Source organism: Balaenoptera physalus (assembly GCF_965194825.1).
Source record: "Balaenoptera physalus genome assembly, chromosome: 13".
In the NCBI taxonomy this organism is placed as follows: Eukaryota; Metazoa; Chordata; class Mammalia; order Artiodactyla; family Balaenopteridae; genus Balaenoptera; species Balaenoptera physalus.
In genome coordinates, this window is record NC_138892.1 from 100,307,500 (window position 1) to 100,379,549 (window position 72,050).

Below are 72,050 nucleotides of genomic sequence, written 5' to 3' on the forward strand. Positions count from 1 at the left end.
AGAGAGACACTGGTGGATACAGAGACCACAACTTACTGGAGCAGAAGCCCAGGAACAAGAAACTCCACGGGATCCAGTATCAGGCTCCTTTTACGCAGTATATCTTCTCTGGCTTTGTTTCTTATACCAACTGGGTGTCCTACACTTCAATTCATTTCTGACTCTAACTAATTGTACTTTGCATCAGATCCCACAAATTAAAGACCAAAGTCCCCAACATGACTGCCAGCCACAAGTGAGGTCTGCAGGCTACTCACACGTCTGCCTGGCTGACTACAAAGTTAAGGCTTCCCACAACCCCCTCGGGTTTAATAATTTACAGATACAACTCTCAGCACTCACTGAAGGCACTAGACGTGTGATGACAGTTTTATTATAAAGGATACGACTCAGGAATAGCCAAATGGAAGAAGCACATGGGGCAAAGCAGAAGTGGGGGTGAGAGTACAGCACTCAGTGCCCTCACCTGATAGAAACCAGGTGCATCGAAATCCCAGCATGGAGTCTGTGTCTGGAGTTTTATCCAGGTGTTACTATATAGGCATAACTGATTAAATCATTGGCCATATGATTAAATTTAATGTTCAGCCTCCCTCTCTCTTTGAAGGTCAGAGGTCAGGTGGCTGAAAGTCTCTACTCCCTAATCACAGGGTGGTTGGTTTTTCTGGTGACCAGACCCCACCTTGAAGCTATATAGGACCTCCACAATGAGTAATCACAATAGCATAACAAAGATACTTCTTCTATCACTCAAGAAACTGTAATGATTTTTGAAGCTCCTTGCCAGGAATCAGCGGTAAAGACCAAATATATTTATTGCAACACAGGCTTTCAGCCAAAAATTATAAGCCATACTAAAAGACAAAAACAAAACAAAATTAAACACAGTTTGAAGAGAAAAGTATCAGAACTTACTCCAATATGGAAGAAATATTGGAATTATCAGAATACAAATTTTTTAAAAACTATGACTAATATGCTAATGTCCCCAATGCGATAAAAGGGACATCATGCAAGAATAGATGCGTAATGAAAGGAGATAGAAATTATAAGAAAGAAAAGAAAGAAATGCCAGAGAATCAAAAACATTAACCAAAATGAAGAGTGCCTTTGATGGGCTCATTAATAGACTAGAAATGGCTGAGGAGAGAGTCTTTGAATTTAGGATATAACAATAGAAACTTACAAAACTGAGAAGTTAAAAGAAAAAGACTAGTAAAAAAAAAATCCAAAACAATATCCAAGAACTGTGGGATAACTACAAAAAGTGTAACATGTGTAATGGGAACACGAAAAAGAGAAGAAAGAAATAGAAGCAATATTTGAAACAATAGTGACCGAGAATTTTCCCCAAATTAATGTCAGACACAGCAACAGAGACCAGCAGGAAGTCGCATCAGATGGGGTAATGCCCTGTGCTCTCCCAGGGAAGTTGGCCCTGGATCGTGGCACCCTTGGCAGTCGTTAGCTGCTCAGGCTCCCAGGAAGGTGGAGGCAGTGACCTGCACTTGCTCACAGGACCATTGGTGACAGTGACTGTGGCCACAGAGGTCCGTGCCTGCCTCTGCAGTTCGAGATGACAGCCATAGATCCCCCACCCCTGGAGCTTGTGTTGGCAGTGCCCTGCTGCCTTTGAGCACATGGAGAAAAAAGCTCCCATGGTGGGCCCACCCCTCTCCTCGTGCACCCCCCAACACCGGTCCCTTGCCTCTCTGGCAGGCCCAGGCTTCTTCCTGGACTCCCTCAGTGGTGGCACACTACACCCTGGCCTCCTCAGGCTGTCTTCAAGCAGCCAACCCCAGTCCTCTCCCAGGGGGCTGACCTCTGAAGCCTGAGATTCAGTACCCAACCTCCACCCATCCCAGCAGGCAAGCGGACAAGTGTCTCAGGTTGGGAAGCGCCGGTCGGCACCAACCCTCTGTGCAGGTCTCTCTCTCTTTCTCCCCCTTCCTTTTCTTTTGCCCTACCCAGTTATGTGGAGATTTTCTTTCCCTTTTGGAAGTCTGAGTTCTTCTGCCAGCGTTCAGTAGATGTTCTGTGAGAGTCATTCCACATGTAGGTGTATTTTTGATGTATATGTGGGGAGAAGGTGAACTCCACATCCTACTCCTCTGCCATCTTGATCCACAGAACTTTTCTTTACAGCACCTATAAAATTTTATTCAACCAATATTTATTGAGCACCTATTATGTATCAGGCATTGATTTAAATGATAGGGATGCAACAGGATTCCAAACAGGAAAAAAACCCTGCCTATATGGAACTTAAATTCTAGACAAGGAGACAGAGAACAAAATGTAATATTTTAAACTACAAAGAGAAGCAAATTATTTGGAAAAGACATTTTTATATTTGTCTGATTAAATTATTTTATTAATGTTTATGAATCAGACTAGAACATAAAGTCCATTTCAAACTTTGGCAGAAATGGTTATTGGTATTCTGCTGAGGTTATTATCATTAAAAAACAACAACAACAACAAAAACAAAAAAACTGCAGACCAGCAAAGGGTTGTGAAGATTAAGAATACAGATGTCATCTTGACTGGTGACTCTCATGAGTAGTTCTGAAACAATTAGACCATCAAAACAGGAAACTATAACCCATTGAACAAAATATGAAAGTGGAAGCCCACAAAGGTATACATATAAAAATGAATAAATTGAAATTTTGATGATGAATGGGATATTCACAGAGTTTAAAAATACCACCTGTGAAAGTGAAAATTGCACAGAACAATGTTACACAGGAAAGGAAGACTTTATTCAAGGCTATTGCAGTAGGGGAAATAGACCAGAATTCAGTCTGAACTAAAATCTGCTGAAACAAAAAGCAATACGTTTTTTAAGAGATGGGGTAAAAGGGGGATCACATACCATCTATATGACTTTACTCAAAAGAAAATTAAACTTTCTCAGATATTCATAATATGAGGTAGTTTTACAACTTGGAGCTAGGCACCCACTGAAGTTTGGCTCCTACCCTCTCAAAGAAACTGAGAAACAAAGGTGCAATCTTTCTTGATGATTGCATTTCAAAAGGATGGCTCCCAGGTCCTGGCGAAAGACATTTCTGGGCTGTAAAATATTTAAGAGGCTTCTTAAAAGATTTACATCTCTAAGGGGTAGAGAAAGAATTTCCAGTAGCAAGTTTCCTAGAGAAAATGCTCTAAAAAAGGGTAAGTCAAGAGTGCATCATCAGATTCCATATATATGTGTTAGCATACTGTATTTGTTTTTCTCTTTCTGACTTACTTCATTCTGTATATATATATGGAATCTAAGGGGGGAAAAAAAGGTCATGAAGAACCTAGTGGCAAGACGGGAATAAAGACACAGACCTACTAGAGAATGGACTTGAGGATATGGGGAGGGGGAAGGGTAAGCTGGGACAAAGTGAGAGAGTGGCATGGACATATATACACTACCAAACATAAAATAGATAGCTAGTGGTAGCAACCGCATAGCACAGGGAGATCAGCTCAGTGCTTTGTGACCACCTAGAGGGGTGGGATAGGGAGGGTGGGAGGGAGGGAGATGCAAGAGGGAAGAGATATGGGAACATATGTATATGTATAACTGATTCACTTTGTTATAAAGCAGAAACTAACACACCATTGTAAAGCAATTATACTCCAATAAGAAAAAGAAAAATAAATTTTTTAAAAAAGAGTGCATCATCAGGAAGAATGAAACTTGTCTAAAGTTTAGTCAAGCTCAGGGGAATGTTAAGGCCATCTTGGTCATTCCCAACAAAATATTAATTGATTACAAAGGGAAAAGAGAAACTTTCCAGTGAAGTCTGGTAGGCACCACATAAACCACGTGAATAAAGTGAGCATCGTCAATAATGGAACAAATAAAACTGCATCTTCTGAAAGGTTGCAGTGAGAAGAACAAAGCTTCACTGCATTATTGCTCTGTTATTCAATAATCAGACAAATTTAAACTGAAGAACATTTTACAGAACATCCAGCTTGTAGTATTTTAAAGTATCAGGTCATGAATGTCAAGGAAGGCTAAGGAACTCTTCTAGATGTTGAGAGACTAAAGAGACAAAATAACTAAATGCAGAAAATGATTCTGATCTGGATGTTTTACTCCAAAGAACATTATTTGACAACTGGCAAACCTTGTAGAGAGTCAGAGATGGTAGCACTGTGTCAGTGTTAATTGGTTGATTGATAATTGTATTGTGATTAAGTAGGGGATTTTTTTGGTAGGAAATATACACAAAAGTACCCAATGATACGTGAAATTTTATAATGAAATTCATCAAATTGGCAACTAATTCTCAAGAGGTTTGGGGAAAAGGTAAGTTTTTTTTTTCCTGTACCTGTAATCTTCTTATAAGTTTGTGACAGTTTCTAAATTAAGACAAAAATTGTATAAAGCCAACCAACAACATTTTTACCCAGAAAGTCCAATTTTAAAGTTTACATCATAGAAATAAAAGTGCTACTATTTAGAAAGATATTCAGAATATTTATTGCAGCATAGTCTATGTAGTAAAAATCTGAAAAACGTTAATGCTCATCAATAAAGGAGTGAAAAATGTATAAATCCACACTATAACGCTACTCAGAACTATATGAAATTTCCATAGTATATTGTTAAGAATAAAAGAAAAGCAAAATAACAGAAAAGCAGACATAATTTGTTCACATTTGTTGTAAAAGAAAAGGTGAATTAAATCATGAATATAAATGCACGGGTTCACTCTGTATTACATTATCACATAAAGAATCAGAAGGGTATATTTTAGACTGCTAACGTGGGTTACTCTGTGGCTAGGACCCATGGAGATGATCGAGGGAAAATAGAGAAGCGAGGCTGGTGTTTAACTGCAATTTTAAATTCTTACTCCTGAAGATTAATGTTAGGCAAAAGAACTTTGATCCTTGATTATTCCACTATCACTTTTAAAATTTTAATATTGGCAAATCCATTTGAAAACACTGCTGCAAGTTTCAGAGTAAATTCTGTTTTCCTTGATGGCAGCACAGCTATTTTCTTTAGCTGGTCCTTTTATGAAGAATCTGCAGAAGAGAAGATGAATACTTAGTTAATCATTGTTGCTGAAGACATCCATTTGTGTTTTCAGTTAATACCCTCCCTTAATTAAAAGGTAATTCAAATATTCGAGGAATTTTCAAATACCTTGATTCATTAAACATTCCAATATCTCTGTAACTTAGTATTACTGTCTGTGATTGGCAGACAGTTCCCCGAGAGTCTGTTTGCAAGTGACAGAGCTAAGAAGAAATTTGTGCCCATAATTCTACGCTAGTATTCTTGCCATTGTTCCATGTCATCCATTAGATTAAAAACAGATTGAGTCACATGAACTGCTCACTTAACGTTTCTTGGCTTTTCATATCTTATTGTACAATAGTTATAATAATATTTATCTCATGATATTGTTATAGAGGTTAAATGAATTGATGTTTGTAAAGAACTCAATACACAAACTGACCCAGGTAAGCCCTAAATAAATTGTACATTTGTTGTATTACTTATCTATAAAACAACATGTTAAATACAATAGTAAAGTTATCTTTAAAATACTGTAGTCTTAGTGATTTATTCTGTTAGGAATTTATTTAACTTAGAAAAAAAGTTCAAGAAGGTATCATGGAAAAGAGACCCATGATCATCAAAGCTCCCAGAATAATAATAGACAAGTAAGTATTGGATTTTCATATTGGAAAATACACTGTTATATTTGAACTTATACACCTTTATATTTGAATTTTGTTTAGGTGGTGTTGAGTGAATTTGGCATGAGGAGAAAACCCAGGTTAGTATCTTCATAAGTAGCCAATCAGGTCATGTCCAGTGATACAACTCTACCCTTAGATGATACACACCCATAATTTTATTCTCCATTCCAAAGATGTCTTCAGTTGACTTGCTTAGATTGATTAATTTAGAGCAGTGAGGTAGAAAATAAGTAATAGTTAATGATGAGATAGGAGTGAAGGGAAAATAACACACACTATTCATTAAGTTGGTTACCATAGTGAATGTCTCTGATCACTGCTGTAATAAATTGCCACAAATTTTGTGACTTAAAACAACACAGATTTCTTATCTTACAGTCCTAGATATCAGAAGTCCAAAACTGGCCTTAAAGGATTAAAATCAAGTGTCTGCAGAGCTGCTTTTTGCAGGCACTAGGGGAAAATTTGTTCATTGACTTTTGCAAGTACTATAGGGTGCCTGTACTCCTTGGTATCAGTCAGATAACTTGGAACTCTGTGTTTATCTTCAAGTCTCCTCTGAGCCTGCCCCTACTTCCTCCCTCTTATAAGGACTCTTGAGATTACATTGGGCCCACCCGAATAATCTAGCAGAATATTCTTAGCTCAACATTATTAATTTAATCACACTCATGAAGTCTCTTTTGCACTTAAAGTAACATATTCATAGGATTTGGGGATTAGGACATTTTGGGGGACCATTAGTCTGCCTACCAACATAGGGATAAGATTTGAGTTTACTGGTTTCACTATTTGTATTTCTAATTAAATATTTGATTATAAAATTAATACAAGTGCACAAAAACATCCATAAAATTTTTAAAATCTCAATAACCTCATGCAATTGCTGAGAGCATTCAGGATTATTTTGTTCTGTCTTGTATTTCTTGTTTGTTTTTTAACATTATGATAATCATACAATACAAAAATTGTATACAGTTTTTTTAATTGCTAAAGATGACTAAAAAAGCATTTAGAACTTTGAAAACAGCAGACTACATTGTTTCAGTCCCCTTTTCCATATAAAGTGTGAGTAGTTTTGAAACAATAAGTGCACAATCATTATTGTTTTCAAATCCTTTTGCTTTGAAAACCAAACCAAAATACCTGTCATTACTCCAGCTAACATTAATTTTCATCCTTTCAAGTTCTTTCGTACCAAGAACTATGTGAGTTCATTTTGGTGGATTTGTAGGTGCTTTAAGGAGATAAATTCTGTGATAAACAATAAATCAGATTGTCTTTTAGGAAAGACTCACATCTTTGAATCCAATGGAGAACCATCCACCCAGGTCCATGTCGTCTTCAGGGAAGTAAAGTTAAGCCCAATCCACACGTAGTTTGATTGTTTTAGGGTTTTCTGTATAAAAGCCTAAAAAGAGGGTGAGGAGTAACTAAATGAACAGAATAGTTTAATAATTTAGACATACTAAGTAAGATTTTAGAATTTTACTGGGCAACAAACACTTGTGTGAGGATACTTATACTAATCAATTCATACCTTATTTACACATACATTATATACTACTCGCATGTACACTACTTGCAAATTGAATACAAATATTCAGACCAGAATTAGCATGAGTCAAGGGAGGCACTGGCTTTGAGCACAAAATTTAAAAGAGCACCAAAAACTCAATAATCAAGATAAAATATAGTTTAATGAAAGGGTGGGAAGAAATTTGAGATAAGCCATTTTTAACTGCAAAAAGGCTAATGCCATAAGCATGATACTAAACCACTTACCATTTCAAGTTGGTCCTGAATAATTAGTAGACGAGATTTTCTTCCCAAACAATATCCATAACTGTCACTCCAACTTTTCAACTCATTAGAGAACCAATAACACTTTTCTTGATATTTGAGCCATTCTGATGGGCACATTCCTACAAATTGACAGTGAGGATACTTACATATTGTATGAAAAAGAGTAGAGCTATGATAAAATCACTCATAACAAAGTGTTTAGATTCAGAAGTTGTCCAAAATACATATGATAGTTCATAGGAGTTAAGAAAATTAATTTTGTAAGATGAAGCAAAGCCTAGGCAGAGGTTAAGAGACTTTTTTCATGTCATAATCAGATATGATTACTAAAATAATATGAATAATTAAGATGTATATTGCATTAATGTTATTTGAGAGATTAGATAAAATATTATCTATACCATTTGCTTAGAATTTATCCATAAAAAGTTTTAGCATCTGTGTCATTCTATCTGCGTAAATTGTTCTTTAATATCTCCCTTTATTTATTTATTTATTTATTTATTTATTTATTTATTTATTTATGACTGTGTTGAGTCTTCGTTTCTGTGCGAGGGCTTTCTCTAGTTGCAGCAAGTGGGCGCCACTCTTCATCGCGGTGCGCGGGCCTCTCACTATCGCGGCCTCTCTTGTTGCGGAGCACAGGCTCCAGACGCGCAGGCTCAGTAATTGTGGCTCACGGGCCCAGTTGCTCCGTGGCATGTGGGATCTTCCCAGACCAGGGCTCGAACCCGTGTGCCCTGCATTGGCAGGCAGATTCTCAACCACTGCGCCACCAGGGAAGCCCTAATATCTCCCTTTTGATATTAAGTAACACTGAGATGAATAACAGTTTTTTAAACTTCTTTATTATTGCAAGTTCATCAAGTCCTTTTTTCTTAAATTTAAGTTGAGGTATTCTCAAATTGAAAATATCTGAGACTTTTAGAATAATAATGAAGAAAAATGTGGTATAATGTAAAAATATAAGCACAGACAAATATAACTATTCAAACTTGTCACCTTTACAATCTCCTTTTTTTATTGAGATAAAATTCATGTAACATAAAATTCACCATGTTAACCATCTTAAAGTACAAATGCCATGGGTTTTAGAACATCCACAAGGTGTGCAAACATGACTACTAACTCCAAAATATTTTTATCACCCCAAAATGAAACCCCACAAATATTAAGCAGCCTCTACCCATTCCCCCAACCCTGAGCCTTGGCAATCACTGGTCTGTTTTCTGTATCTATGGATTTGACTATGATGAATATTTCATGTAAATGGGATTATATAATGTGTAGCTGTTTGTATCTGGCTTTTTCACTTAGCATAATGTTTTCAAGGTTCATCCAGTTGAAGCCTGTAGCAGCACTTCATTCTTTTTTATGGCTGTATGGCTGTATGATATCCCATTGCATGGAAGTAGCATCTTTTGTTTATCCATTTACCAGCTGATGTACATTGGGTTGTTTTGGTTATTATCAATACTACTTCTATAAACATTCATGTATTAATTTTTGTATGATTGTATTTTTCCATTCACTTGAGTGTATACCTAAGACTTGAATTGCTGGGTTATATGATAATTCTATGTTTAACTTTTTGAAAAACTGACAAACTATTTCCCATAGTGCTGCAGCATTTTGCATTCCTATCAGCAATGTATGAGCAATTTTTCTATAACTTCACCAACACTTATTTTTGTTTGACTATAGCTACCTTAGTGAGTGTGAAGCGGTTTCCCATTGTGATTTTGGTTTCCCATTTCCTTAATGATTAATTGTGTTAAGCACTTATTGGCCTTTTGTATAGTTTCTTTGGAGAAATGCCTATTCATGTCCTTTGCCCATTTTTAATTGAGTTGTCTTTTTTCAAGCTTTAAGTTATTTATACATTCTGGATAGTGGACACCTAATAGATATATGATTTGCAAATACTTTTTCCCATTAGGTGTGTTGTCTTTTCAATTTCTTAAAATGCCCTTTAATGAACAAATATTTTTTACTTTTGATGATATCCATTTTATCTAATTTTTTCTTTTGCCACCTGTGTTTTTGATATCATATTTGAAATCATTGTCTAATCCAAGGTTATAAAGCTTTATATCTATTTTTCCTTGTAAAACTTTCATAGTTTAGCTCCTACATTTGGGTCTTCTATCCATTTTAAATTGATTTTTCTGTACTGCATAAGCTAGGTGTCCAAATTCATTCTTTGCATGTGGATGTCCAGTTGACACAGCCCCACTTGTTGAAAAGACTGCTCTTTCCACATCGAATGGTTGTGGCACCCTTGTGAAAAATCATTTAGCCATAGGTGCATGAGCTTAATTCTGGATCAATTCTATTCCACTGATCTACATGTCTGTCTTAAGTCCTGTACCACACTGTTTTTATTACTGTAGATCTGTAGTAAGTGTTGACATTGGAAAATGTGAATCTTCCAAATTTGTTCTTCTTTTTCAAGGTTGTTTTGCTCTTCAGGGTCCCTTGCAATTTCATGTGAATTTTAGGATCATCTTGTCCATTTCTGCAAAGAGGCCATTGGAATTTTGATTGGGATTTCTTTGGCTCTGTAGATCACATTGGTTAGTATTTCCAGCTTAAACAGATTGTGATATATACATACAATGAAATATTATTCAGCCATAAAAAGGAATAAAGTGCTGATATGTGGTACAACATGGATGAACTTCAAAAACATTATGCTAAGCGAAAGAAGAAAGACACAAAAGGTAAAATATTGTATGAGTTCATTACATGAAAATTCAGAATAGGTAAATCCATAGTGACGGAAAGCAGACTGGTTGTTGCTAGGAGACAGGGGGAGAGGAAATGAGGAGTAATTGCTTATTGGGTATGGGATTTCTTTTTTGGGTGATGAAAATGTTTTGGAACTAGATAGATATGGTTGTTGCACATTTGAATATCTTAACACCATTGAATTGTTTAATTTTAAATAATTATGTTTGTTAATATTACCTCAATTTAAAAGGAAGAAAATTAATAGGAAATTCAAATCTTATAGTTCAATTATACAGTATTTAGACTGACTTTAATGAATGCTCAGTGGTGTCTATATGATTCTACGTTTACATATCAAAGCTGTCTTACCTCTGAAAAGGTTCCATTGCTATATATAACATAATGAGGAATTAGAGTGTAAAATACATGGTAAAATTATGATATTTCAGTTGGATTAGGACTAGTACATGTAAAACAGACAGATAATCTGAAAGGAAAGAGTGTTAATAAGTAAATCATAATATATATGACATTTTTATATGGGATTAAAGGGGACTGTAAACTAGTGGATTTAAGAAAAATTCTTTGACAAATAATTACAAAATAAATCAGTATGTACCTTGTTCACATATCATACTATAAAATAAATGTCAAACGCTCAAAGAGCTAAGTGTTAAAAACTTAAACTAAAAAAAAGTTGAAAGGGGAAAGAACAGTTTTCCAAAATTCTGTGTGATTGGAAGTTCTAAGCTTAAAAATCATAACAGATAATTTGTTAGATGTAATTACTTTTATCCATTGCAAAAAAGGATAAGAGACAAAAATAATTATTTACATACTTCCTTATGATCACAATTAACTTTCTATATTTATATGTCTCAACATGATTTTAAACTCCTAGAGGGAAGAGCCAATTTGTTATGCTGTTTTACAACTCTCCTCCCACTGCAAAAAATTTCAAAGTGTATGAATCAAGTTTTGAGTAAAAAGTAGATTTATATCAAATCTTTGTTAATTTAGTCTACTGCATACCTGTTCAATAGGATTTTTCAAACTTAGAAAGTCCAAAAGATTAAAAGTGGTATAGGCCAAAGCCTTAAGAGATACCTTGATGGTCTGTAGCTCTTGAAACACAGTGGCCTGCATCCTTCTTACTTATATTTCCTCTTGTGTTACTATTCACTTTCAGGTATTCAATATCATCTTGCTGGGTGATATTTGAATTATTTCCTTTTTGGCATTTTAGCAACACTTCCTGAGAAACTTGAAAACAGGATTATTTTAAGATTGGGAAAATGTCTTCTCTCGGCACTGTCTCAGAGACAAATTCTTCAGAATGATTCTGATGATTGGAACAAGAAATAACTGAAGGAATAGCTAGAAATTTTCTTTTAAAAATTTTTTGTTTTTTTAATGAAAAGTAAATTAAAATATTACACAATTAATTCACTTATAACACATGTACTTGTTGCGGATCTACTCTGTGCCAGGCATTGTCGTAAGAACTGGTAATACAATAGTAAATAAAGCAAAGTTCCAGTTCTAGGGAGTATACATGCTCTTTCCATGCTTTCTTAATCTTTTGCTGAAGACTATGATGTTGTATTTAGCCCATTCTACTATAATTATTTATTTAAAATCTGTTTCTTCCACTAAGATATGAGATTTCTCACCATGTATGTTCCTTTTTTTAAAATTTGAAGGATTTGTAGTAATGTTTGGGGTCTAGTAGTTGCTCAGTAATTATCTGGACAAAAACAAGAATAAACTAAATACAATCTTAGATAAAATGTATAAATTTTTAAAGATAAATAATGGAATTCAATCTATTCACAAACATCTAAGAAATCCAAAAATATGCTTTCAGATACATTACATACACACACACACACACACACACTTTTCTTCTAGTAAATTGTATGCCACTTGAGAATGAGATACTTACTTGATTCGACTACTTATTAAATATGTTACTGGGGGGTATAATGTATTGCTTCATACATAGTAGCTCCTTATTAAATCTTTGTTAGTATAAAGAAGAATGAATGAATGAATGAATGAATGAATATGAAAAGAGTCATGAGACAAGTAAAATTTTTTTCATATTTTTATTTAATTAAGAGCTTTTAACTTACCTAACAGAAACAGGGTGATCAAAGTCAAAACCAGAATACCATTTACTGTTCCAGATATCCTCAGTAAGATTTTATACCAGCGCAACACCACAGAACAATCTGAGAGATTAATCACGTAAATTAGCTTAGAAAAGTACATTCCTATGAAGTGACAGCAATTGTAATAATAGGATTATACACAATATGGGTTTTGAATATCAAAGAATATTAGGCAATAAAAACATAAAACTTAAGTAAAGAGAAAAATACATATTTATTTTATTTAGTAATGATAATACTCTGGGTGATCAGAATGGTGGGACTATAAAAACTACTTTTGAAGTTGCCACTCCCAATTAAGAAAGAGCATAGGAAACCACACAGAACAGTATTTCAGAGAATTAGTACAAAGCTTTTCTCTTGTAGTAATATTGACAAGATAGTAAAATAAGATTTATCAGAATTCAATTAATTAATATTTTTCATTTCCCACATTGTTTTTGAATATTTTGATATATTACTAATGATAACCAATAAATTCCAAGATTTTAGCATGTGCAATAAAATGCCATTATTTTAAAAATCAAATAAATGTTTATCAGAAAACATTAGGATAAAGGGTGTGGAAGTCTGTTCAAATTCAACTCAGACTCAATTACTTCACCTAAATATCATGGGACAACTTTCACAATATGAATTTGAGGCATGTTAATATTCAGCCTTATGGAGAAAATAGCATTTTCATTATCCTGTAGAGAAGTGGTATAATTTAACTTAAAAGGTTAAAACACAAGCCTTTTACCATCAAAAAATAAACATATTTTAAACAAACAAACAAACAAAAACCAGTGACTCTTAAGAGTGTTCACACAAAAATCTTAAAAATATTAGTAGTAGCCAAAACATACCATGAACATGTTGAATTTATTCTAGGAATAAAAGGGTTATTCAATAGTAAGAAATCCATTAATATCACATTAATAGAGCTAGGGGAAAATGTATCATCGTCTCACAGAGGTTAAAAAACACAAATTAGGGCTTCCCTGGTGGCGCAGTGGTTGAGAATCTGCCTGCCAATGCAGGGGACACGGGTTCGAGCCCTGGTCTGGGAAGATCCCACATGCCGCGGAGCAACTAGGCCCGTGAGCCACAACTACTGAGCCTGCGCGTCTGGAGCCTGTGCTCCGCAACAAGAGAGGCCACGATAGTAAGAGGCCCGCGCACCGCGATGAAGAGTGGCCCCCACTTGCCGCAACTAGAGAAAGCCCTAGCACAGAAACGAAGACCCAACATAACAATCAATCAATCAATCAATAAATAAATCTTTAAAAAAAAAAAAAAAACACAAATTATAAAATCCAACAATTTTATGCTAAAAAATAAAGCAGAAATAGATGGGCACTTGTTCAACAGAACAGTTTTTTGCCTAATGAAGGTAATATCATATTTAATAGCGACACATGAACAAAATAAAAAACAAAGAGGAAACTAGAAGTAAATTTAACAAGAAGTGCTCCAAACTGATCTGAGGGGAACTAAACAAACAAACAAACAAATGAAAAAACAGAATATCATGAATGCAGACTTGAACAAGTGGAAATTCAGCCATGTTTGGATTGAAGGCTAAGTGTCAGAGATAAATGTTCCTTAAGTTAGTTGATAAATTAGGAAGCATTTAGTATACTATGAAACTACATCCGTTTGTTTTTGATTTTGTTGTTCACAGTGAAAGAGTCTGCAAAATCTATTATAAAATTATTTGGAAGAACAAACAAGTGAGAATAGTTAAGTAAACACTGAAAAAGATGGAAATATGAAATTGTCAATTAGATTCAAACGTAATATGTTTTACTTACTCCAAACTTTACTAAATATTAGCAAGCTTTACTAAATACCAGCAAAATACATCAGTAAAGAATTGTTATTAGCATATGCCACTTGAATAACTAAGAGTTACAAATTTATTATTTGCAGTTTCCCGAGCTCCTTTTCTGCACTAAGACACATTTTGGTTTCCAAGTGACATCTACAAACTGAATGTGAGAAAAGTTTTCACAGAAGAGCCACTACATTTTGTGGTCTTTCATGTTAACACCTCTATTGTCCAAAGCAGACTTTTTCACCTGGTGAAAAACATACTTTAAAATTTTTGACAAGCTGAACTAAAAATTGGTATTTTAAAATGTCATATTTTATGCATGGTAAGGAGGTGGATGACTGGCACCAAATATTCACTTTTTAACAATTAGTTTTAATTGAGTGTGTATATTTCCTAAGTATATCCTTAATAATATGAGACAGAATATTACTTTAAAAGCCAATATTTGTTAGTCCCACATTGATAAATGAGACAGAGACAGAGAGAGACAGAGAGAAAAGACAGAAGCAGAGACAGAGAGAGGGAAACATCACAAAAATGAAATAGCCCAAGAACAGGAAAAAAAACAAAAAACAAAATAATGGAAACTACTATCCCCATTAATATTCATATTAATATTAACTCATATTAAATCCACGCCCATATTAATCCACAGCAATTAAAAAAAACAAACAAACCCTGAATTCCATACCTTGACATTTAAGTTGGGATGTTTGGATAGAACTCCTTTTTTTCAACTGTACGTTCAAGGTCATGTATCTTTCTTCATCTTGCATCTTCAAATGTGAGTGAATGTGTGTGTATAAGTGTATTTTTTTTTTAATGTAATAAGAGAAGAATAATAAGCCTGCTGCTCTTCAGATATTGTCCTCAAATGGTCCACTCAGGGTACATAAACGGGTTCACAGTTTCATCTACTGGTGAAAACCTCAAAGGAAATGTTACTTTTTAAAGTTTATTTCCCATGACAAACATAACACATAATTTCTCAACTGACCACCACATATTGAATTTAATATTATGTTTTGTTCTTTTAAAAATGTCTCCTGATAAACCTGTAAAGTCAGGGGAATGAAAATTATACCCTTTTCGAGTTGAATTAAATAATATATAGCTAGCTGCCTTTTGCATTAGCTTAAATATGTGAATTTTCAATTACATTTCCTAATATATTAATATTTATTTTAATAGCTTGCAATTACCTAACAAATTATTTCTTGATCCTAAAACAACATTGATTACAAATTATATTAATAATTTAATAGTATAATTTAAAGAAAAAATACTGGCAGCATTTTTTTGGCATTCTAAAGACTCATCTTACATAGAAAAAAATTTCAGGGAGAATTTAGGAAACAAATCATATTTTCCAATGACTTTTTCTAATATTTGAAGAGATTGTCCAATATTCATGAGATGGGCAGATATTTGAGATTTTTTTTTCTCTTAGCTTTAGTGAGGTCTAATTTACATACAATGAAATTCACCCATTGTAGGTATATGATTGGATGATTCTAAACAAATATATAGATGTGCGCAACCATCACCAAATCCAATTTTGGAAATTTTTTATCACTCTAAAACATTACTCAATCCCAAATTAAAAAGAATAACACAGTTCTGGAAATACTAATTTTATAAGTTGGGATAAAGGAGTTTAAAATTGGGGCAACTAAATCCCAAATCTCTGGAATTATAGCAAATCTAGAATGGAGACCCAAAGGTTTTATCCATGAGACTTCACTGGTGAGACAGAAGACTGAGGAAAGACATTTTGGATGCCAGTCATCCTCTCCCCATCCATCCTGGAACTTATGAAATGGACACCTGTAAAATTGTCCAAGACAGCAAGGATGGAAGCTATCTAAATGCTCAATAATATGGTCTTCCCTAATCAAGGTTGATTTTGGTAAAATCTCTGCTAAATGCCCAATCTGTCAAGGGCAGAGACAAAAACAGAGTACATTCTCTTAGGGAGACCAGCCAGCCACATGATGGCAGATCTGTTACTTAAGCCCCTGCCATCACAGACTTGATAGTGCTTTATCTTCATAGAAATAATCACATATTTTCATAACAGATTTGACTTCTCTGCCTGCAGTGCTTCTGCTAGCATCACCATTTACAGAGTTAAAGAATGTATTATCTGTTGTAATGGTTTCCCAACACAACCTTGTATTTGACATTGTAGAAAAAAAAAAGAATATTTGGCAATCCACTCATGCCTATAGACGTTACTTTACTTATCTGTAAGTAACTGGCTAGAAAGGATGATAAAATGATTTTCTGAGGGCATGCTATTGACACTAGCTGGTGCCATAGCCAGAATGTACAGGTCTTTGAACCAAAGCATGAAATTAAGATTCAAAGTTGAAGTGGTACCCCATTATTACACCTAACAATCCACTTGAAAAAAAATTGCTCCCTTTCTACAAGACCTTGTTTTTAGAGCTCCTGGTTTAGAGCTCCTAATGCCCAAGAGAAAACTTCTAATAAGGAACATGATTGAAGTACTGATGAATTGGAAGCTGAGACCTCCTCTTAGCATTTTTGGCTACTCAATCATTAAAACAACAGGCTGAGAAGAGGACAACTACATAGGCTGAAATTGGGTTATTGTTACACAAGGTGTAAGAGAACTATGCCTTGAATCCAGGCTATTTACAGCTTTTAGTACCATTTCCCCTGATAGTCCTGGTAAATAAAATGTCCAATAAAAACATCACCAAGAACTCAGATCCTACAATAATGATAATCTGGGTCATTACATGAGCCAAACACCATGCACAATTAAGTTGACAGAGAGGAAAGAAAAGAAACATGGAATGAATAACAATCTATACCTTGTCTCCCGCTCCTGGGTGGTGAGTGTCTGATGACCAAAAACAGAAGCCAGTGATATGGAAGGACCAGAGAATCTGTGGCTCAGATAGAATCATCTTGGATATAAGTAGCTCCCAGTTTCCAGAGACCTGTTGTCAAATCTGATCTCAGAAATTAGTGTAGAGATAAAAAAATAAATCAAATCCATAGCATGTTTAGATGTTTCTGTTACTTCTACAAATGCGCTTTTATTTTAATAACTGATTTTTAAAATTTAAATGAGAATCTAGCATATTAGAATTTCCTTCTCGGGGGAGACCTTCAAGATGGCGGAGGCGTAAGAGGTGGAGATCACCTTCCTCTCCACAAATACACCAAAAATAAATCTACATGTGGAACAACTCCTACAGAACACCTACTGAGCACTGGCAGAAGACCACAGACTTCCTAAAAGGCAAGAAAATCCCCATGTACCTGGCCGTGTGGCTGACAGGTCTTGGTGTGCTGCCCTGGTGTCAGGCCTGAGCCTCTGAGGTGGAAGAGGTGAGCTCAGGACATTGGACCACCAGAGACCTCCCGGCCTCACATAATATCAGTCGGTGAGAGCTCTCCCAGAGATCTCTGTCTCAACACTAAGACCCAGCTCCACCCACCAGCCAGCAAGCTCCAGTGCTGGACACCCCATGCCAAACAACTAGCAAGACAGGAACACAACCCCACCCATTAGCAGAGAGGCTGCCTAAAATCATACTAAGCTCACGGACACCCCAAAACACACCACCAGACAGGGTCCTGCCCACCAGAAAGACAAGATCCAGCTGCACCCACCAGAACACAGGCATCTGTCCCCTCCACCAGGAAGCCTACACAAGCCACTGAAACAACCGTATCCACTGGGGGCACACACAAAAAACAATGGGAATTACGAACCTGCAGCCTGCGAAAAGGAGACCCCAAACAGAGTAAGTTAAACAAAATGAGAAGACAGAGAAATACGCAGCAGATGAAGGAGCAAGGTAAAAACCCACCAGACCAAACAAATGAAGAGGAAATAGGCAGGCTACCTGAAAAAGAATTCAGAGTAATGAGAGTAAAGATGACCCCAAATCTCAGAAATAGAATGGAGAAAATACAAGAAACATTTAACAGGGACCTAGAAGAACTAAAGAGCAAACAAACAATGATGAACAACACAATAAATGAAATTAAAAATTCTCTAGAAGGAATCAATAGTAGAATAACTGAGGCAGAAGTACGGATAAGTGATCTGGAAGATAAAATAGTGAAAATAACTACCGCAGAGCAGAATAAAGAAAAAAGAAGGAAAAGAAGTGAGGACAGTCTCAGAGGCTTCTGGGACAACATTAAACACACCAATATTCAAATTGCAATAAATACTGGGGAGGGTGTGGAGAAAAGGGAACCCTCTTGCACTGTTGGTGGGAATGTAAATTGATACAGCCACTATGGAGAACAGTATGGGAGTTCCTTAAAAAACTAAAATTAGAACTACCGTATGACCCATCAATCCCACTATTGGACATATACCCTGAGAAAATCATAATTCAAAAAGAGTCATGTACCACAATGTTCATTGGAACACTATTTACAATAGCCAGGACATGGAAGCAACTGAAGTGTCCACTGACAGATGAATGGATAAAGAGGATGTGGCACATATATACAGTGGAATATTACTCAGCCATAAAAAGAAATGAAATTGAGTTATTTGTAGTGTAGTGGATGGACCTAGAGTCTGTCATACAGAGTGAAGTAAGTCAGAAAGGGAAAAACAAGTACTGTATGTTAACACATATATATGGAATCTAAAAAAAAAAAAGTTGTACTGACGAACCTGGGGGCAGGACAGGAATAAGGATGCAGACGTAGAGAATGGACCTGAGGACATGGTGAGGGGGAAGGGTAAGCTGGGACGAAGTGAAAGAGTAGCATTGACATATATACACTACCAAACGTAAAATAGATAGCTAGTGGGAAGCAGCTGCATCTCACAGGTAGATCAGCTTGGTGCTGTGTGACCACCAGAGGGGTGGGATAGGGAGGGTGGGAGGGAGACGCAAGAGGGAGGGGATATGGGGATATATGTATACATATAGCTGATTCCCTTTGTTATACAGCAGAAACTAACACAACATTGTAAAGCAATTATACTCTAATAAAGATGTTTAAAAAAAAGAATTTGCTTGTCAAGCTAATCTGAATGTACAGTTTCTATAATTCTTGTTATTTATAGTTAAAATTTGTAAGAAAACTGTATTCTTTTCAGTATTATTGAAATGTGTAAAAGAATCTGAATGTCCACACTACAAGTTTATCATAGTTTTTTAAAATGCTACAAAGATTTTAGAAATTTCTTTTAGATTTTTATGTCAATTCAGCCAATCATTTTAAGTGCTTAAATAGCACTAAAAATATAAAGTGGGTGGGGGGGTGCGGGGGGGGTGAATGAATTGAGTGATTGGGATTGACATGTATACACTGATGTGTATAAAATTGATGACTAATAAAAATCTGCTGTATAAAAAAATAAATAAAATTAAATTTAAAAATTAAAAAAAAATCAAATGTATAGGTAACTAATTAATTCAACAAGTAGGTTTAACCTGAATGCAAGGAGACAGCAACTCTACTCTTTCTCAAAACTGCCCCTACTTTTTATAGGCTCATTTCTTCCCACATCACAGGCATTTCCCATAGTTTTTCCATTCTACTCTTTTTAGGGTAATAAAAAGTACAGTTCAGTCTAATATATAAAATCCCATTTTCATCTAATGTAACACTTCTTCTCACCCCACCTTGACCTTGCTTGAGGTTTGGATCCAGCAAGGAAACCAGCAAGTTTAATGGGCTCTTCCTGAGCCCCTTCCCTTTCTTACAGTTCTTACTGACCCTTAACCCAGGCTCCCAGGAATGAGTGAAAATGAAGGGAGTAGAGATAAACATGTGAGAAAGTGTTACAGGAGTAGACATTTCAAATGCTCTCTTTTGATTCATGCATTGATACTCCAAATGCTCTTTTTTCTTTTGGAATGCCTCTGAGGGGTTTTCAGAAATTCTGCTTCTGAGGAACTGTTTCTGCAGTTGCCTTATGTGGATGGTGTTTCCTTTGGCAGTCCTACTTGTGAATCACGGTACTGCACCGTACACAACTCCCCATATGCCATTCTCTGCTTCCTACCCTAAGCTCCCAGGTTCTTCTCATTAAGGTCGACTTTCTGTTACAAGAAGGACACCAAAGTGAGTTTCATTTCTGGATGGTCCATGGCTGGTTCCTTTTCATGGGATCCACACCTGGCCCAAGAAAAACATTGTTTTTAATCTTACTATTGGTGGGAGGGCAGGTTACTCCATCACATCCACTTTCATTTTGTGGTTATATGTAGTTCTAACCACACAGCCTTCCATATTGAAATTATCAATGTCTGAATCTTTCAGATCTCTGAGAACACTGCCTATATATGTCAGAATTCTCACTTGGCTTCAGGTAATAAAGAAGTTCTTCAGCTTTCTACCATGGAAGGATGTGGGGGCATGTGAAGCACACTGACTACTCTCCCCAGATAAGTTCTTACTTCTCAATCTCTGAACACTCATAAAATTTGTTTCTGGATTTCTTTTCTCTCTTTTTTCTTCTTCTATTTTTTTTTTTGTTGGGGAAAGAAACTTAATATGAGATCTATCCTCAACAAAAGTTAAGTACACATTACAGTATTGTTAACTATACTACAATGTTGTAAAGTGCGTCTGTAAAACTTTTTATTTTTCATAACTGAAACTTTATACTTGCTAAGTAACAACTCCTCATTTCCTGTCCCGCAACCCCTGGCAACCACTATGAGTTTGTCTATTTTAGAGATCTCATATAAATGAAATCATGCAGTATTTGTCCTTTTCTGATTGGTTTATTTCACTTAGCATAACATCCTCCTAGTTCATCCATGTTTTCCCATATGGCAGAATTGTCTTCTTTTTTAAGGCTGAATAATATTCTATTGTATGTATATACAACATTTTCTTTATCCATTCATCTACTGATGAATATTTGTGTTGTTTCCACATCTTGGCTATTGTGAATTAAGCTGCAACAGACATGGAGTGCAGATAATATTTTGAGATTCTACTTTAAATTCTTTTGAATATATCCAGAAGTGGGATTTCTGGCTCATATGGTAGTTCTATTTTTAATTTTTTGAAGAACCTCCGTACTGTTTTCCACACTGGCTTCACCATTTTACATTCTCACCAACAGTGTGCAAGGGTTAAAATTTCTCCATATCCTCATCAACATTTGTCTTTTGTATTTTTTTAATAATAGCCACCTTAATAGGTAATATTGTGGTTTTGATTTGTATTTCTCTGATATTAGTGATGTTGAACACCTTTTCATATAACTATTGGTCATTGATATATCTTCTTTGAAGAAATGTCTAGTCAAGTCTTTCATCCATTTTTTAATAGGGTTACTTGTTTGTTGCTATTGAGTTGTAGAGTCCCTTATGTAACTCCTTATCAAATATATGGTTTGCAAATATTTTCTCCCATTCTGTAGATTGGTTCTCTACTCTGTTGATAGCTTCATTTTTTATGCAGAAGCTTTATAGTCTCACTTGTCTATTTTTGCTTTTGTCATTTGTGCTTTTGATGTCATATCCTATAAAACATTGTCAAAAGCAAGGTCAAGAAGCTTTTCCTTTATATATTCTTGTAGGAGACTTACAAGTTCAGGTTTTATGTTTAGGCCACCATTACCCTGCCCTAAATCAAAACCAAAGACAATATAAGAAAAGAAAACTACAGGCAAATATCTCTGATGAACATAAATGCAAAAATCCTCAACAAAATACAAGCAAACCAAAATCAGAAGCACATTAAAGGATTATACACCATGACCAAGTGGAGTTTAACCCAGGGGTGTAATAAGGATGGTTCCACATATGTTTAAATCAATTAATATGACATACCACATTAGCAGAATGAAGGATAAAAATCTCATGATCATTCGAACTGATGCAGAAAAAGCATCTGACAAAATTCAACACCTTTTTATGATAATTCACAATAAACTAAGTATAGAAGAAATTAATTTCAACCTAATAAATGCTATATATGAAAAGGCCACAGCTAACATCATACTCAATGATGAAGAACTGAGATCTTTTCCTCTGAGATTAGAAACAAGACATGATGCCCATTCTTGCCACTTCTATTCACCATAGTACTGGAAGTCCTAGCCAGATCAACCAGACAAGAAAAAGAAATAAAAGACAACCAAGTTAGAAAGAAGTAAAATGATCTCTGTTTGTAGATAACATGATCTTTATATAGAAAACCTTAAAGACTTCATAAAAACACAAAAACTGTTAGAACTAATAAATGAATTCAGTAAAATTATAGGACACAAAATCAACATACAAAAATCAGTTGCATTTCTACACACTAACAATGAACTATCTGAAAAAGAAATTAGGAAAACAATTCCATTCACAACAGCACAAAAAATAATAAAATACTTAGGAGTCAACAAAGAGGATTACCCTCACAATGAGAGTGCGACTCATACACAGAAAACTACAAAACTTTGAAGGAAAGCATTAAATAAGATGCAAACAAATGGAAAGATGTCCCGTGTTCATGGACTGGAAGACCCAATATTATTAAAACATCCAACTACCCAGAGCAATCTACAGATTCTATGCAATCCTTGTTAAAATCCCAGTGGCATGGGACTTCTCTGGTCACGCAGTGGTTAAGAATCCACCTGCTAATGCAGGGGACATGGGCTCTATCCTTGGTCCAGGAAGATCTCACATGCCGTGGAGCAACTAAGCCCGTGCAGCACAACTACTGAGCCTGTGCTCTAGAGCCTGCGAGCCACAACTACTGAGCTTATGCGCCACAACTACTGAAGCCCGCGTGTCCTAGAGCCCACGTGCCGCAACAGGAGAAGCCACTGCAATGAGAAGCCCGTACACCGCAACGAAGAGTAGCCCCAGCTCACCGCAACGAAGAGTAGCCCCAGCTCACCGCAACGAAGAGTAGCCCCTGCTCACCGCAACTAGAGAAAGCCCGCGCATAGCAACAATGACACAACGCAGCCAAAAAAACCCAGTGGCATTTTTTACAAAATTAGAAAAAAAAATCCTGTAATTTATAAGGAACTACAAAAGACCTTGAATAGGCAATGCAATCTTAAGCAAGAAGAACAAAGATAGAGGCATCATGCTTCATGATTTCAAAATATATTTCAAATACACAGTAATCAAAGCAGTATGGTACTGGCATAAAGACAGACATATAGACCAATGGATCAGAATAGAGAGCCCAGAAATAAATCCACACATACATAGTTAACTGATCTTTGACAACAGTGGCAAGAATACTCAATGGCTAAAGATAGTCTCTTCAACAAATGGTGTTGGAAAAATTGGATATCCACTTGCAAATGAAGGAAATTAGACCCTTATCTTACACCATACACAAAAATCAACTCAAAATGGATTAAAAATTTAAGCAGAGACCTGAACACGCATAAATTCTTAATGTACTCTGGAAGCAGATGATGGATTAAAATTTGAAAAATCAGTTTTGCGAGTTTGTTAGCATGCCCGGTACAAGCAGTCTAGTATCCATAGAATTGTTCTTGGCATATATACTCTCAGTTAAAATTAAACAGGAATGATCATATTTTAGCATCCTACTAATCATTCAAATTTACCTAATGTTTACTGAGGAATTATTACATGCCTGACACTATCCTGGGTATTTATTTCAAGCAAACTTTCATGAAAATATAGTTGAAAAATTTAACATATAGTCATTAAGTTTGTGATTCAGATTCATTGTTGTGGGGAATTTAATCTGTTTAATTAAAGGATATATATAAGATATGCCACATAGTTATTCTAACTGCTCATTAACACAGCTCCCTGAAATTTCTGGAAACTTGACTTTCTTTCAGGTTTAGGAACCCTGAGTTTGAGAAAATACTTGGACCAGGTTGTTAGCTTGGGAAAGCTCAGGTTAAGCATTAAAATTGTGTTCATATCTGAGCATACTACCTGAGTCATATGGTATAACTCCAAGAATAATGAAGCCCAAAAGGAGGTCCCTGGAATATATCATGACTGGCCTGAAAGCAGAATTTTTCTTAGGGAAGCACCTGCATGGTTGTAGAAAGTCTATCTTAACACTCATTCATTCAGATGGTATCCTTTACAACTGTGGGCTCAGTGATACTTAGGGAAAAAAATCTATTCCTTGATCTGGCCTGGAAAAATACTACTAATTGATCTTTACTTTATTCTCCTTCAGCATACTTTAAATAAATATATCTTGCTTGATTTTCTCATGGGGTATTTATGCCTGGTTTTGCACAAATCCATATCTACAACTGATATTTTTCAATATAGTAGTCTTACAACAAATGAAAGTAAATAGTTTTGTTGTACTAAAAAGTATTAGATTAACATAATACTGAGCTTTGAAAGAAGAACTTAATTTTTAGGAAAAAATCGAATTTAAAAGAATAGAAATCATCCAATGTCTGCTCTCAGGTTGCAATGGAATTAAACTAGATATCATTAAGAAAGATAACTAGAAAATCCCAACTACATGGAGATTAAACAACACACTTCTTTTTTTTAAATTTTATTGGAGTATAGTTGATTTACAATGTTGTGTTAGTTTCAAGTGTACAGCAAAGTGGTTCAGTTATACATATACATATATTCATTCTTTTTTAGATTCTTTTCTCATATAGGTTATCCCAGAATATTGAGTAGAATTCCCTGTGCTATACAGTAGGTCCTTGTTGGTTAACTATCTTATATACAGTGGTATGTGTATGTTCATCCCAACATCTCTCCACACCATGTTTCCCCTTTGGTAACCATAAGTTTGTTTTCAATATCTGTAAGTCTGATTATGTTTCGTAAATAAGTTCATTTGTTTCATTTTTTAAAAAATTAGCTTCCACATATGAGTGATATCTTTGTCTTTCTCTGTCTGACTTACTTCACTTAGTATGATAATCTCTAGGCCCATCCCTGTTGCTGCAAATGGCATTATTTTCTTCTTTTTTCATGGCTGAGTAATATATATACACTAGATCTTCTTTATCCATTCCACTGTCAGTGGACATTTAGATTGCTTTCATGTCTTGGCTATAGTAAATAATGCTGCAATGAACATTGGGGTGCATGTATCCTTTCAGATTATGGTTTTCTCCAGATATATCCCTTGGAGTGGGATTGCTGGATCATAGGTAGCTCTGTTTTTAGTTTTTTAAGGAACCTCTGTACTCTTCTCCATAGTGGCTGTACCCATTTACATTCCCCATCAACAGTGTAGGAGGGTTCCCTTTTCTCTAAACAACACACTTCTAAATAACACATGGATCAAAGAAGAAATCTCAAGAGAAATTAAAAATATTTGAACTAAATGAAAATAAAACAGAACTTATCAAAATTGGTGGGATGCAGCAAAAGCAGTCCTTAGAAGGAAATTTATAGAATTGAGTGCATATATTAGAAAAGAAGAGAAATTTAAAATAAATAATCTAAGTTTCCACCCTAGCAAACTAGGAAATAAAAGAGAAAATTAAACTCAAGGTAAGCAGAAGAAAAGAAATAATAAGAATTAGAGCAAAAAATCAATGAAATTGAAAACAAAATGTGAATATAGAAAGACAATGAAACCAAGAGTGGGTTCTTTGGAAATATCAATAAAATTGATAAGCCTCTGGCCCGGCTAACTAAGAAAAAAGAGAGAAGACACAAATTACTAATATCAGAAATGGAGCAGGGGATATCACTACAAATTCCATGAACATCAAAAGGATGATACAAGAATATTATGAACAACTCTACGCTAACAAATTTGATTACCTAAGTGAGATGGGCCAAGTCCTTGAAAGATACAATCTTCCAAAACTCACAAATGAAGAATGACTGGACGGGAAGGTAGGATTTGGCAAAAAGTATTCTGTTGGGCGAAAGAAGGTGTTTTCAGGGAGAGCAACATGAGAATCTTCGCTTCATTCTCCACCCAGATGTGTTTATCTCACAATCACACCGGTAGCAGGCTCTTTCTTTAAGCCCTCCCATTACCACTAGAGAGCACCAGTTCACAAGCGGAACTGAGGTCAGCCAGGGAGAGTTCTTGCTGGAACAGAGAAAAAGAAGGCTGAAGACAGCATTGTCAGAAAATCAGCCTGCTGATTTCATTTACTCCTAGGTAGTAATTTGAAACACAAAATCACCAAGAAGTGTGCCTTAACTCACTGACTCCCTCGCATCTATTAATTAATCTAATTCTTTTCTTGAGGCATGCAAAAACAATCTAGTTATGTTTGTTTAATATTGAATAATCATCTATACTGATCTGGTCATTGGGCTCAGTACTGTTACATACTATTTATTAATATCTGCTTTCATTCTCCAAGTATATTAGGCAGGAACAATGGATCAATCTTTTAAAATTTAGTTTTTAGGACTACCTTCCCTACCAAAAAATTAAAATTATTAAAATAAAATGAACTAAAGTAACTTAGATTTAAAAATTTTCTGTATTATTTAATACAACATGAGTTAACTGAATATGCATTTCAAGTTTATGGCTGAAAATAATCAATATCTATGCTATTGATTTAGTAATTCCATTGTACTAAAGTCAGCTCCCCTGAAATCACTAATCAAATCAGTTTCTTTTTTTCAGTTTTATTGTTTGAAAAATATATATGCCACAAATAAACAAATTTATTGCTTTATAAACATGTTTCCTCTTCAGAATGCTACTTACAAAAATAAACTTACCAAAAAACTTTAAAAAAATAACTTACAAAACTTAAATTGAAATATTCTCAGTGCCAATCTGTTTTGGAGACCCTATGCCAAATACCCTTCAACAGGCCTGAAGACTCTAACATTATTGTAAAATTAATAAATTTTCTTTCTCTCTTTAAGGAGTAAAAAATGGAATTAATGAATTGTGTGTTAGGTATTGAGTCAAAGTAGGCCACAGTAAGATCTATGTAAACTTTTGCTAAAAAGTTACATTTCAAAAATTGTGACAAATGAAAATATGTGATGTTTTCTTTTTTCTGAGAAGTCATTGTCCTAAATGACGCTGACTCCCTGTTTCATATCCTACTGAGAAAACAAAGTGGAACATGTTCCAGCCCAAATAATATCTGAAGGTTTAATATTCTTTTGAATTGAAATCAAAACAGTGAAAAAAGAAAACAAATCTATGTCTAGCTCTAATTTATTCAGAATCTTAGAATTTGACATTTTTATCTCATTTTTCATTTAAAAAGAAATAAAAATTAGGACTATCCAAGTAAATGGAGAAATAGAGACATAATTCTGGCAATGGATATAGATATATATATACACACACACACACACACACACACATATATATATACACATACATACAAATATATATATATATATACATATACTTATGGGAGAAAATTAACAAAAATCTCACCAGTGAGTATGAAATTTCAGTGCAGACTCATGAAAATAACATTCTACATAAATCCTCCACTGTCATTTCAGATCACATAGCAGGCTACATATTACAGTTACAAATATGACTAATTTAAATATAATAATAAATAAATAAAACATCCAAGAAAGTTAATATGGGACAAAGAATAACCTTTATGCATATTTCACATGAGAAAAATGATAGTGGTGGAGTCAGAGGGCGTGCTAGAGGTAGTGAAGATGAGAATCTTGATATTAATGATATTATTAGTCCTACTTCTCTAGCAAACAAAGAAAGTTTATAAAGGAAAGGATAAGATCATCATATCAAATTCTTCTGAGAAGTCCATTAAGAAGAAAATTGAGTACCGAATATAGAATACAGCAATAGGTCAATAATGACCATGACAATATTGGAAAAATGATTTTAAGATTTATCCAGAAGAAGACAGCAGAAAAGCCAAGATTACTTTCCCCCTGAAGAAATAACATTGTAGTATCTTCAACTATCAGATATTAAATGATAATAATAACAACACTGATAACAACAGCAATAATGTTAATATCTTCCCAAACTTAAAAACGATCACCATATAGGTCTCAGCTCAATTTTTAATTTTTGAATAGTCAGACTGGTTGTGAACACGAGATGTCAATCAAGTAGATCTGCCAAAAACTCATGCAAAGGCCAACCTGTTCATCACACAGTATGTCAGCAGTCTACATACCACTGCTCCTTGAATTTCTATCATTCTCCTATGGCAAAGATATGAAAAGTCTTGAGGATAGAAACTTAAATTACAATAAACGTTTGGTGGTTAACTGACACAAGAAGAGAAATCAGTGCAATACAAACCGTATGAAAATCTTTGATTACTCAGACTAGATCCCCTGCAAATCCACCAGTATCTTCTGTCCAGAAAAAAAAAAGAGCAGGAGATTTTTCCACAGGCTCAAGCTGGGTATATAATGAACCACTGGTAATGAGGTTGTTTGGGAGCTACAGAGTCGTGGCATCTTTCAAAGCAAGGTAGAAGTGAAAAAGTACATGGCACCCCAAAGTTAAAAGGCTTCTATGTCTTATTCTTGGACTTGGTATCGCACATTGTTTCTCCAGTGTCTGATTCTTTCCTGGGCACTACCATAGCCACAAATCTGAAGCCTAGAAGAAATCTGAATGATTCAGAGAAGTCAACTTTTCTAATATGACCACCCTCAATCTACTCACTTTGTTGTTATCATATGCACACATTGATTTATTAATTAATTCAAAAAATAATTAGTGAACATCTACTCCCTGGCAATGTTCTACGTACCAGGGATAGAGCATTGAATACAACAAAACTGATGATCTCCTGCTGCTTACACGCATATGGAGGGAAATAAGCAATAAACCAACAAACCAACCAAACAAACAAAAAACTATATAATTCAGTTGATGAGGAAATGCCTTGAAGGAAAATAAAGCAAGGTCCCAGCATAAAAAAGGGCAGTCAGTTTGCAATTTCTGCAAGGGCAGAAGTTGAAAGATCACAATTAAAAATCTGTTACAATGACAGGCAAGAGTTGGTTGAAATACAGTGGTAACACTGGAGCTGGAGACTCTGTGTGTATAAAGGAAGAACTCACAGATGGGTTAGATGTAGTATTGAAGACAAAGAGAGGAGACATTGATGCTTCAGGAGTTTTTGGCCTGAGTTACTGGGATGAAAATACCATTAACTGAGATGTCAATAACTGGAAAATAACCCTGTATGAAAGGCAAGATGTGAAGATTAGTTTTGAACATTTTAAGTACAAGATGCCTATTTGACTTTGAAGTAGAGAGGTTGGGCAAGCAGTTGACGGAGAGGTATGGAATGAGAATGTAGGTAGCATTTAGGCTGAATGGGCTCATCTAAGAAGCTGATGAGTATTAAAAGAAAACAAAAGAGGAAAGAAAGGATTCTGCCGACAGAAGAAGTACCCAGTAACTTAGAAGGAGAGAGAGTTTCATGCAAGTCAAATAGAGAGAGAGAGTGAGAGAGAGCGAGGGAGAGAGAAGGAGGGATGGAAAGAGAGATAAAGAAATCTAGAGTTGTATATACTTCTAAAAAGAGACATTCCAATGTGGTTTTGTGTTATTCCCCAGCTAGATAGATCTATTCAGGCACAGGTAAAATGTAGGCACAAAAGTGGATAAAATTACAGAGGACTAACCAAATTATATTGGTTAAGTCACCTAGCTGTGACAAGAGGTATGCAAAGGTGATTCTGTTGTTACTAAAAGAAATTTACAATCCCAGTTTGTGCTCATACAGATACAAACATTTAAGAAAAAAGTTTTTTTTTTTTTGCTTCACTGGATTTTAAGGTCCATTGAGTTCTATATTTATACTCCTTATTATCATTCTCATTTTATTATCCTTTCAATTAATTCAGTTATTTGCTATTTTGACCTATGTTTTGTATTAGGGTTTTATTATAATAGTGTTACAAACTGTAACTTATTATAATAAGTTATAATTAGAGTTACAAACTATGACCTTAGTTACTTCTTTATCTTGAGATTTGAATGAAATTGTAAACTTCCAGTACCCCTAAAAAAATACCCTTTAAATGTGTAACTTCCTGTTTCTAAGAAAAGAAGTTCAATTAACTTCCTATAAGTTACGTAGCTTTTGTGGTGAAATCAAGAGAAACATGTAAAGGAAACGGAAGTGTAGGAGTTATATCCTTATTTGAGTGCAAATAAATTCTGAGACTTTAATGAAAAATGAAAGGTGAGTTTTCCTAAAACCTGGCAACTTGAAAAGTTGTTCCAACATTGAAAGCAAGATTGTTACCTATATTGTCTACAACTGGTTTATTATACAGCCCCTTAGCAAGGCTTATTATTAAATCTCTCCTTTTTACCAACTTGGGTAATTATGTCATTTTAAAATTATACTTTTGCAGGTAAAATGATTTATTTATAAGGTTTATATCTTAAATTGGACTATACATGTCCAGGGCAGGGACCATGGCATTCATCTACTTCTCATCGTTCTTATTTTTCTGATATTTTTTGAGAAGCATGGGACACTAGTGCTTTACAGTTGAAAATCTGGATAAATAAAGATATTTCCTATTTTATTCATCAATTTAATATTGGATATGTTCTGTTGTATTTTTGGATATTAGATGCTTATTGACTTTACCATTCAATCATATTCAATTCAGTACACCTATCATTCAAACCAATTAGTCACTTGGTCAATGAAAAAAATTTATATAGATATGTAGCCTCAGCTATGATAATTATAAATATAAATTTTGTTTTCCCAGCATTTTTCTTCCTATTTCTTTGGGAAAATCATCTGCACACATAATTTGTCCTTGGAAGGTTGTCAGCCAGACTATACCATACTCCTGGTTAAAGTGATTTCTTAAAAAAGGGCAGATGACCAGTGGGTACATGAAAAGATGCTCAACACAACTAATCATCAGGGAAATGTAAATCAAAACCACAATGAGATATCACCTCACATCTGTCAGAATAGTTATCAAAAAGACAACAAATAACAAGTGTAGTGAGGATATGGAAAAAAGAGAACCCTGGTGCACTGTTGGTGGGAATGTAAATTGGTGCAGCCACTGTGGAAAACAGTATGGAGATTCCTCCAAAAATTAAAAATAGAGCCATATGATCCAGCAATTCCATTTTATCTGAAGCAAATGAAAAAGTTAATTTGAAAAGATGTATGCACCCCTATGCTCACAACAGCATTATTTACAATAGCCAAGATATGGAAGCAACCTAAATGCCCATAGATAGATGGATGGATAAAGAAGATGGAATGGAATATTAGTCAGCCGCAAAAAAGAATGAAATCTTGCCATCTGCAACAACATGGATGGACCTGGAGGGTATTATGCTAAGTGAAATAAATCACACAAAGACAAATACTGTATCATTTCACTTATACATGGAATCTAAAAGAATAATGAACAAACATAACTGAACAGAAACAGAGTAATAGATACAGAGAACAAACAGTTACCAGAGGGGAGGGGCATGGGGGGGAGTGAAATTGGTAAGGAAGATTAAAAGATACAAACTTTCCTCACTTTGGTGTACAGCAGAAAGTAACACTACACTGTAAATAAACTGTAGTCCAATAAAAAAAATTAATTTAAAAAAGATACAAACTTTCAGTTGCAAAATAAATGAGTCGCAGTTATGAAATACACAGTGTGGAGAATATAGTCAATAATTATGTAATATCTTTGTATGGTGACAGATGAAAACTAGATTTATCATGGTGATCATTTTGAAATTTATAGGAATATTGAATCACCATGTTGTGTACCAGGAATTACCGTAGGGTTGTAGGTCAACCATACTTCAAAAACAAACAAACTCATAGAAAAAAAGATCAGATTAGTGGCTACCAGAGTCGGGGGGCGGGGGGAAAGGAAATTGGATGACGGTGATCAAAAGTTACAAACCTCCAGTTATAAGGTAAATAAGTACTAGGAATGTAGTGTACTACATGATAAAGATAATTAACACTGCTGTACATTACATGTGAAAGTTGTTAAGAAAGTAAATCCTAAGAGATCTCATCGCAATAAAAAAATATTCTTTTTCTATTTCTTTAATGTTGTATCTATATGAGATGATCAATGTTCAGTCAACCCACTGTTGGAATCATTTCATGATGTATATAGGTCAAATCATTGTATTGTATACCTTAAACTTATACAGTGTTTTATGTCAATTATATCTCAACGAAAAAGGATGGATGAAGCTGCTGATAAGAAAAAATATGGATCTATATATTCTGACCTCAGTAAATAGAACCATGTTTGCTTTTCTTCTGTATGTGTCACTTTTATGTTTTCTACAAATGTGGGGTGTTTCATGCAAAAATACGCATTTCCATGTGTTTATTGGAGAGTCCAAACGTTCACTGTAAGTGTCCTCCAGAATGGCAGATGCAAGAGAGCTGGAGAAGCAGCTATTGGCAAGATACAGGCTGCAGAAAAATTCTACATTTTCTCATTCCTTTGTAGTATTGCTCCCAAAAAGAAAAGATTACATGAATCATCCAAAAAATAAATAGAGCAAGGATGAAACTCCACTTTTCTTGCTAAGCTTTGCCCCCAGTATTTCTTCAGACTGTGTTGCAGGTCAGCTTCCTCAGGAAACAGACACTCAGATGGAGGTTTGCATACAGGATGTTAATTAGGGAGGTACCTCAAAATCAACACCTGTGTATGAGAAAGAGAAACTTCTGTTTGGGTAGAGGGAAACTTTGAACTGTGATTCAGTTCCAACAAAAGCTTTAGTTGCCACTACAGGGAGCTCAGAAACTGAGTGGTCCTTTAAATTTGTCCTGATATAAGGCGAGAGGTCTAGGTGTTTACAGTCTCACATGAAAGAGTCATTTGATGCAGTTGTTCCTGAGGGAGAGAGTGACTTTGAGAAGGTGGTATCTTTTGGCAAAAAGCCATACCATAGAGCTTCAGCTGAAAACTGTGAGATGCCAACTCCTATCAACTGAGGGAGTGAATTCTTTAGTCGAGAATGGGGCCATGACACTGCATCCACTGCAGATAGAAAATTACTTTTTAAATCAAAAGATAAAGAAGTCGGAACATATATACATATATATATGTGTGTATGTATATATATATATATATACATACACACACACACACATATATATACACACACACACACACACACACACACACACATATAATTTTCTTGATTAGAATCCTTTGCTTAGGGCTAGAATCATATATCTAAATGTCTATTAAAAATACACATTGGTGAATCCCCCAGAGTCCAGAAACTGACCTCATCATTTTGATTCTCCCCTAAGTCCAATCTTTATTCTCTATATTATTTAAAGAATACTGCCCACATTGTCTGTATCAAAACACGAGGACCATATCTGACTTTCTATTTCTGCATCTCCTCTCCTTGAATTCCCTTATCCAGTTAATCATACACTGTTTTACTAATCGTGTCTTTAACTCGACAACTTTCCTTCATCTCTACTGCCACATGCTTGTCTTGAATACAATCACCTTTTTATGGCAACAGTTGATCCCAGTACATCCTATATTACTCAGCCTGAGTGATCCCTCTAAAAATGAATATCTGATTCCAGTTAGAACACTTTAGAGATTTATCACTGTACTTAGAATAATTCTAAACCATTTAACAGCATTTATTTTGGTTCTTTGTAATTTAACTCTGTCCTCTGCTTCACTCTCTAGTCTCACTTCATTCCAGCTTCTTGGATTTCTTTCAGTCCCTCTAATTGGCTATTCCTCCTCCCATATTTGAGATTTGCACTATTTGTCCCTGTCTAAAAGCTCTTCTTCTGTCTTATTTACCTGGAAAATCTATGTTCAAATTTACTCCTCATATTAAATACTACTTTTTACATAAAACTATCCTCATACTTGAGAAATTCCCCCAATATGTTTCTATAGCTCTCTTTATTTTTATTATCAAAATAATAAACATACTTCATCATAATTACACGTAAAATTGTCTAGCCAAACATCAGCAGGAATGGAATAATGACCTACGAAAAGCTATCCCTTCATAAAGTCAATAAGAACATTGACAAAAAATGTCAAAATCAACTTTCTCAGAATGCTGGAACTTCACCAAAGACTTGCAAAAATATACTATAAGTTATTCAAGAAAACAGCTGCATCTCATTAAGAACAGTGACTGTTGTGGAGTTTTCACTTGCTCTGTTCCCATCCCCTTCTTCTCAGCTTCATAGCAGCCTTGAAAACCAACAGTCTTGCAACTACAGTAGCTGTGAAAACCAGCAGCAGAACAGGAACTGGAGGGGACAGAAAGAATTAGGAAGTCCTCAAAAAGTGATTCTCAGAATAGTCATTGTTTGAACTAGCTGGCATTCCCTGGAAATTCCCATCTGTAGGGCATGTTTTTTCTTGACCTGAGAGAGTCAAACAGAACTTGCTCAGTGCAAACAGTGTGTTCCCCAGGGGCATTTGTCAAAAACAATCTGTACCAATTGCTGAACATTATAGCTTCCTGAGGTAGCCATAAGTGTTGGGGCAAAGAAAAGGCTGATAAAAAAAACTTAAGAGAGAAACTTGGGGATAAGATGTTCATAGAGGGCTTTGAAAAACTTAACATATTGCTAGAAATATGGAATGCTACGTGCATGTGTAGGGCTGTGAACGTGCTCAAGGAAGACCTGAGAAGGCACTAAATTCTCACTTCTGACTGACCTTAAGGCTCTGTACAAGCAGAGGTTAAGACAGAGCTTTTCAATCAGCTATTTTAAACATTTTCAAAGGACTAAAGCCACCATGTTCTCAACCATGTATGAGAATAATGTCTCAGCAAGTGGAAAATCTCAGTAAAGATATAGAAATCACAAAAAAGAAACAAATAGAATTTCTGGAGTTGAAAATGACAAGAAGTGAAATTAAAAATTGACTAGAAGGGCTCAACAGCAGTTTTGGCTAAAGAAAGAATCAGTGAACTTGAAGGTGAATTGATTGAGATTTTCAAGTCTGGGAAACAGAAGAAAAAAAAAAGAATGAAGAAAAATGAATTGAGCCTCAGACAGATGTGGAACACTAACAAGCATATCAGTCTCGGTATACAGGAGTCCCAGAGGAGAGGAGGGATGGAAAGGAGTAGAAAATTTGTTTAATTATAAGTATATAAGTTTCAGGTGTACAGCATTATAATTCAATGTCTGTGTACACTACAAAGTGATCGCTAAATACCAACCATCATTTTACAGTTGAACTTCTTCAACCATTTCACCCACCCCACCAACCCCCTTCCCCTCTGGTAACCAATAATCTGACCTCTTTACCTATCAGTTTGTTTTTGTTTGTTTTTTTTTTTGTTCATTTTGTTTTGTTTTTTTGATTCCACATATAAGTGAAATCATATGGTATTTGTCTTTCTTCCTCTGATTTATTTCACTTAGCATAATACCTTCAAGTTCCATCCATATTGTTGCAAATGGCAGGATTTCATTATTTTTTATGGCTGAATAATATTCCATTGTGTATATATATCACAGCTTCCTTATCCTTTGATTCACTGATGCACACTGTGTTTCCATATCTTTGCTATTGTAAATAATGATACAATGAACATAGGGATGCACGTATCTTTTCAAATTAGTCTTCAAATAAATACCCAGAAGTGGAATAGCTGGCTCTTACGGTAGTTGTATTCATAATTTTTTGAGGACTCTCCATACTGTTTTCCATAGTAGTTGCACCAATTTACAGTTCCACCAACAGTGCACAAAGGTTCCCTTTTCTCCACGTTCTCTCTAACATTTGTTATTTTTTGTCTTTTTCATGATAGCCTATTCTAACGGGTGTGAGGTGATATCTCATGGTGGTTTTCATTTGATTTTGCATTTGATTTGCATCATGAATAATTAGTGATGCTGAACATCTTTTCATGTGCCTGTGGCCATCTATATGTCTTCCTTGAAAAAATGTCTATTCAGATCTTCTGCTCATTTTTATTGGGTTGTTTGGGGTTTTTTTGTTTTTGTTTTTTTGAGTTGTATGAGTTGTTTATATATTTTAGATATTAACCTCTTGTTGGATATGTGATTTGCAAATATCTTCTACTATTCAGTAGGTTACCTTTTTCGTTTTGACAATGGTTTCCTTTGCTTTGCATAAGCTTTTTAGCTTAATATACTCCCATTTGTTTATCTTTGCTTTTGTTTCCCTTGCTTTTGGAGTCAGATCCACGAAAACACCATTAAGACTTATGTCAAGGGGTGTACTGCCTATGTTATCTTCTGGGAATTTTGTGGCTTCGTGTCTTACATTTAAGTCTTTAATCCACTTTGAGTTTTTTTGTGTGTATGATATAAGATAGTAGTCTAGTTTCATTCTTTTGCATATAGCTGTCCAGTTTTCACAATATCATTTTAGTAAAGAGTCTATCTTTTCTCCATTGTATGTTCTTGGCTCCTTTGTCATAAATCTATTGTCCATAATAATGCAGGTTTATTTCTGGGCTCTTAATTTTATTCCACTGACCTCTGTGTCTGTTTTTGTGTTAGTACCATAGTATATATATTTGTTTCCTATAGCTTTGTAGAATGGCTCAACATCAGGGAGAGTAATATTTCCAGTGTTGTTTTTCTTTCTCAAGATTGCTTTGGCTATTTGTGGTCTCTTGTAGTTCCATACAAACTTTAGGATTATTTGTTCTAGTTCTGTGAAAAATGTCATGGGTATTTTGATAGGCATTGCATTGAATCTGTAGACTGTTTGGGGTAGTACAGACGTTTTAACAATATTAGTTCCCAATACATGAGCACAGGATATCTTTCCATTTATTTGTGTCTTCATCAATTTCTTTCATCAGTATCTTATAGTTTTCAGAGTGCAGATCTTTTACCTACTTTGTTAAATTTATTCTTAGGTATTTTATTCTTTCTGGGAAATTGAAAATGGGACTTATATTCTCTGATAGTTTGTTATTAGTGTGTAGAAATGCCACAGAATTCTGTATATTGATTTTGAATCCTGTGACTTTGCCAAATTCATTTACTACTTCTAGCAAGTTTTTTTGGGTGGAGTTGTTAGGGTTTTCTATATATAGTATCATGTCATCTGTAAATAGTGCCAGTTTTACTTCTTCCCTTCAAGTCTGGATGCTTATTTCTTTTTCTTGTCTAATTTCTTGTAAGTAGGACTTCCAATAATATGTTGAGTAAAAGTAGTGATAGTGGACATCCTTGCCTTGTTCCTGACCTTAGAGGAAAAGCTTTCAGCATTCACCATTGAGTATAATGTTAGCTGTGGGTTTGTCATATATGACCTTTATCATGTTAAGGCACGTCTTTCTATGCCCACTTTGTTGAGAGTTTTTGTCATAAATGGATGTTGAACTCCATCAAATGTTTTCTCTGCATCTATTGAAATGATATGATTTTTACCTTACATTTTGTTAATATGTAGTACCATGTTGATCCATTTGTGGATATTGTATCATTCTTGCGTCCATGAACTAAATCCCATTTGATCATGGTGTACAATCCTTTTAATGTACTGTTGAATTCTGTTTTCCATTATTTTGTTGAGAATTTTTACATTTATGTTCATCAGTAGTATTGGCCTGTAATTCTGTTTTTTTGTGGTGTCCTTGTCTGGTTTTGGCATCAGGATAATGCTGGCTTTGTAAAATATGTTTGAAAATAGAAAACTGATTCCAACATTAGAATTTTAAAAATGTATTAAAAATGGGCAGAAGACCTGAATAGACATTTTTTTTAAAGAAGACATATAGATGGCCACAGGCACATGAAAAGATGTTCAGCATCACTAATTATTCATGATGCAAATCAAATGCAAAATCAAATGAAAACCACCATGAGATATCACCTCACACCCGTTAGAATAGGCTATCATCAAAAAGACAAAAAATAACAAACTTTAGAGAGGATGTGGAGAAAAAGGAACCTTTGTACACTGTTGGCAGAACTGTAAATTTGTGCAGCCACCATAGGAAACAGTATGGAAAATCCTTAAAAAAGTAAGAATAGAACTACAATCAATACAACCAACTAGACTTATCAGACATCCATAGAACACTTAACAACAGAAGAATTATTTTCAAGTGGACACAAAACATTCTCCATATCGACCATATGTTAAGTCAAAATAAGTTAAAACAAGTCTTAATCAACTTAAAATAACTGACATCATATAAGTTATGTCCTCTGATTACCAAGGAATGAAATTAGAAATTAATAGCAGAAAGAAATTTGGGGAATTCATAAATGCATAGAAATTAAACAACACACTCCTAAATAACAGTGGGTCAAAGAAGAAATCACATGAGAAATTAGAAAATACTTTGAGATGTATGAAAATAAACATACAACATACCCCCCCCCAAAAAAGAACCCTTATGGCATGCAACAAAAGCAGTGCTTAGAGGAAAATGTATTGCCATAAACACCTGCAGTAAAAAAGAAGAGAGATCCAAATCAATAAGCTAGACTTCTCCCAGAAAAAACTAGAAATAAAAGAGTCAACTCAACCTAAAGCAAGAAAATGGAAGGAAATAATGAAATGTGAGAGAAAATGGAGAATAGAAAAGCAATACAGAAAAATCAGTGATACCAGAAGGTTTTTTTTTTAATCAACAACATATTAAAACTTTGGCTATAATGACCAAGAGAAAAAGAGAAAAGACTAAATTACCAATTGTTTGGCTTACTTGATAGACTGAACACTTGTAAAAACATAGATATCATGACTGTTTTGCCAGTTCTGTATCTCCAGTACCTATTTCAATGTTTTCCACAAAGTAGGTACCCATTAAATATTTGTAAAATGAATGAGCACAATTCAGTTAAATAGAAGAGCTTCTCTAAGTTCATCCATTAATGGCAGCTAATCTTCAAATTGCATCCATTTATGATATCCTACCTAAGGCTCTACCATTTGCATCACAAGGCATGTTAAACCTCTCTATTTCTGGCTTTGACTAGTGATATAAACTAGTTTTATTTTTTTCCTTTTTATCTGATCTTGCTACTCCCCACCCATTTCTTTAACTTCTCTACCATAGAAAACCTCTATGGTGTTTGGGCAATAGCACTTAAAATTCTTTTTTAGTTACCTGATGTGGTTTTAAAATTTCCTGTTAGGAGACTAAGATAAATGTAAACTAGGGATATAAAGTTCCAGAGCTTGAATATGAAGATCAGCAACAAAGATTTCTTTTTGGTAAATCTTTTGCAATAATTGTTGCAGGTTGTTATGGTTTCCTACCCAGTAGACAATTCTTCTTTTCACCCTTCCTAATAGAAATTAGAATCTATTCAGGCTCTTGCATGTAGCCCTGGTATTTCAGGAGGCAGTAGATACCATTCTTTAACTCAGAAAATAAATCCTAACTGGTCTCCATAATTAAAGTGATATCAATTCTTTGCCAGCAGTCAGATTATAAAGACCAGTGAGGTATAACAGCTAACACTTCTTGAGCACCAACTTTAAGCCATGCACTGTTTTAAGGGTTTTACATGTATTAACTTATATTTTGTAACTACCTTATATGATAAGTACAAATATTATTTTCACTATAAAGTTAATAAAATTTAGGGCCAATTAAAATAACTAGAATTTAATTACTCTAGACTTGATATCCCCTGATAAAGAGGAATTGCATAGATTATCAGCAATAGACTTTCTCAGAGATATGCAGCATATGGGCTAGAACACTGAAATTACTAAGATTCTGGTCCATGTGTGAAGAACCTGAGAAAAAATACTCTAATAACTAGAATGTGAGTTATCTCCAGGCAGGAAGAAGCATAGGAAGTAGGAAGACAGAGAAAAGAAGCTTATTTCAAAGGATATGGCAATAACAATGGCCTGAACGTTGTGAGAATTTGATCAGGCTGGAGAAAACAGAAATGCTTACAAGGTTCTAGCAAATTTCCACGGACAGATCACTTACACTTCATCTCAGCAGAAGTGAAAGATTAGATATTAGAGAATATAATATATATATTTGTATATATATATATTCCTCTTTTTCACTGGTTGCTCTTGTGTCTGCAGTATCAGGATCTGAAGAGTAACTATTACTGCCTATCTTGTAGACATGAAAAGGATAATAAAAGCATATAATGAACCAACAAATTCAATGACTTAAATGAAATGACCAAAATCCTTGAAATTCCAACTTAAAATGATGCAAGAAGAAACAGAAAATGGCCTTATATCTATTAAAGAAATTGAAGTAGTCATCAAAAATCTTCCCTTAAAAAACAAAACAAACAACAAAAATCCTCCAGGCCCAGATGATTTCATAGGTCAACTCTTTTAAACACTCAAAGAAATAATAAGTGCAAACATAAACTTTTTCAGAAAAATAGTGGATTTGGAAACACTACCAAACTCGTATTATAAGACCAGCCAAATCCTTGATTATAAGTGGAAGATTTTTGAGGAATATTGGTCAGAGAGAAGACTATGAGGAAGCATGTACTAGGCTCCTTTTAATCGAAAAATAGGAAAATTTAAACTGGCACATTTGCAACAGGTGAGAAGAATTCTGACAGATGACCAGAAGGGAATCTATAGTATTGGCATGGAGAAAAGAATAATAGGTATATGAAATGCATTTAGTTAAAAGATGATTAAGATGTGATTACAATTTATGCTTGTAGATGTTTTATATCTTACGTTTGGAATAACCAGGAAGCGTAAACTTATTTTGGCTAATATAATCTATGAGATTATTAGCTAGATAAAGGGTACTACTAAATTGAGTAGTTTAGTCATCTTTATTTCTTCTCTATGACAGTTTACATTTTCTAAGTTATCAGCTCTTCTTACTAGCTCTTTTCACATACATATTCTTCTTCATGTCCTATTAATCATCTCACATATAGGATATTGTAAAGACATAATTAACTTATTTCTACCTTCAGTTTCTACCCACTTCCGCCTACTCCTCTGAGAAATGTCTACCACTGCTGTAACCTGAAATGATTTATTTTTTCCTATAGGATTTTTAAACTAAACCATTCATTTAGCATATGATCTAGTATGACATTATCACATATTTATATTATTGTCTTACATGCTTTTCCAATTTTTATTGTATTTAGATTTGTGGGCTTATTTCTCCTGTCTATGTTGTCAGGTCTTAGAAGACTATAACTAGGTTACAGATTTCTCTGTTTCCTCTACAGTACATCACTACAGAGCTTGGAACTTGTAAACAATAAAAAGTATTTGTTCAAGGATTAGTTTATTAATTACTGGCATATTAGCGTTTAATACAATCGAAGCATTGTTCTCTATAGATAGGGGAAAATTCAATATAGTTCTGTTTCCCATAATAAATTTCCTACTGCCATAGGTTTACACAGACAAAAGAAATAGTTATAAACGCCAATTTTATGAAGTGCTGCTTCTGGTGTATTTGTTCTATTACTACTGGACAATTACTTCACCTATGGAAGCTAATGTGCCTTTTTCTTCAGCTTGCCCCAAGCACCCTATATATTTGTCATAGAGTTTTTGTTCCAGAAGAGTTTTAATCTTGAAAATATAGTCCAAGAAAAAGAGATTTCACTTGCATTGATGCAAGTCACATTTGTATTGCCCCTCTAACAGTCTTTGTTGTATTTGTCTTAACAAAGTAGCCAATTATTAGCCATTTGGAGTTTGTCATTAAAATCTCCTTCTCTCTCACTTCTGTTTTAACTAGTTCATGGCTCTAATGATCTATTTTTTGGTCATCATTCATATTTTATAGATCACCAGCTTAAAACATTAGAGTTTTTAAAATAATTCTTGATCTTAAATAAATTCTTGGTTTAAAAATGTACTATAAAGTTTGTATTTATACTCCTTAAATAATGTGATTACCTAATAAATTTCTAGTTCCCTAACTTGAGGGCAGTAATCTTGCAGTATGGAAATGCAGCAACAATGACGGCCTCCCAGACAAAAGCAGTATGTGAAACAACAGTTGAAAGCATGGGTTCAAAAGTCAGGTTGTTTAGTAAAATGTACTTCTAATGAGCAAGTTATTTATTTATTTGAGGTAAAAAAAAAAAAAACCTGTTGCGTTTCTTTCTGTGCAGTGTTCACAATATAAATAGAGCTGGCTGAACGAATTCTGAAATATTGAATTAAATGTGATTATTTAAAAGTAGCTTGTGTTTTTTTTAATATTTCTCATATTTTCCCTTTCACTGTTCTTTGTCCCCTTACAGTTACCTCTTTATTATAGAAACTATTCTTAGATATAGATTTATGTCGTATAATTGAACTATTTCTCTAGCCATAGATACTGTAAGATGTTTAGAAGAAAAGATATTATGCAAAAGAATTAGGAAGATTAAACCATTCATAGGAGTGGGGAAGATGGATTTGTTATGAAAAACCATACGAGACAGAAGAAGAAAAGAGAATCAGAAGTTAAGCAGTAGCGTCAGTAGACAAGAAATAAAAATTATGGGCTTGGCAATAAAGGATAATTAGTTCGGAGGTGGCTTTTAGAAAGCAGTCAAATAAAGTTCAAACTGAATATAGTGAGAAACGCTATATCCATGAATTATAGTTGCCAGATATATTCACTTTCAAAATGATTATATGTGTGTGTAATTGTGTGTTTGGTATAGAAAAATATTGTAGGAGAAACAGGAGAGGTTGATTATTCTCACAGCAGGGACTTTTAGCTTATGCTTCTGTAAATATATCATATTGAACTATAACATCCTTCTTTTATCATAAACACAAAGTTAGGTTGGATAAATATTACAATAACACTAAATCTTTGTCAGTTTGCTTTTCATATTTAGGTCTACAATCCATGAGGAATTAATTTGTGTGTGTGTCATAGGGATCAAGTTAGTTTTTTCTCACATGGACATCCAATGTCCCAGCACATTTATTGGAAAGGGCATCACCTAGTCAATACCTTGCCATATCACTTGTATCATAAAATAGTCTTTACGTACGAATGGGTATCTCTACTCTGCTCTGTACATCAACTTCTCTATCTGTACCATGACACACACTCTCTAAGTTACTGTAGGTTTATAACTATTGATGACTGGTAAAGCAAGTCTTGCAATCTTGTTCTCTGTTAGGAGAGCCTGGATCACTTACAGACTTTTGAAGAATTAACTAAACTTAGTACCAGTTTGTCAACTTTCATTTAAAAATTTGTTAAGATTTTTGAGTGGGATTACAATGAATTTAAAAATCAATTTGAGAAGAATGGTCAAGCTTACAATATTAAGTTCTCTAATCCTTAAACAGGATATGTCTATTATTTGCGTCAATATTCCATAGCTTTGTTAAATGTCTTTTGCTAGACTTATTCCTTAATATTTGATTTTTTGATACAGTTGAGCATGTCTCTTTTAAAAAGTTTATCTTATATTTCTTATTCGTTTATATAAATTCAATTATATATACATTTATTTCTCTATCAAGAAAATTAGCTAAACTGTCTTAAATATTCTAATAGTTTAACAGTTTATAGATTCATTGGGGTTTCTTATGTACTCAATAATATCAACTGTGAAAACTAAAATTTATGAATCTACTTCTGAGAAGATATGAAGTATTTTCCCTATTCTCCCCACTAAGTACAACAAAATCTTTGGATATTCCATATGAAATAACCATAAGAAGAGTGAAAGATGGTGAGGATAAGGCCGACTGGAGAATTCAGGACTAGAAAAATGGCGCGGTGGTGAGTGCCATGGGATTTCTTTTTGTCTCATTTATCCCTGACACGGAGCTGAAGAAGCCAGCAAGCCAGAAATGCCAACCAGTGAAGCCAGAAAAACATCCACACCACAAAACCCTGCTCTCCACCAAAAATCCAGGAAAAGGGCAGCCTAGCAAAACAGAAAACTTTTAGCTAATAACTACTCTTCTCCAGCCAAGCACCACAGAAAAAAAACATGGTCCCACTGTCATGCACAGCAGCAAACTCCAAGGTGCAAACCTGAATTTCCACACTTGCCAATCTGTAACAAGACACTCCAACTGCCCCCACTCCTAATGGGATGGTGTTAGAGATAGCCACCTAAGGACCCAAGACATTCATTCTCACTGGGCAGTAATGAATGCCCTCCTTCCCAAGGGAGTCACTGGCAACTCTGTGCAAAAACTAGACTTCTTCCCCTACCCAGCAGTTGGTGTCAGAGGAGGACTTTTACCAATGCCCAGTGGTGTTAGGTTGTACAAATATTTGCAAATGAAACAACACATTTCTAAATCATTCATGGATCAAATGGGAAATCTGAAGAAAAATTAAAAGGACATTGAACTGAATACAGTGTTTTTCTGACTTGATCTTTTTATATTCTCTAGAAGAATCTGAAATTTCTTATTTCTTCCTTAAATGTTTGGTAGGTGGGAACATAAAATTATCTGGGCATGGTGTTTTTTACTTATGTTTTCATGTTTTATTTATTTCCCAAGGAGGATGTATTTAATTATGGGTTCAATTTATTTAAAAATTTATAAAACAATTAAGATTTTTAAAAATTCTTCTTGTTTCAGTTTTGCAAGAGGTGTTTATCTAGGCTGTGTCCATTTTACTTAAATTGTCGAGTATGTTAGCTTAAAATGATACATAATAAACTATTATAACTTTTCATGTCTGCCTTGACTTCTCCCACTTTCTGGCAAATTCCCTTCCATGGGTTTCATTTTCCTTTTCTAACATCTTGCCTCAGTAAAGGCCAATTCAATCTATCAAGAAATATTTTAATACATACATTCAAACTTCAAATTTATTAGGGAAAAGAGTGGTAATAACCCCTGAATGTCTTCTACTCGGAGATTTTTCTCTATGTAAGTAGGTACAAACATATCCACAGGAGGTGGGAGAAGCAGGTCTGTTCAAATTCATTGTGTATCTATCAAGATTCAGATACAAATGGATATATTTTTTTCATCACTTAGTGACACAGGCCTTTACCTACCTAAAATTTCTATGTGTTATATTTGCCATTTCAACACTATTGTCTTTGAGAATACTCCCCCAAAATACTTCCTACATGTAAGAAGCCTGGAATTAATTTACATAAAGATATATCTCATCTTTGGTATAGTTCTTTTATGCCTTTTACTTTGAAAAATAGATTTTTCAGAGTCCAAGTTTATGTATTCATGAACATTGTATTTTACCTTCACTATGTCAAGTTAGGAAGAAGAAACATACCAGCTCACACTTTCCAAACCAACTCATTTCTATGTTTTAGGAGATGTTCCACCAATGAGGAAAATTAGAAAGTTCAAAGAGTGAGTTCAAAGAGGAGAGAAGGTTGGAAAGTGGTTAGAAGTGGAAATTCCCCACTTACTTACTCATGGTTCCCTCTTCTGACCCTTTACGATAACCAGTGGGAGAGCACACACACATCTGTGATTTAAAAATAAATTTTACCAATTTACATAATTTGTATAATTCAATAGGTGAGACATTAGAAATGGCAGCTTTGATTCCCAAGGAGATTAAAAGCCGTTCAGAAACCTAATTCACCCATTGAAAGAAAAAAAGAAATTAAAAAAAAGATGAAGAGGTTGCCTCTGGAAATTCTATCAGGTCTGAAGTTTGCGGTCTCTGTGAACGTGGGCCACCAGAACATCCTGCTGAGCTGCTGCCTGATAAGGACTGTATATCCTGTCTTCTTTGTGTCACTTTGCATGCAGCTCACATTACTTCATTTCCTTTCTGGAACCTTTCCCCGGATTCTTCATATAAGGTCAAACATGAAAGAGACCTGCGTTGAGTGCTGGTGTCCTGAGTGACTTCTTCCAAATTTGTCCAGGCACTAATTTCTCTCTAAATCTCAGCTTTCTCAACTGAACTATGAGATCTTAATGATCATCTTTGCCCTGTGGATATCCCTTAATGTTTTGATGTATTCTTTATGAAATAAAACATAGAAAATATCTCCGAAAAATTTGAAAGTTATGTATTATGACCATGTGTGTTTTGTAAGGAGATTTTAAAGAGTTTATTTGCACAAGTTTTCTTTCTTTAGGTTTCTTGATGTGTTTCTTTGCTTTAGAGAATTGAAGCCATCAGGGCTGACCACACAGGAAGTTGGCTTTCACATTTAGATAAATAAGGAGCAACCGAAAAACCTTCTGACCCCAAAATCTCTACCACACTGCATCCTGACCCTCTACACTTTGCTTTGTCCTATTTAGTGTAATTTCACAGGTGAGATACCTTCCTTTGATTTAACAAATACTGATTAGTAATATAAACATGTAATTCATTATATATACATAGGAAGACACTCTTGCAAGTGAAATAACATGCTTTTAATAATCACATCAGGACAACAGGTATCAACCAGTACTGTGCTGGGCAACCCCTATTCATTGTTCATGCCTCTGCATAGATTTAAGTTGACTGCTTTCTCAGATCTCAGGCAGATTTCTTACACTTAAAAAATTGATTGTGAAAGGGGATGGAGGAGTAATAAGAAAATAATTAATTTTGCAATAAAGTTCAAGTTGTTGTGGAGGACTTGAATAGCATGAGGGCCAGTGGATACCTACAAAGCCCACTGATAGCACATGTTCTTGGTAATCTGACTGGTTTTTATGTTTTCAAAGTCTGCTTACTGCCACCTGTATAAGTGCTGATTTCAACAAAATACTTTGGCTGCTCTCATAAAAACAAGCAGAGAAAAACGATTTCAGAACAAAAATAATAGATTTTGATCAATGGCATAATGTTTAAAAATATTTCTTTTCATCAAGTAAGGTCTCTAGACATCACTTTCCTGTGTCCAATGGCATATATAACAAATATTACATATATTATACATATATATGTTATATATAACATCAATTACATATATTACATAATGGCATATTTAACATATATTGCATATATTATACATTTATTATTACATACATTATACATTAATATATAAATATATATGCATGTGTTTGTATATATAGACATATGTAAATATATATATATATATAATATCCATTCACCTGATTATGGCTGTGGAAGCAAGAAAACTTGAACACATAAACAAGTGTTTTAGTGTCACGAAAGCTGTTAAAGTTGGTTGTAGGAGACTGCAGCTTCCTCTGTCTGTCTGTACCCTAGACAGACAAGAGTCACATTACATCATATCAGCAGTTATGCTGAGACTGCTCAGTTATTATCTGTTAACATCTTACGTGAAATGAGGAACTTTTCTTTCTCATGACCTGAATCAAACTGTTATTCCTTTACTTATTGTTAAATACCTAATCTACACAAACACTGTGGTAGAAAATTAATTTTCTCACTTATGATGTTTTCTTCACGAAAACTTTATAAGTTGGATGCTGATACTTTCACTGTACACATAACGAAGCCAAAATCCAGTGGAGTTGTATAACTTTCCCAAATCTGCATAGCTAACAAATGCTTGAGTTGATATTCACAAACATTATTTCATGTATATATCCAACAAATATTCGTTGAACTCCTTCTATGTTCTAAGCCTTATTATAGGTACAAGTTATTCATCGTTGTATAAGACAGCCATGTCCGTGCTCTTAAAGACCTTACTTTCCAGTAAGGGAAGTAAATGTTAATAATTATTACCTTAAAAACTATATATATATTTATATACAAATGAACTACAAAGTCTCAGATGATATTATGTTCTATAAAATAAAAGAGTGAGGTAATAAGTCATGACTAATGGGAGGTAATTTGTGCAGGTGGTCATGGAAGGTCTTATTGAGTAGGTAACAGGTAAGGTAGATATAAATGAGAAGAAAGACTTAGCCATGAAAAATCTGAGATCAGAGGGAATAAGAGCAAGAGCACAGCCTATAAAATGAAAATAAGCTCAGCTTTTTCGAGGAACAGAGTGAAAGTCAACATAGCTGGCCTATAAGAAGTAAGAGGGAACATTGTGGGAGATAACTAACTATCTGTAAAAACTACACTATTTTGCGTGCCTGTTAGCCTGCTAATTGTTCTGAAACATTCAAACTTCGCAGGGAGTCGGTGTCCAGCTAAGAAAATTAGAGTTTCACACTTATATGGGAATCATCAGAGGGGAAAACGTACATTGGAAAATGGTATAACTGGACCATGGCTTTTATGTCAGTCCAATAAGCTGTTGAAACACCCTGCTTTGCACTGGAAGAGACACATAGCAAAGGTTATCAGTGTGGGTAAGTATGTATTCTTTCCTTCTCTTTATATCCCATGGACTTGGAAGATTGCAGATTTATATATATATATATATATATATATATATATATATATATATATATTATCTCATGCATTCTTCACAACGCGCTGTGTGTAATTAGTGTCAAAGTGTGGACATTAACCCAGATTCCCAACTCTAGGAGATGAAATAAACATTTAAAAGATCAAAGTTTCTTTAACCCAAAGAAATTAGTAAAAACATCAGCTATTCCCTTAAGTACCAAACTTCACTTCCCCTTTGTCATTCATCAGCAGTAGTCAAGTATGCCCTTGCTACCCACTGGCAATGTAAAGGCATTCATTTCTCAACCCTACTATCCCACTAACCTCCCTGAGCAGCTCTCTATATTTTGGAACTTTCATGTTTTTTATACATACTCTTTCATTAACTCATATTTATTTATTCACAAATTCAACAAGTATGTACTGAGTACATACTAGGTTCCAGTTACTATGTCAGATGTTAGAGTCACAGAAGGGACAAGTCAGAAAAAGTCTTTACCCCCAAGCAGCTTACAGTCTGGTAAAGAAAGTGGGTGATAAACAATAATGTAATGTCAGATCTTGACAAGTGACATAGAGAAAGATAAAGTCATGTGGAGTCATAGAATAGGAGGTTCTATTTTACATAGAGAAGGCAAGTGAAGACCTCTCTGGGTAAATGATAGTTGAACAGTGAGTGAACTGAATTAAAGGGAGGGCAAAACATGCAACTAGATGGAGGAAGAAACTTTTAGAGAAAATGCATGACCCTGTAGTGGGAGGATGCTTGACATTTTTGTGGAACAGCAAAGCCATGACTATCGGAGAGGGCAGTGGCTATGGTAGGAGAGGTAGTCAGGGGCCAGATCATGGATAAAGCAAAGTCTTCTCAAATACACAAGAAGGTCTTTGGATTGTACGGTAATTTTGATAAGAAGCTGTGTCGAGTGGGAGAAGTGAAGAAGTGAACTTCTCACCAAAATGATATTACTTAATTATAGAACAACCCCTCTAGCTGCTATGTGGAAAACATACTAGGAACTGAGTGAAAAATAAAGAAGAACATAGAGAGTTTTAGGACCAACGTGTACCTCTTCATGTCTTAGGTAAACAAATAAATATGATGGTCTGACTAGCTTACAGTAGATGGTAATTTTCTACCCTCTTAACCATAACATTTTCACAAAGGCTTTATTCTGAAAACAGAATATCTGTACTCTAAAGTCATATTAATGATAAAATTTGAGGGCACTAAGATTATTAACCAGAGTGATATTTTTATCCCCTCCTTAAATCACTAGACACAGATATTCTGCATTCATTTTGTGTTGACCTTAATAACTTATCTGGATGATACTGATACTACGGCAATATATTTTTATAACAATCATTCTCAAATATCCAAAGTGTCAGAGATATATGAAAATAATAATCTAGCAGATTGGAGAAAATTAGAATAAGATATTACTGAGGGGAAAAATAGGGCAGTCTAAATGACAGTAAAATATGACATGAAAATTAACAGGAGATAAATGAAACAGATCATTTAAGATAAACAACTTTAGAACACAGAAAGGAAGTTCTAGCCACAAGGTTTCTATTTCCTCCATTAAACCAGCTACTTACTAAATGATACCTTGAAAAACTAGTCCCCAGGGAAGAATCGAATGACACATTGCTGAAAGCCGGTTTATAGCTTGTTAAGTTAAACTCTTCCAGACTGGAGAAAGGTCCATGAGAACAGAGATGGTAACTTTCTTATTCAACAATAAATCCTCTAACCCCAAACGGTGTCAGGTTCATAGTAGATGTTCAATAAAATAATAGTTGTTAAGTATATGATTATATGAATGAATGGGATTCCAGGGAAATATTACTCCCCACATTATTTCCATCTCAAAGATAGGAATCCCTAACTTTTAATGCTTTGCTTAGATATTCTGTTTCCTAAATTATTTGTTTTCTACAAATTTAAGAAAGGATAGCTCAGATTCTGGGAAAGTCTCGCTTGTCTCTTCACGCTGCACCTACAGTTGTGAGAAAGCACATTTCAGACAGCAGGGAAAACCCGTAGCTCACCACAACACCACATTGTAAATTGTTTGGGCCACTAGAGCATGAATTAAAGAGGACAGGAGTAGCTGAACGATCCGGAGGTGAGAGGAAGCGGGTGGAGACAACGTAACTGAATATAAAGGCTGAGATATCTCAGAGACTCAGAGACTGAACAAGAGCTCCAGCAAAGACTTTCACTACAGACTGGCTTGACCTGGGATTAACCAAGGGATCGTGACGAGGATAAAGATGAATTCTGAAGATTGTTCTGCAACAGAGACCAGCTCCTTGCATCTGAAAAGAAGACAACAAAGTAAGTCAGGTCTTACTCCTTATATACTGGTAGCATCTATCAATATATCTATATTTATATCTATCTACCTACCTATCTATCTATGGTATATAATGGTAGTTAGGGGGGAAATGAAGCTTGTCTTTTGAAGAACTTGGTTACATTCTATTTCAGTTGGGATAAAGGAGAAAATGGGGAAGAAGTAAATATTTCTTTTTCTATGAGAAGACAAAATAGAAACTTGAGAGGAAATCACAAGGGTGAATTTCAGAAGCTCTCTAAAGGTTTGTTTCTTTGTTTTAGTTTATATCATCTCAATTTTTCAGATTTAATTAGAAATCTCACTGCCCTAGCCCAGTGAACTGTCCATCATTTTCCCATATCCATCCTCTAGGAAGCACTGCCTCTCTTTATGGAAAACTCTGTTTTCCACATAAACAATTACATTCTTGATTGCCTTTACCTTGTACCATTTTGTGCTTTCTGTGTGTGCCTTATCTTGTGTTCTCAAGACAGCATCTTCCAGTTGCTGGGAACAAAGGTTTCTAATTTTTGAGAGAATATCCATATAAACATCTGAACATTTACAGTGTCCAATGGTAATTTATTAGGAGAAAGTCATGAAAGAATTCTTGAAAATGAAATCATCTATATTCTTTATGGGACTCTTTTCCTCCATTTTGCTCTTCTATTTCACCCTTCTAATCGTGGGCTTCAAATTCTACATGAATCAGATATTTTTCTTCCTTTCTTTTATTTTTCATCAAAATATGATCATCTTTGCTATGTACTTTTTCTTCTTTTCTATTTGTCTATTCTGTCCTCAGACCTTTCTATTTTCTATTACCAGGATTTTCCCATTGTTTTACAATAATTTGTTTTGGTGAGGTTTTCTTGATTTGTTTCATTTATCTCTCTCTTCCTCTCTAATTAATGAGGTGCCCAAAACACTAGCATGTAGGAACTAGAGTTTACTTGTAAGCAAATCTAACCAGTACCAAAGAATGTGTTATGAACAGCAGAGCTAAAAACATCTAGAGGAAGGGATTGTTTTCTGAGTATGGGTCTACTAGAGTGGTTTGCTTTAGAAAAGCATTCATTATCTCTGATAAACCCATCTTTCACTTAAGGACACAAAATCAAGTGTGGATAGCAAGTACAGGCCACACAAATTTTTTGGTAACCAGATAGCCATAACTTGATGGCTCAGCTGAGCTGCCCAAAAGAAAAAATATATTTAAGAATAAAACCACTCAATAAACAGCATAGTTGAAAGAAGAAGGAACTATTGTAGTAATTCTTAACTATTCCTGAGATCATTCCAATTTTCTGTTGAATAGTTAATTTATGAATGTTTAGACTACGCTGCTATTTGTACTTGCTTTGTTAGTATAAACAATCATTGAGCACCACCCTTGGTGATTCAATATGTACTAGTGGATTTCTTTTCAATTTCTCCATTAATGGGCAGGGCTTGTAATCAGAGCGGAAGTATGCTTTTAAGGGAGTGTTTTGTTACCTAGGTGATAAGTCAAACTGTGAGTAACAATAGCCCTCACTAATGGATATAAAGTACAGTCTGAGAATCATCTCCATAGCTTACCCACTGGATAAGCCAATAGAGTGAGTCCAATGGATAAGCCAATGGGCTCTGGCATGCATGAGTTATTTGGATGTGTTGGTACTTGCTGAGGAGCCAGAGCTGTCCCTGCATTGAGTTTGAACCCCATGACTGAGTCTCACATGGTAAGAAGTGAAACTACACAGAGAGTTCTGAACTTGCTACCCTAGCTATGAAAGGCTACTTCCGGTGACAGTTGCATGCTGGTGAAAAAAGGAAGGTTTGCTTTAAGAAGCTGAGAGAAATAGAACCAGATAGGAGTGAAGTAAAGTCTTCTCTTGCAAAACCTGAATGCAGATCTATGCTGGGAAAAACAATCCTCAGAAGAAGCAACAGTTGATGCTGACATCCATTACACAGCAAAATTACTGTGAAAGAAAGCAGCATCTCTTTGCCTAGTTTAACATTAAAGAAATGCTTTAAGGAAAAAAAATACATGAATTTCAAGGTGTGTCTGTATAGACATCCTTTTAATTATGAAAGCCACCCATACGGAAAAATAGAATATTTTTGCATATTGAGACTATTTTTCATGGTAAGTTTTAATATCATTCAAGTAGTTATTTTACATTTCAGCCTTTGAGAGCATAATAGGAATCTGTATATTTCTTGTGAGGCCGAATTTTAAAAATTCCTGATAGCTCATCCTAGCAAAAATCAAATTCAAACTCTGAGTCACAAAATTCCCCTCTCTCCTTTCTCAATTATTTATTTCTAATCTAGAACAGATATCCTTCTAGCTCTGTTGTTGGTGGTGGAGGGTTTTTTTTTGGTAACTAAGAATCATCATTCACATCATATTCATATTCTAAATCCTTCCACAAAAATATTTCTCTTTGATGAAATGAAACTTTTACTTGGTTTTAGCATTATACAAAGGATAAATGAAAAAACTGATTTCCACCCAATATTTAGTCTATAGTACTGTTAAATTTCCTCTATTATTTTAACTTCTCTTGGAAAATTCAAACAAACATCTTATTTTTCACTCACCTATTATTTTTAAATGAGGTAAAATTGACATACAGTGTATGCACAGATCATACATATACAGTTTAATGAGATATAACTACAACTCCAATCAACATTTGACATTTTCCATCACCCCAGAAAGTTTCCCTGTGTTCCTTTCCAGTCAAATTAATTTTCCAACACATAAAAGCAATCATTTTTCTCATTTCTATCATCAAGTTTAGTTCAGCTATTCCTGAATGTCATATAAATGAATATATACAGTATATAATTGTGGCTGGATTTTTTGCGCTCAACATTTTTTTTGCAATTCATCCATTTTGTTGCATGCATCAGTTGTTCCATTTTTTAAATTTCTGAGTAGAATTTCTTGTATGGGTATACCATAATTTGTTTATCCATTTTCCTGTTGATGGATACTTGGTTTATTTCTAGGATTTGGCTGTTAAGAATATAGTTGCTCTGAATATTCTTATATAAAACATTTTGAAGATGTATTTTCATTTTTCTTGAGAAAATAATAGGAGTAGAATTTCTGGATCATAGGATAAGTGTATATTTAATTATGTAAGAGATAGTTTTCCAAAGTATTTTTTTCCATTCTATTCTCCCATTCAGTAATATATGGAAATTTCAATGCTTCACATCTACCAAATTCACAAAAATGTACCATCCATCTTTTTTTAAATTTTTAGTCATTCCAGTTGTATATATTTTTATATCAATTCAACATTTTTTATTATATCACCCACATTTATACCATCTCCCTTAAACAGTAACCACAGAGAAGTTAAGGGATTGTACATAGGATGTTCTTTTTATATGTCCTCTAGGGTAATCAGGTATTTACTAAATGTTCTTATTGTGATTAAAACAATACAATTATGATATATTTAGAATTTTCATAGCTACTGAGTACATATTTGGGGGAGATATTTTATGATATCATTATTGTGACTGGATTGTTTTATTTCTAGCCAAAAATAAACTATTCAAATTCACTCAACACTTGAGGGAAATTAACTTATAAATTTCATATAAGAAGATGGGGAGACATATAGCTATTTTTTTATTTTAAATGCCTCAAGAGAAAATCAAATGTCTCTTTCTTACTTCTATAGCCTTCTTGAATTCATCATCTACTTTCTCTCTTCAGATAATGCCACCAGGCCCCATTTTGCGGCATATCATGAAGGGTCCATTCAAGTTCCCATCCCATGTGCTGTAGTGAACGTGGTCTTCATCACCACTCTAATCATAGCTCTCGTTGCTTTATCAGGTGGGTCTGCACTTCGTGAATTCATCAAAAGTTCTGATTAATTTAGGACAATCTCATTTTTCATACATGGCCAATTTCCTAGGAAATGCTAAATATGATTCCACATTCCTTGAATAATTGATGCAATACTTTTTTTTAGTTTCCTAGTGCTTTAGAAATATTAAAAGTGCTTATGATTTATACAATACTGTAGGAGAAAATTACATGTGAGCAGATGTTTAAATCTGGAATAAAAGGGGCCGATTTAAAGTCTAAATATATAGACGTTTAACTGGAAAAATGTGGGCTGCACATTCATTGTTGATGAAAAAAATAATATCTAAGCCATAGATTAATCAGGAATTGGTCAGTCTCTTATCTCAAAAGCCACAGAATATATATATAGATATAGAATATATCTAGAAGCTCCCAGTCAGTTGTGTTATGGTATGCGAAACATACAGCTATACCAAGATACATTTGTGTTTTATACAAACATGAAATTTTACAGTTTTATGATATATCCCCAGCCATAAATTTTTCTGTATTCTGAATTGCTCCTCTGCAAAGTATTCTCTCCTCCACCTTCCAATATAGGTCTGTATATACTACATTTTCAAATTCTTCCCCATCTGCATTCAGATGCAAAACCTTACTTGGAATTTTAATGTATTTTAGCCTTTCTAGTCCAAAGACTATTTTCAAGATTTTTAAATTTACCCTCCACTTTCTGACCAAAGTGACTCCCTCTTATTTCTTATACCGAGTACAATGATGATTAGGCACAATGAGAGATCAGATAAAGTGAGAAACTGCCTTCTTCTTACTCTTTCCAGAATTCACCTTCCTTTTTTATAATTTTAAATGGAGTATAATCTATAAAAATTTTGAATCACCATGTTGTACACCTGAAACTAATATAACATCATACATCAACTATACTTCAATAAATTTTTTTTTAAAAAAGAATTCTTTAAAAAAAAAAGAATTCACCTTCTTTCCTCTCTTCGTTTATCACCTAGCACAGCACAGCATCCCCTGAACTAGTTTTGCACACTATGGGTATTTGGTTTCTTGTGTTACTAAAACAAACCCTTTTCCTGTTCACAGTGGGCCAGTACAACTGTCCAGGCCAATATATGTCCTCGGTGTCACCAAACACCCATGTTTCTTCATGCTCAGATGATTGGATAGTATACCAGGGGAAATGCTACCTTATTTCCAAGAAAACAAGGAACTGGACCTTGGCCCAAAACTTTTGCTCCAAGCACGGTGCCACTCTTGCTGTCATTGATTCTGAAGAGGACATGGTAAGATAGTATTCAAAAACAATTCCATGAGATATTGCTATTCTATTTTATATAGCTAATCTGTGGTTTCCTTTTGTTTCCTTCTAAGGGAAGACATTGTATCTGTCTCCCACCCAGGAAAATTTAGTCACAGAAAGCCACATGATCAGTCTGAGGTCAAAATGAGAGTTCAATTTAGTCTTTAAATGTGATTTGTTTAGCCTCAAAGGCCAGAAATCCACATGAGCTGAACCTATGTAGAACTAGTAAATAATCAGCTTAGCTATCATGCCTACGAGTTGCAGATTTGAGAAACAAGATTTATTCATACTTATCACGAGGGGTGGTTTAACATACAGTTCCTTTGTGCTTTCTTCAAGATCTTTTTAAAACAACATGTGGGTAGAACTGAACACTGGATTGGGCTGAAAAATGAAGCCGACCAGATGTGGAAATGGTCAAATGGCAAAAAATTTAATAACTGGTGAGTTTCAAGATATCTCTTTATCCTCCCCAGGATGGCAGTTCAAGGGAAACACTTTCCTTTTTTCCTTTAGAAGTACTGTTCTATATGAAGGTTGAGCTCTTTATAAGCAGAACTTTTAACAATCTCTTTTGTATGCTATACTCTACGGACTTCTTTAAAGAAGGGCTTTAATATTATCATTTTTTTCTTTTTATCTGCTTGGAATTCATACGATAAATGCTTCTAGTAATTTGATCTCATCAAATTCGAGTGGAATAAGACTCAGAAATATTCCAGGTATAAATATGATGATGGGAAAATAATCCAACATTTCCAATCTCATATTTATATTTTATTGACAAGCTAGTAATTCCCTTTTTGCTTTCCCAGTTCTCATCTCCACAGGGATAGAGAACAATATTTTCAATACCTAATTAGAAGCTTCTATGGATCTGAGAGAAAACCTGCCCCAGAATTAAAGATGCTGACTTTATTTCCATTAACTGTACATTTTAAAGTTTGAAGGACATTGTATAAGTTTAGTGTTAATCTTTGTCATCTGAAAACTCAGACTTGAAAGAATTTCCAGCTCCCTAAATAGTTTTATGAAAATTAAAGATACAGAAAATTAGTTTAAATCTCTAGAAAAGGAATCCTTGGTATGTATCACACCCACAAATGGGCACCAGTGACTGTTACCCTCTAAAACTGTATGTGCTAGTATACATGATTGTTGAATGTTTATACTTTCTGGGAATGGTTTGTGAACTCAGAAATGAACGAGTCACTCCTGTGGTGATACACCAACCAAACAAATGGAGCCCTCTACTCTTAATTTTGGATCTTCTCTCCACATACTATTCTTTTGGATCTTTGTCTACTGTCTCTGCAGATTACTCTGTGATCATTTGACTGGCACACTTGCCTCGTGCATTCCTACTAAGAAAAAACAAAAAAGCAGAAACCACCACCTCCACCACCACAAAGTTGATTCTCTTGTAACTGAACGGAAATGATAAACTGAAAATAATTCTGATTTCTTTATTGTTGACAGGTTCAGCCTTACAGGATCTGAGAACTATTGTGCATTTCTGAACAGCACAGAGGTCAGCAGCACAGAATGTGAAAAGAATTTACACTGGATATGTAGCAAACCCTCCAAATAAAGAGGAATCATATTTGCTGATATACTATTCTATCATGGAACTCAAGGAAATGTGTGTTGACGAAATGGCGCTCTATGGTCAGAAGTTTCCCATAAAGACTTTGTGAAAAAAACTTTTTACTATTTTGGAAACTTTCTTCCAAACAAGACTGTGGAAAAAAGGGAGAAAATTTCCAGGAATATCTGCACCGTGGAATACTTCTTCCAAGAGCTGAAAATGTTACAGGTTGACTGATAATTTTGTCCAAGAATGAGAAAAATGACTTCAAAGCTTTTGAATGCACTTTATAATTTTTTAATTCAGAAATAATAAGGTAACTAAGTTTAGAGTTATTATTTATTGTTGAATGACTGTGAACGATGTGTGCCCTTCATGCATTTGCACTGTATGAAGGAATTAGATAGTAGTATTAAAACCTGAATGTAAACAAAGGAAATTTTAACTGGCAACAGAGATATTTAGTCTAAATGCATTTTTTTTTTGAACTCAGAGGACATATATAAATGGGCAAATGCTTACGAAATGAAGCTTTGTAATGTTTCTCTCTTTTTAAAGAAGTTTGTCAAGTTACTTTGTCATTTGCCCCCCAAAGAATGGGGTGATCATATTTTTTTTTCACTTCTTCAGCATAGACTTGTCTTTTTCAATGGTACATAATTTATTGCCTTATACACAGTGTTTTACAGAGATAAGGACAAAAACAAAGAATATGAGGAATATTTGTAAAACAGATAAAAGTGTTGGAAAATGTGCAATATGTGATGTGGCAAATCTCTATCAGGAAAAAGTCTGTATTGTTCAAATCTGGAATAATACTAGTCTTATCTGATTATAACCTTGTGCCTTTCCTGATCTATTCTCCTTTCCTGATCTATTCTATCATGTGCAATACTTCATGTGAAGTATTTTCTAAGTGCAATATGTGTGTTTATTTGTTTGTCTTTTGTATCCAGTGCAATTATAACCTGCTTTTATGTATGTTAAAATAAAAGTAGAATAAACAAAATGGTTTCTAAAAAGTGGTCATTCCTTCAAAATATATTAAAACATATCTCATGCTAGAAAGGAAGAAACAGAATACTGTAACATTTTTTCAAAGACATTTCTATTGTAAAACCTTAGATTTATAACATGGTTTGTAATTTGTAAGTTGTTTCCATGTGTGTTTTCAAAGGGCTGTATCTACTTTTCTGTAAACAGCCAAAGGTCAGTAAATATTCTAATTGACTTTAGAGGAATTTATGTCATTTAAAAATATTTGACTCTATCACTTTCTTTCTTTTATTGTTTATCACCCTGAAGAGGCACAGAGAAATTTAGAGACGTCTAAAGTCACTTTGAAAGGATTTATTTATAAGCTCGTCCTCTCTCCAAAAGAGAGGATAATTCGTCCTCATAACTGATGTTCTGAAAGCATCTTGTTCATTTCTGAAATGCTATACTCGTAGCTATTTACATAAAATAATTCATTCAATAGAAATAAGGCACTACATAATCTTCATGAGATATTTCAATCAGGAAAAATAATACTACCTTCAAAATTGTTTTATGAATGTATTTCACAATATTCTCCTTCTCTGAAAGTTGGAAATGTATGCTATATGTAGTATCTTTAAATTGTTGTCACTAGTATGGCATATTGAAAAGAAATCTGGATTCCAGACACTGCTTAGCGATAAATAATATAGAGTTTCTTAATCTCACTGTCCTTCAGTTCCTACAGGCTCCAAACTCTGATATCCTATCATTAATAACAATAATCTACTCCTGGGTCATGTTAGAAAGCAATGTCTTGGATCCATGCACTATGAAATGTGTACGGGAAAGTGTAGATGTTGAGAGCTGGAGTGAAAGAGAAATACTGTCCAAGTTTCATTTCTGCCTCTCTCTAGTTGACCAGCTGTTTTAGTTAGAATTAGGTAGAAATTTCATTAAAATTAGCTAGAAATTAAGCTAGTTAATACATGAAAATGGACTTAGAAGAGCATGTGGCTCACAGTGAACCCCAAAGATGTATTAAATTTTAGTGGTGATCATTATAAATGGGAACGCCATGCCCTCAAAGTAAGTATTAGCAAAAAGCAGCATTTCTACATGATGTGTCTATTTCTACATAGCATTTTTTGAGGGTTTTTTTTTTTTTTTAATTATTCAGTGAGTGATTATTAAGCAACACTGTGGTGAACAGTAAAGTTAAAACACTAAGCAAATTTGGCATGAAAACTAGTCTTGGGGAATTTATGGTCTATTTGTAAAACAAACAGTAAAGTAAAGGGTTATATTATGGTGGTGATGGAGCCTTATAGCAGAGAATATGTAGGATGCTGTGGAAATATATCACAGATATCCTACTTTATTTGGTCCTGTATTCAAACTTTTAACTATCGCTTTTCTGTGTTTTATTTGGTTTTTCCAACATAATTTCAATTTCTTCCTCTGGAAAGGGGAATAATAGTTTACCTGCTTATCTCAGATGATTATAGGGATTCAATAAGTGTTAAAGTATTTTTAAAAGGATAAAAGCCATTGAAATGTCAGATCCTACAGTCAGTATTCAATTGATTCAAAGTTTTTATAATACTAATAGAGACATGATCTTTCTAAGCTTGTTTTCAATTTTCAAAATTTCGACTAGATTTTCACACATGAAAATCTATCATAAATGAGATTAAAATGCTAATAAAATTTCTAGAGAAAATATTGGAAAATAGATGACCAAAAAGACTGTTAGTGATCATATAAATTGGTTTAGTTCAACCTTTGGAAAACAGTTGAAAATACTTATAAAAAGCCTTAAAAATATTTATGTCTTTCCTTTGATGTGAACATTTTTTTGGGGGGGGTGGAACTTTAAAGAAATAATCTTGGCTGTTCAAGACATAACCACAAATATGTTTATCAAAGGGCCATTTTTTTTTTTTTTTTTTTTTTTTTAGTTAATTTATCTATTTAATTTTGGCTGTGTTGGGTCTTCGTTTCTGTGCGAGAGCTTTCTCTAGTTGCGGCAAGCGGGGGCCACTCTTCATCGCGGTGCACGGGCCTCTCATTGTCGCAGCCTCTCTTGTTGCGGAGCACAAGCTCCAGACGCGCAGGCTCAGTAGTTGTGGCTCACGGGCCTAGTTGCTCCGCGGCATGTGGGATCTTCCCAGACCAGGGCTTGAACCCGTGTCCCCTGCATTAGCAGGCAGATTCTCAACCACTGCGCCACCAGGGAAGCCCAAAGGGCCATTTTTAGTAGTGATAAATCAGAAGCCACTTAATGGTCCAAAACTGAGAATTAAATTAATTTACTGCACTATGAAATAATATGCTACCTTTGAAAAATAATAACTAAGAAGAATGTTTATGGATATGAGAAAATATACAAAGTATTATTGCTAAGTCAGTTAAAATACTTAATATATCCAATAAGATTTCATCCTGTTAAATATTGAATATTTATGTTTCATGTTTCTCTATGCTGACAGAAAAACTATAAAGGTAAGCACAATGGTTTTCCCCTGTGTAGTAGGAGTATGGATAATATTTATTTTCTTCTCCATGTTTCTCTATAGTTTCAAAATATTTGATAATGAATAGCTATTTTACTCCTAAGTTTAAAAAACCCTTTATTTTAAATAAGCCTAAATATTGTAGCATTAAGGAAATAATTTCATTATTTAAACTACAACTCTACTTTCTGGTGACCAATTAAAACAGAGTTCCCCTGCTGAGTTTATGATTAACCTCTCTATCCAAAACTTTGTTCCTGTTCTTTTCATTGCCCCTACTCCCCTCAGGATTGAGGAGTACCAGAGAAAAGGGGGCACTGAAAGCAAGCAGGATCCTGTGGGGTCCTCCCAGGTACAAAATTCCCTCCATGTCCCCCATTTGTTGTTTGTAGAAAAAAATGGCTTTAGTCTCCAAGGCCTTCCCCAAGTTCCAAAGAGAGACTCAAGCAGTTAACGATTAGGACAATAGAGTCACAGGACCCCTAGTTCCTCCTGAAGGGATATAGATAATCTGATGCATGTCTTTGAGTTGTTCTGCAGAAACTAAGACCTCCACCCAGGTAGAGGATGGTGACCACATGCTGACCACAAGCACATAGACCCCAGACTGGTTGGAACCAGAAGGTTGAGATTCCAGAAACATTACCCTGTTACCTCACCACCAAGCAATCAGAAGAAGGTCCATGAGCTGACCACACATCCCAAACCCTCTCCCCTAACACTGTTTTCAAAAACCCTTGCCTGAAAGCGTAAAGAACTTCGGGTCTTTTTGAGCATTAGCTGCCTGTTCTCTTTACTTGGTGCCCTGCAAATAAACCTTTACTTTGCTGCAAACACCCTCGGTCAGAGTTTGGCTTTCTTTGCCTGCCATTGGCACACAAGCTCTTGCTCTGTAACACAATTACAAATATTAAAGGTAAGTTTGCTTCCAGAATCTCCCCTATGCTGAATTGTCTTGTTCCCCAAACACGGTGTGGCCATGTAAAAGCTGCAGTGTCATCTAGTGGCTGGATAAAATCACTGCAGTTTTGGTTTGGTCTGGTTTTGTCTGTTTTGTTGTTTCTTGGTCTAGAAGATATATTTAACCTGGGGACAATTGTAGCTCCTTTTTTTTTTTTTTTTCTTTTAAAACACAGTTTAAAGTTTATGAGTAATATAATCAGGTTTCTGTGTTTCATTATAGAGACATTGCATCTAATTTTTGCCCAACACACAGACCAAGCAAATGATTTGCACCACAGATAGTAATTCCTAACATGTATTTTTGTTCTGCTTGGGTTTGTTTTCCAGCTTTACTAAGGTATAATTTTTATACAAAAAAAAACTGCACCTAATTAATGTATACAATTTGGTGGGTTTGGTCACACGTATACACTCGTGTTACCGTCACCACAATCCAGATAGTAAGCATACCCATCACCTCCAAAATTTCCTTGGGTTTTGGGAGGTTTTTTTATTTGTTTGTGTTGTGTTTCAAGAATACAACATGTAAAAAAAGAACACACATGAAATCTAACCTCAATGAATTCAGTAAAGTTTCAGGATACAGAATCACCATACAAAAATCAGTTATATTTCTATACACCAACAAACTATCCAAAAAGGAAATTAAGGAAACAATCCCATTTACAACAGCACCAAAAAGAATAAAATACTTCATATACATATATATATATATACATATATATGTGTTTTATATATATGTATATATATATATATAATTGCCACCAACATATACAGAATGCACAAAATATAAATGTAGGGTCATTTTTCCAAAGCAAACATCTATGAAACATCTACCCAAACAAGAAGCAGAAAGTTGCTAGCACCAAAGAAGATACCCTCCTGTCCTTTCTCAATCTCTATCATTTTCATCTCCCCCACAAATACAGAGATTCTTATTTTCCTGATCTCTAAAATTGACGTTTGAGGTTTGCTCTTGAACCCTCTGTGAGTGGAATCATGTTGTATGCATTCCTCTGTGTCTAGTTTCCTTCAACATAATATCTTAAATTCAAACTCCAGTTCAACATTATGTGGGTAACTTTCATATATGTAGCTGTAGTTAGTTACTTTTCTTGACTATATAGTGTTTTCTTGTGTGAATAGGGCATATTGATAGATATTTGGGTTGTTCCTGTTTGACTATTTCAAATAATGTTACTATTGATATTCTTGTACTTTTTCTTTAGATATATGTAAGTACTAATTTCTGTTGACTATATATCTGCATCATGTAGTGTGGGCATGTTCAATTATAATAGGTAATTCTAAATAGATTTCCAAAGGAGTTTTATCAATTTGCACTCCCGTTGATGGTATATCATTTCCTGTAGCTCCATACACCTTGCCAAAATGTGGTAGTACAGTCTTTTACTTTTTAGCTGTTTTAGTGTGTGGATAAATGTATCTAATTGTATTAAATAGTTTAAACCATTTGCATTTCCTTTACCTTTGCATTTCCTTTGAACATTTTTCACAGGTGTATTATTCATATTATATTTTGTGTTGTGCCTTTTCAAATCTCTTGAATATTTTTCTTTCAGGCTTATTATTACTGACTTTATTATTATTGACATTATTATTGACATTATTATTGAGGAGATTTTCAGATAGATATAGATGATAGATGGATCAATATAGATGCTAGATGGATAGATATAGATGACAGATAGATAGATATAGATGATAGATGGATAGATAGATAGATAGAGACAAATAGATCCCTTTATCAATTACATGTGTTACAATGTCTTCCACTCTATAACTTGCCTTGTCATTCTGTTAACAGTTTCTTTTGAGGAACACAAGTCTCTGATTGTAAGGAAATGCAGTTTATGCATTTTTGTTTATTTTTGTACTTTTATCTTTTTAAAGAAATGTTTTCCTACCCTGAGGTTATGTGTTTTCCTGTTATCTTCTAGAAGCCTTATTGTTTCAGGACTAATTTACATTTGCATGTATAATCCATCTGGAATTACTTTTGTGTGTGTGTGGTGTGAGGTATGAGTCAAGTTCTACTTTTTCTCAAATGAATATCTAGTTGTGCCAGTATAACTTGACACATTGTCCTTTCTCCAGTGCTCTAGAGCCACTCTAGTCAAAAATCAAGTTTTTCTGTGTGCGTGGTTGTTTTCTATTCTGTTTCATTGATGTATTTTTCTATTCTGCCAAACCACATTGTCTTAATTACCATCATTTTATAATGAACCTTGATAGTTAGCGGAGCCACTTTTCCCACTCTGTAGTCCTTTATGGGTGTCTTGATTATTCCTGATTCTTTGTTTTTCCATATAAATTTTAAACTTGTTTTCACAACAAACCTATTGAGATTTTAAGTGAGATTCAATGAATTGATAAACAAAGTTGGCAAAAATTGACATCTTTATTAAGTCTTTTACTCCATGCCATGATTTAATTCTCCATTAAATTCTTTAGTTTTAGTCTTGTTTAATTTCTATCTTTAATTTCTTTCTATATGTTACAGATTTTTGTATAGAACTCCTATATATCTCTTTAAATTTATTCCTAGGTATATTACGTATGTATATATACATGTATATATTACATGTGTCTATTACCATTGCAAATGGTGTCTGGTAGGTGAAGGGGAGCAGGATTTGTCACCTCAAAATATGTCTCTTTGGCTTAAGGATCATATTACGCTGATTATTTAAAAATAAATAAAAAACAGCATTCACAGGTAAAGCTCTGAAAACTGAATAGAAGTTACCCTTTTGTAAGAGACATTTACATTTATAAGGGAAATCTCCGTTGGTAAGGGTGTCTCCCTTTCTGTACAGGAAGAGAAGGAACCCTAAATGTCTAGAAAATCTTAGTGGAGAAGGCGAGAACTTAAATTTGTGTAACAACCTTACCCTTGTTTACAGTGCTTTTCCTGGTGGCCTCCATACCTGGCCGCCCTCTCCCTCCCCAACATCTTCTTTTGTCTTTACCTGGAAGTAATATTTAAGGTTATGGTTTGGATCACTTTGAGGAGTTACTTGGTTTTCCTGGTTCTCTCCCACATACACAGGAAGTATGCATGTTATTAAACTTCTGCTTGCTTTTCTCCCATTAATCTGCCTTTTATTACAGGAGGTGTCTCAGCCAAGAACCTAGAAGGGTAGAGGGAAAATTATTTTCCTTCCTCCACGTAGACAAGATAGTCACCCCAAAAGATTCACGACTGGGAAAATGTGAATATGTAACATTACATGGAAAGAAATTCAGATGGAATTAATGTTACCGACTTTCAGATAGATTCTCCTGAATTGTCCAGGTAGTCCCAAACTAATTACAAACATACCTTGGAGTTTTACTGTGCTTTGCTTTATTGCATTTTTCACAAATTGAGGGTTTGTGGCAACCCTGCATCATACAAACCTATCGGTGCCATTTTTCCAACAGCATTTTCTTGCTTCGCATCTTTGTTATCACTTTTTGGTAATTCTCGAAATATTTCATTATATTATGGTGACCTGGGATCAGTGATCTCTGGTGTTACTACTGCAAAAAGATTATGACTCATTGATGCCTCAGATCGTTCCTGGTGAATTTAAGATTCTTGCCTTGTCGTGAAAGAATTCGGAGACAAAGCAGGGAGGTTAAGAAAGTAAAGTGATTATTTACTTATGCAAGAATACGCTCTCACAGGGAGAGGGAGCAGACAGGTGAGAAGCTGCTACCCTGGGTTTCTTTGGCAAGCCAGTCATGAGGGGCTTACAAATGAAGGAGCGGAGTATTCACTGGGGAAGGAGGAGTTTGGGGGTCTTATTCCCTGATTTTCATCCTAGGTCCTTCTTCCTGAGGGGAGGAGAGATTTTTGTCCTTATTTAGCTTAGACCAGAAGTGTCACGACGTCAGTGCATGATGGGTACTTCTTATCTGCAAGGCTAATTCTATTGTAATGAGAGCAAAATGAGCAACAGGTACACTCGGATGCAGGAGATTCCCACTTTCCTCACATTTCTTTGTCTACTTCCAGGACACTTACCACCCAAAATGTGTGGCTTCCTTTCAGTCTGGAGGTTCTTGCTTTTCTTTGTCTACCCATGGACCCCCGCTCTTTACAAGATGCGTGATTTCCTGCCACCTGCCCCCTGCCCCATTTCTCTGCTCACATCTAGCTACCTGCCTGCTGCAACAAGATGATGGTTAGCATTTTTTAGCAATAAAGTATTTTTAAATTAAGGTATGTTTGTTGATTTCTTAGACATCATTTCCATTGCTCACTTAATAGACTACAGTATAGTCTAAACATATATTTTATATGCACTAGGAAACAAAAAATCTGTGTGACTCACTTTATTGTGATATTCCCTTTATTGTGCTGGTCTGGAACCAAACTGAGGCAGGAGATAGGTGGGCCCCAGGCTGAACAACCGGAGTCCGTCCCCTGTCGATAGATACTCCAAAATAGCAGGAGCGAGGAGAAGCTGAGCCCTGCCCAGATAAGAGATAAAAGACCACATATTCCTCATGCGCAAAGTCAAGGAGACCTTCCTGACTACACATGCGCAGAAAGGCCCCTGAAGATCAAAAAGGGAGGGGGCGCCACCTCATAGTAAGGCCTCTTCACTAGAATCCATCTTGGCTAAGAGATGTGTGCACACATACGGGAGGACCCTGAGACAATCCAAATACGGACCCAGAACCAGGTGAAGCAAGATGATTGGCCAAAGGAAACCCAGAAGAAATGCCCCATAAAAGTGATTCAAACTACCACGAGGGTGCGAATCTCTCTCTGAGCCCACCCGTGTGTCTATCCACACGTACTCTTTTTCTTCCTAATAAACACTTTACTTGTTTCACTACTTTGCATCTCTATGTGGAAGTTCATTTCTACACAGCAGACAGTACAGGGCCTTGGCATTGGCCACTGGTCCCTGGTGGTCTTGTGGCTAGGGTTTCAGCACTCTCACTGCCGAGGACTGACTTCAGTCTCTGGCTGGGAACAGAAACCCTGCTTCAAGCCGCTGCAGGCCGAGGCCACCGGGATAAGGACCTGCAATATCTCTGAGGTTTGCCTATATATGAGCCTTTAAAATCAGAGAAATTTCTCTAGCTAGAGTTACCGAAAAAGAGGTCAAAGAAATTAGAAGCATTTTTGCTGGCTTGAAGATGGAGCAGGCAGCAGGATAAAGAAGGCTGTTGGCCTTAAGAAGATGAGAGAGACTGACAGTCAGCCAGTAAGTAAGGACTCAGACACTTCAGCCAGAGAAACTGGCATTTCCAACGACTTGCACAAGCTTAGAAGTGATTCTTTCCGAGGTCCTCCACAAGGAAAGGAGGCCCTGCTGAAACCTTGATTTTGCCCTCATAGACCCTAAGCAGAGAACTAACCGAGTCACACTGAGCCTGAACTTCTGAGCTACAGAAACAGCAAGATAAGAAATACGTGTTGTTTTAAGATGACGGATTTGTAGTAATTTGTTATGACACCAAGAGAAAATTAATACAAAGTATTTTTAAATTTTCATTTTCAGCTAGTTTCTGCTGAATAAAAATACAATTGATCTTTTAATATTGATTTTGCATCCAGGGACCTTCTCAACTCACTTATTAATTCTAATAATTTATCAGTAGATTCCCTTGGATTTTCTATAAGCAGAATTGTATCTACGGCTGATATGTGCTATGATTTTTCCTTTCAAATCTTTATAACTTTGTATTTGCTAAGGCCACCAGTAATGATGTTAAATAGACGTGATGATCATGAACATTTTGTCTGGTTCTCGATCTCAGAGGGAAAGTTTTCAACATTTTACCTTTAACATAATGTTTACTGTAGTTTTCTTTGCTTGTTTTGTTCTTTTTTCTTTTTTTTTTTTTTTTTGGTGGTGGTGGGGATACATATTATCATATTAAGAAAAATCTCTTCTATTTCTTCTGAGATCTTAATTTTAATTGTTATAGTCTTTAGTTCTAGAATTTCCATTTTCATCTTTTTTTAATAATTTCCGAGTTTCAGCCTAAATTCTAATATATGTATTTTATTTCCTTGAGCTCATTTTAAATAAGTTGTTATTTCAAAATATTTATATTTACTTTTAAAATATAAAAAATGTATATTTTAGAAATTATATATATATAAATCTAATTTTCTTTAAATTATATTTGAACGTTCTTATGTCAAAGTCTGTGTCTCACTTTGAACTTTTGTGAACCCTTGAAGGTCTTTAACAGCTGTCTATTCTTTCTATTTGTTATTTTTCATGTTGCCTTATTTACTCAAATACCCATTTTTTTGTCATTGTTGTTGAGGGCTAGATCTTGTTTGTGAAACATGGTAATAACTGTCTGAGAACTGAAATAAGGTTATATTATTTGACCAAGTTGGACTTAATGTTCCTCTCACTGTAACTAAATCTTAGGTTTCTTCCTGACTACAGGCTCCTGACCTCCCTTTTCTTAGAGCATTTACTTGAAAAAACTTGTAATTGAAAATTCTTTCCCTGTCCCTTTGAGATGTAAATCTTCTTCTGGCCTCTTGCCAGTTTGACGGCCCAGAAATGTTTTTCTCAAGGACTTGTGAGCCATCTCTTCGAAATGTAATCACCAAGGAGAGAGCAACCCTACCTTCCAGTCTCTGCAGGAGGGTAGGGACCTAAACTAAGAGCAAAATACCAATGAGCAAATGAGCACCAATTAGCAAATAGAAACGGCCTAAGCACATTGACCAGCTCCCCTAACATCATCCAGCACCTTCTGACCCCAGCACTTGAAAATCTTCTTGCCGTTTGTTTCAACAGAATTGACCTCAATTTCTTCACTTATTGCAATAGTCTTGAATAAAGTCTTCCTCTCCTGTTCAACTTATTCAGTACAATTTCTCTTTGACATCTTGCAGAAGTTAAATTTGCTTCCAGCAAATCATCGCGGTCACTAACAATCTGGGATCACTTCCTTTAACTCTTTAGAGACTGAAGGAATTTGAAGTTGAGCTCCGCCTCCTTCAAAGACCAGTCTACTCTCAAATCAACCTTACTCCTAGGGTGGTGTTTTTCAACCTGGGAGGATTTTGTCCCTCAAAGGATATTTAGCAATGTCTAGAGATATTTTTGGTTCTTCAACATGGTATGGAGTAAAGGTGGAGGGAAGCTTGCTACTGGCATCTAGAAGGTAGAAGTAAGGGATGAAGGGATGCTTCTAAACGTCATACAACGCACAGGACACCCCCCAACAGCAAAGAATAATCTGACTCAAATTGTCAATAGTTCCAAGGTTGGAAAATCTTGTCCTTGGGTATAGATTTTGGTGAACCAACCCAGCGAGATATACTGATTTTTCAGTCCCTTACCCCTGCTTGAAGACAGAGTTACCCTTGCTTCTAAGACCCCAAAGCCCTGTTCAGGAACTCGGCTTCTTTGTCTGTCTTTGAAAATCTTCTATAGGAAAAGCAGCTCTTCTTTTCAGGTTTCAACTTTCTCTTGGACTTGCATTATGTTATTCTTCACTACTTTCTATCTCACTGATACCTTTAATATGGTTTAAAATATTTTACCTACTTTACAGGTTGCTCTCAGTGGGGACAGGGTTGGTATCACCTAGTGAATGATTATCCATGCTTTTTATGAATAACCAAATAAGACTACTTAAACTCTCCTGCTGCCTTTAAGAAATCTCTTCTGAATAATTACCAAAGTTCTTGGGGAGTGCTTAAAAACTTGTTTGTTGCTTAATATCTCTCACTCTGTTGTTCCAGGCTTTCCATTAGTTACATTTTGCTGAATTATACCTGATTCCATGTGGTGCAGTCTTCAACTCACACTACTTTGCTAAGTCTGAGGACATTTGCTCCCTGTGTTATCCAAAGCGCCAAAAATATAAAAGTAACACAAGTTTGCATCGAATGATGATATTGTTCCAATAAACATAACAAAAATATAGCTATGGTTATAACCAACATTATTCGGTGCTTCTATATGTCAGGGACTAAATACTTTATATATGATCAATTTACTTAATCTTCACAACAACCCTAGGATTTAGGTGTTAATTGAGATCTCATTTTATATGCAAGGAAACCAAGTCATAAGGAAACGAAGTATTTTGCCCAAAGCCTTTACATTTCAGATCTAGGACTCATACCCGGACAATTCGACACTGAGAAAATATGGCTTATTTAGGCACATAAAAATATAGAATATTTAAAATTGAATATATCAGATTTCATTGCTGTTACTGTTTATGGCAACCGCAGTCACACAGCGCCCCCTACCGACATGACATTTTTTTTCCTTCAGCTTCCACCCTGTTGCTAAAGCTTGCCTGTTCATCTTCAGATGAGATGCTTTTAAAACCATCTACTCTTTCCCTAATTCCTATAAGTGTTTGTCAAAAACATCAGTGACTATTGCTTCACTTTCTAAAGCAGCAATAGTAACAGTGGAGACAAAAGCTGACCAACATTTAAAAGGAAAAACTTTGCTCATCAGTAGATTTTTGATACTTATTTGTGTTGTTGCATGTGGATTTTGAAAAGTGGGCTTTGAACCTATTCCTGGGAATCTGGAATGTCATACACATGTAACGTGTGCATGTCCAGGAATGATTTGAAAAGGCCCAAAGGTCTCACCTCTGACTGACCTTGAGACTGTAGCAATAGGAAGTGAAGGCTAAGGAAAAGTTTTAACTGTGTGCCTGAGTGCTGAAGCTGTGTCTCAATAGCCACCAGGTTCCCTTAGTAAAGACTGTGAGATTTATACCTTAAAAAACTGAGAAATCAATAAGAAAAAGACAGAAAGCACAAATTTTTAAAGGGGCAAAAACCTTGAAAGGGCATTGCATAAAAAAGGACATCAAAATGGCACATCAGCTTTTCAAAACCCTCAGGTTTGTCATCAGAGGAATGGAAATCAAAGCTAAAAGGAGTGACTGCACACCTACTACAACATCAAATTTTTTTTATAAAAAGAAATGAACAGGACTTCCCTGGTGGCACAGTGGTTAAGAGTCCGCCTGCCAATGCAGGGGACACGGGTTCGAGCCCTGGTCCGGGAGGATCCCACATGCCACGGAGCAACTGGGCCCGTGCGCCACAACTACTGAGCCTGCGCTCTAGAGCCCGCGAGCCACAACTACTGAGCCCGCGTGCCACAGCTACTGAGGCCCGCATGCCTAAAGCCCGTGCTCCACAGCAGGAGAAGCAATGAGAAGCCCGCGCACCGCAACAAAGAGTGGCCCCCGCTCGCCACAACTAGAGGAAGCCCGTGTGTAGCGGCGAAGACCCAATGCAGCCATAAATAAATAAATAAATAAAGTTAAAAAAAAAAAAAAAGAAATGAACAAAAACAAAAACTGAGAATACTAAATGCCAGTGAGAATTTACATCAGTTGGAAAAAAAAACTTCTGGAGGGAGTGTAAATTGATGACTACTTCCTTGGTTTGGCAGTCTCTACTAAAATTGAACATATAGATGCCTCATCCAGAAATTCCACTTATCTGCTAACAAAAATAAATGTGATATGCGTCCAAAGAAAGGTGCAAAAACTTCACAGCGGTTTTATTCATCACAGCCCCGAACTGGAAACAACGCAGATGTTCATCCACTGTAAAACAGGTAAATCGTGGTGCGGCTGCACTATGGAGCTCTGAACTCATCACACCTGCGACAGCACAAATAAGTATCGAAAATCTGATGAGGGGAGAAGCTAGACATAAAAGACTACAAACGGTACGATTCTATCTTTTGGAAACTTTTTGAAAGCTTGAAATGACAAGGGAAACCGGCCTAACACAAATTGTTGCATATCCTGAAAGCACTTCTTTATGGCACATTTCCATGTGGTTAGTCCACTTACTCATCAGGTTTATTTCTTAATAAAACTAAGTGCTCTTTTTTCTTCAATGTTCACATCTCATTTCAAGTTTCACTTTCTCTCGGACTCACTTCCAGGCTGCAATAGAACCTCGTGCATGCTCTGTTGGATAATTTTTTGTTTCACATTTTAAATGTTAGTAAATGGGTGTCCAACTCAATAAAATCTCAGCTCCCTGGGGGGAGACACTGTTTTGAACCTCAGCTTCCAGTTCTAGGAGAAGCCCGTGAGTTTAGCCATTGAGTTCACATGCACTGGTGTCAAATAATGTTTCAAATTTCTGCTC

The 72,050-nt window shown here is 35.1% G+C and overlaps 2 protein-coding genes across 3 annotated transcripts; one reads left to right on the top strand and one right to left on the bottom strand.

The window, feature by feature from the left end:
• Nucleotides 1–4,545: 4,545 nt before the first annotated feature.
• LOC309640924 (killer cell lectin-like receptor subfamily F member 1) lies at nt 4,546–17,849 on the bottom strand. 2 transcript variants are annotated; one of them, XM_082420417.1, is made up of 6 exons: nt 14,948–17,849; nt 12,399–12,497; nt 11,371–11,526; nt 7,510–7,649; nt 7,023–7,135; nt 4,546–5,040 (listed from the first exon to the last, which is right to left on the bottom strand). In XM_082420417.1, exons 1-6 carry the CDS (start codon nt 15,030–15,032, stop codon nt 4,932–4,934), a joined length of 702 nt encoding a protein of 233 aa, XP_082276543.1. In that variant the 5' UTR covers nt 15,033–17,849; the 3' UTR covers nt 4,546–4,931. The 2 variants fall into 2 exon arrangements, with proteins under 2 accessions (XP_082276543.1, XP_082276542.1); XM_082420416.1 differs by lacking the exons at nt 4,546–5,040; nt 7,023–7,135; nt 7,510–7,649 and having other exon boundaries at nt 8,324–11,526; nt 14,948–15,184; nt 17,100–17,849.
• A 134-nt stretch (nt 17,850–17,983) lies between these two features.
• Nucleotides 17,984–60,357, top strand: CD69 (CD69 molecule). Its single transcript, XM_082420384.1, has 6 exons — nt 17,984–23,109; nt 23,162–50,698; nt 54,427–54,549; nt 55,639–55,838; nt 56,198–56,301; nt 57,338–60,357. The coding sequence occupies exons 2-6, from the start codon at nt 50,635–50,637 to the stop codon at nt 57,447–57,449; spliced, it is 603 nt and encodes a 200-aa protein (XP_082276510.1). The 5' UTR covers nt 17,984–23,109; nt 23,162–50,634; the 3' UTR covers nt 57,450–60,357.
• Nucleotides 60,358–72,050: the final 11,693 nt, after the last annotated feature.

Excerpts from the sequence above, each read along its gene's own strand:
- CD69 (XM_082420384.1), top strand. The coding sequence starts at position 50,635 with ATGAATTCTGAAGATTGTTCTGCAACAGAGACCAGCTCCTTGCATCTG. Across the intron at positions 50,699-54,426 it reads TCTGAAAAGAAGACAACAAA|ATAATGCCACCAGGCCCCAT; the intron begins GTAAGTCAGGTC and ends TTCTCTCTTCAG. Across the intron at positions 55,839-56,197 it reads TTGATTCTGAAGAGGACATG|ATCTTTTTAAAACAACATGT; the intron begins GTAAGATAGTAT and ends GCTTTCTTCAAG.
- LOC309640924 (XM_082420417.1), bottom strand. The coding sequence starts at position 15,032 with ATGCAAGATGAAGAAAGATACATGACCTTGAACGTACAGTTGAAAAAA. Across the intron at positions 7,650-11,370 it reads AAGAGCTACAGACCATCAAG|GAATGTGCCCATCAGAATGG; the intron begins GTATCTCTTAAG and ends GTCAATTTGTAG. Across the intron at positions 5,041-7,022 it reads TCTCCATTGGATTCAAAGAT|ATTCTTCATAAAAGGACCAG; the intron begins GTGAGTCTTTCC and ends TCTCTTCTGCAG.